This window comes from Lytechinus variegatus, chromosome 19 (assembly GCF_018143015.1).
Source record: "Lytechinus variegatus isolate NC3 chromosome 19, Lvar_3.0, whole genome shotgun sequence".
Taxonomy (NCBI): Eukaryota; Metazoa; Echinodermata; class Echinoidea; order Temnopleuroida; family Toxopneustidae; genus Lytechinus; species Lytechinus variegatus.
Genome location: NC_054758.1, coordinates 22,168,248 through 22,240,336, shown reverse-complemented (window position 1 = coordinate 22,240,336; position 72,089 = coordinate 22,168,248). Strand labels below are relative to the sequence as shown.

Here is a 72,089-nt window from a genome sequence, read left to right as displayed (position 1 = left end):
CATTAGAATGTCATATAAAAAAATTAACTTGCGCTTAGCGCGCTCATTATTTCATTTTTTTAGTTATGCATCGTCTTCATGTGTGACTGGACTGGTTCCTTTTTATGGCAGTTTATTATAAATTTCAGCTCGCGCCAACATTATGATCATGATCACAATCCCTAATCAGAAAATATGAAATTGGTAAAAGTTGAAGCTCGCGCTTCACGCTGCCACACAGCAAAAATTGTGGTGTTTACCGGTGTACATAGAGGACCACACCAGTTGTTTTACACCGGTGTTAAATTGGTGGTGTTAATTTTACAACTATAGGTGTTATTACAACACCTATGGTTGTTACATTTACACTCTTTGGTGTTATGTTCAATCTCTAGGGTGTTATTTTTACACCTCAGGGTGTGGTCCTCTATTAACACCAATTGGAGTCAGTTTTAACACCACAGTTTTTACAGTGTATAATTCGATTAGGGTTTATGATATACCCAACAGTTAAGAAATAACTGTTGTGTGTGTGTGTGTGTGTGTGTATTTGAGCTTTGTCAGACGTGTGTCAATCAGATATGATTATTTACGTCTGGGACCGACCTTTAACGTCACCATCCGAAAGACGTGACCAGGGCTCGAACCTCTGCATCAATTTGTAACTTCCCCACAGCTTGGATTACAGGCGCACGCCACAACGCCCAGATGTGGCGTGCTTAAGGTTTCGGTCTTTTATACCCCTTCAACGAAACCAACAAAAGGGGAACTTTTAGTGGCTAATTGGGGGGAAAATGTAGATGGAAATAATTATTTCCGTGCCCCCTCCCTCCCCTATTTGGCCAAGAGCATTAGGTTTAAAATGGAAATTTTTGGTAACAAGCTTAATTTTTTCAGGATAGGTCCTGGAATGTATCTAGAATACAGGCTGACCAGATTTCACACAATGAAATACGGGACAATCGACAAAGCACGCTGCACGAGCTGATCGACCGAGCCAGGTCATAATAAAAATAATAAAAAAATCAACAAATAAGGATACACAGTGTTAGACTTGCAAAAAAAAATACAAAGAAAAGGAAACGAAGGTGCATGATAGAATGAAGGAGAGAAAGAAAAATATATTGTGAGGAAAGAAAGAAAAAAATGAAGGGGAATATGAAGTAAAGAAAATTAAGGAAACGAAAAAAATTAAAAGAAGAAATAAAGTTAGAATAAGAGAAGGATGAAAGAAAGAATAAAAGAAAGAAAAAGGGTTTCCGTCTTTCCTTGAAAGAAAGAAGAAAAAATGAGGTGAGGAAAGACAGAATAAGGGAAAAGAATTGAAAGGGAAAAATAAAATAAAGAATGAATGAATGAAAGAAAGGATGAATTAAAGAGAGGGAGGAAAGAATGAAGGGGTGAGAAAATGAAAAAAGAAAGAAAATAATGGAAGGGGAGAAATAACAAAAAGAAAAAGAGGAGGAAGGCGGAGAAGGAAGCAAAAAAGTTTAAAGGGACAAGTCCACCCCAACAAAAAGCTGATTTTAATAAAGAGAAAAATCCCAAAAGCATAACACTGAAAACTTCATCAAAATCGGATGTAAAATAAGAAAGTTATGACATTTTTAAGTTTTTGCTTTATTTCACAAAACTGTTATATGCACATCCTGGTGGATCTTCAAATGAGGAGACTGATGACATCATCCACTCACTATTTCATTTGTATTTTATCATATGAAATAGGGAATATTCTATTTTTCTCCTCATTGTCAAGTGAAACAACGATTGATTCCACCCTGAACATTCGGAATGAGTATTGTTAAATACTATATGATTCAGTCAAGTTGGTCCTTATTGTCAAATCTATAAAAAATGAAATATTGTATAATTCAAACAATAAAAAACAAAAGAAATAATGAGTGAGGGACGTCATCGACTGTCTCATTTGAGTTGTGCATATCACTGTTTTGTGAAAGATAAGCCAAACATTAAAATGTCATAACTTTCTTAGTTTACATCCGATTTTGATGAAATCTTCGGCGTTTTGCTAGTTTGATTTTTCTCTATTTATTCAAATCAACATTTTTCTGGGGTGGACTTGACCTTTAAGGAAAGAGAGAATAAAGGAAATAAAAACAAGGAACTTTAAAAAAAAAGGAAAGTAAGAGAAAGAAGGAAAGACAAACAGTGAACAGAGAGAGAGAAAGGATAAAAAAAAGAAAGATTGGAAAGATTGGAAATAAAGATAGATGGAACTAAAAGGCAAGCAGGGAGGATAGAAGGATGAAGAAAGAAGGATAGAAAAGAAAGGAAAACGAAAAAAAAAAAGAGGAAATAGTTCAAACTTCAGGCAAACAAAAAATCCTATCATTTTAACAAAAATCTATAATGATATTTTGGGTTTTAAATGTATTTCAAAATGTTTTAGAAATGAACAAAGTTCAAAATAAAACATTGTCACACTTCACAGCATCGTTCACAGGCATCTCTCATCCCATTACAAGTTCGCACCGATCCGGGCACTGATCACAACAAGACTCAAAACGAAAACTGAAACAACTAGATAGTAGTTATGAAAACTCAATAATTTTCTCCTCCGATTACATCACCAAATCAGTAATCTGAGAATCCATAACATAATTATACAAATTTCCTGCCGATTTTGTGATATTTTGGGTGGAAAAACTGTTTATCATGTGAGATTTTTTGGAACCATTGATAATCTGCTCTGATCTAACATGCCTAGCTATAGTAGCCTGCCACACACAGGCAAGAGGCAGTTCGTTTGCAATGTATTGGGTAGCAAGAAAATCACAGAACTTCCAAAAGTTAACAGGTATCGATTTTATTGTTATCTCTGCTTCGTAATCTGTTGGTTATTTGATGAACATTCTTCACTTTTCTATGTATGAATTATACTTTGTTCAATATTCTGAAATACGGGACAAATAGGCGTCCCGGGAAGGGTTTGTCGGGACGCCGGGACACAGGAGGAAAATACGGGACAATCCCGGGAAATACGGGACGTCTGGTCACCCTGCTTGAATATCATACTAAAAGTCCTCATAAATCCTCCATGGGGTCTTCCGTAATTAAAGACGGCGCCCAATATGGCCGCCATTTACAGGAAATGGGTACAACTCACTCATTATTCACACTAGACATCACATTTCAGTGCATATTTCATGGTTAAAAGAGGTAAAAAAATCTAGTGATATAGGTTAGAGTGAATATAAGCAGACCAGGGTACCTAAAAATCCAAGATGGCGTCAAAAATGGCTGCCAAAGCCTATCATCTATTTAACAGGGGTTCTCAAACTACGGCCCGCGGGCCGGATCCGGCCCATGGAGCTCCTCAATCCGGCCCGCGAGACTGTGATGGGGTTTTTAAAATCACTTTTAAGTCACACTACGAAACATAGCTCAATATGATTACATTGTGTATCCATGTAGACCTAACCATAATAAAAGTAATGGCAGTCAAATTAATTTGACTTTTAAACAAAGTTTAGTGGAGTCTTTTCTGTCTGTTAGATATACTTTCTTATTGCATGAACAGCGCTGCTCTCACCATGTTTGGATCTACAGGTGCGAAAGTGCATTTGCCACAATGAACATTTAAAGAACTTACTCATACCGAAGTACCTTGACAGGGGCCCTGGAACGATTTTCAAAGTGGGTGGGAGGGGGGGGGGGGCTTGCCATGCAAACAATTACACAATCATATGATCATTTTTACGTTTTTGAACATGGTTTTGGAAAAAGCCGCCCCCCCCCCCTTCCCGCTTCCGCGGCCCCTGCTTGACCAGTGAACATTTTCACCAGTGCCTTCGTCTGGCAATTAAACCTTTTAATTGTGCCAAGGTTTAAGTAACTTGTTGCTTACAGACTGTCACGTTTCCCATATTGAAAGTGATTAGGAGACTGACACCCTTGTCAGAGTATTCAACGGACATGCTCCATTATTCATTCTACTTTGACTACAAAAAAATTGATACCTCAAGACATTATCTGTCTCCCCAATACCAGATATGCATACGTACAATCTAGACTCCTTTCAACAAAGTGCTACAATTTTGTTATCATTAATATTGACTCTCACTGTATTTTGAAATCTTTTCTAATTTTGCCTTCGCTCCGTCTGAAACTGTTATAAATTTGTTGGACTAAATGCTCCCAAAGTAAGGGCCAGATTGCACAAGAGAGCATCTAGGACCCCGACCGCAAGGGTCTTTGCGCTTCGTGCACAGTATCCAAGTATCCACATCATCCTGGCCCTTTCAGGTTTACTTGGAGTCTCATCTGGCCCTTCAAGGAAAAAGTCTGAGAACCCCTGATTTATTACTTACATCAATGTCTTTGAGTTTCTTTATATTTAATAATCAAGTAATAAATCTAGACATGTTAAAAGAACAATCAGTGGTCAAGCATGTCCAAAAATCCAAGATGGCTTCCAAAAATGGAGTCTAAAATTGATGTTTTTACTTACAAATGGACATAGTTCATTTGATATCTGCCTGAGAATGATTTTGTTGTCTGAACCATGGGTTCAAAAGTTAAATAATACATTTGGACAAGTTTTTAAGTACCCTAGTCTGCTTATTTTCACTCTTACCTGTATCACTAGATCTTTACCCCTTTAAACCATGAAATATGCACCAAAATTTGATGTTTAGCATGAATAATGAGTGAGATGTGTCTATTTTCTGTGAATGGCGGCCACTTTTGACGCCATCTTGGATATTAAACGGAAAACCCCCACGGAGGATTTGTGAGGACTTTTATTATGTTATTGCTCTTCAAGATTTAAATCCACTTTCATAATCCTTTAAATTTTGGGGCTAGTCATTTTCTACGAACTTTTAAATAGTGCTGCCCACTCACGTGGCAATCTGCTTAAAGAGGCATATAATATTACTAATGATAATAATAATAACTGTTACAATTATTATAATAGCAAAAGCGTTATAATGTTGTTTGTTTACTTTATAGCATTTTTTTCAAAATGTATACTTACACACTGTATATGCATATACAATTATGTAGGCCTTAAATAGGGTTGGGTGTATGGGTATGTGTACTGATATGTGTATGCATTATGTAGTGCGTTGCGGAATTAGAATTCAGTAGAATTCAGTTCACACGTTCATCTTTCAGCATGTAACCTCTTTAGTCGAGAAGTGCTTGAAAACTCAATGTACACAGCAAAAACTGTGGTGTTAAATTGGTGGTGTTACTTTTACACCTATAGGTGTTATTACTACACCTTTTGTTGTTACATTTACACTCTTTGGTGTTATGTTTAATCTCTAGTGTGTAATTTTAACACCTCAGGGTGTGGTCCTCTATTAACACCAATTGGTGTCAGTTTTAACACCGCAGTTTTTACAGTGTATGTTTTGAGAGAGACAATAGTTGGACCCCTTCTTCTTTTACTTCTTCTTCTTCTTCATCATCATCATCTTCTTCTCCTTCTTCTTCTTCTTCTTCTTCTTCTTGATCCTCTTCTTTTTTGGTTTCTAGGGGGATAATACCTCCATGCCTTAAAACCTTTACACGTTCACCATTCAATTTCAAAACCCCATCACTTTCACATTGTCTGATTATATCTTATGCACAATTATACATGTATATAGTAATAGGCTGATCGAGCGTTGTTTTAGCGCATTGGAATAAATCAAACTCGGTCATGTCATCTTCTGACGCACACAAATTGAAGTGAAGAAAATAGTTAAGCTAATTTAATCCCTGATATCTCTGTTGTTGACGAGAATATTATGTGACCGCATTTGGCGTTTACCTTCTCAAATCCGCGCATGAAAACCGAAATAGCAATCTGCTTCAGTCATTGTGTTTATGATTCAAGACTTGCTAATTTGTAACGATGGAAACTGTCGATTACGATTTAGAATAGCTCAAAACAATGTAACGAGATTCCTTAATTGTTTCATTAAGTTTGGTGAAAATGGCACGGATTTCAATTCATTTTAACTGTAGAACATCACAAAGATTCTCATCTCCTAGGCCCCATTCTTTTGTTTCGTGTTACCATGGTTACTGTTAATCAATACTCACTGATTCACGTAAATCTCATTTTCTCTGAATTTCATATCCCCCCGTCCTTTGTGGTGGTTCACGATCAAACCAAAGATCACATTGATCGTAAAAAGTTCCCAGACTTAAGATAGGTTTTATACTGAAAGGCCCTACTCGTTCTCTTTGCCATACCCATCGTCATTCTTCATCAAAATTGTCCCCGAAACCTCTGTATATCCGTTGTCTGTCTTTCTTTTCTAATGGATTTTAGGTCATTATACCGTCTCGTTTCTTTCCGTTGCAAATTTCCTAATGGAACTTGATTGAGGTTCAAGATGTAAAGGGGTAATAATAATAATAATAACAACGCGCCTCGGAATAGAATATTTCTAGATAGGTGGCGCTATATAAATGCCTATTATTATTATTATTATTAAATAAAACACATAATCCACAGCAAAGTTCGCCGTCCTTTCCTTTGGGTTTTTTTTTCTTTTTTTTCAGGGATGCTTAAAACGATTACAGTGCCCAACGGGGCGTCTTTTAAATGCGTAATCGAATTTGAATATTGCCTCGATGGTAAAAATCCATTATTTTGCACAAGATTAACGCCTTTTATACGATAAAAATGTCGTAATTTGAATGATGACTTCAGTGAAAAATAAGGCGAATGACAAATATTTAGCGCGTGTGAAACCAAGCAGTACGTGATTAGAATCAGGAACACTAATAACAGTCACGATTACAATAGAAATCATCATTACAATGATGATTCAAGATTCACGTGTGAATAGACCTTAAGTTTCGATCCGCCCTTTTGCATGGTTTAAAAAATCGTAATTTGAATGATGATTCCAGTGAAAATAAGGCTAATGACGAATATTTAATTTAGCACTTGTGAACCCAAACTAGAACATGATTAGAATCACGAACGTTAATCACAGTCATGATTACAAATCACGATTATATCAATCATCATTGCAATAATGATTCAAGATTCACGTGTGAAAAGGCCCAGAGTTGAATCTCGAAAGCTTCTTAATTTCACAGTGCATAATGCAAAGAAACATTTTTCTTTTTTCTTGTCGATTTTCCACGGTTGTACCAAGGTTTTGTATCCCTGCGGACCTACAAATGAATGACCTCTTGTCTGCACGTATGCATCTACGCACAAGTTAAAAATTAGCGGTGTTATTGATTGGCCTACGGGGGGGTCGCCCCTGAGATTTCTTTTAAGGCATTAAAACAGGGGAAAGGAATGATAAAGAAAGGAGAAAAAGAAGAAGAAAGGTAAAGTGAGACTTCAATTAAGAAGAGCATAAAAAGAGAGTTATTGGTCGTGTATATAAAGCCATATTTTACGTCGTATATCTCTCCATCTCTATGACGACGCCCATTGGCGGCGGAAGCGAAAAAAATAGGAGGGGTGCACCTGTAATATTGGGATGGACACAGGTAAATTATGTGACAAGCAAAAAAAAAAAAAAAGAAAAAGGTTATCAACCTAAATTTTAGGGGGGACCACAATACTTTTGGGGGGTCCACCGGAATTTAGGGGGGGACGCAGGAAACAAAACTGCAAGCCAAAAAAAAGGTTATCAAGTAAAAATTTAGGGAGAATGTCCCCCATCTCAAGCCCCCCCCCCCCCCGGTATCCGCCGCAAATGACTACGCCACTAAGACAGTGCGTTGTCTCTCCCTTACTACCCACAGACATCATTGGTGTATATCATTTCGAAAGATTTTTTTTTACAGGGAGTGCTGATGTAGGTATATATAAATGATAGTCATTTTGTTCCCGAAAAACATGACAAGCAAACAAGCAAAAAAAGTGGGGGTTTACGTCAAAATGAAGATCATTTTGGTCCCGAAAAATTTGACAAGCAAAAAAGAAAGAAAAAAAGTGTTTCCCTGCAAACATATAGAGAATAACTGGGTCTTATTATGTCTCTCAAAATATTAAGATGTGGCTTAGAAGTGAGTAAAAATATGCTAATTTTCAATTTTTATCATTTTTTCAACATTCATTCAGACTCAGACGCCCGTATTCTGAAGTCAGGTTTAACTTAGACACGGTCTAACTGCTAAAATTATGGGAGCAAAAAAATCAAAAATTCTGTTTTAATCGTACATTTCTTATGTTTACTATTTGGTTTCATTTTGCTTTCATAACGAAGAAAAATACTTTCCTTATCATTCCCAGAAAATTATGAACAATTTGAGTGTCATATGAGTTAATGAATTAAATGATTCGTGCCCCAATTGGCTCTTCATAGTTAAACCACAACTTTAAACCAGGGTTTCATTTAGACCTGCGTTTAGAATGTGTCTTTGTAATTATGCAACTGCCGTGGATACCTAATTTGGTACTCTGATCATGCAATAATTACTTATAAATATTGTGATTTTTCTTGATTGTTTTTCAATAAAAACAAAAGTATTAAAACAATTTTTCATCAAACTTTAAAGGTTAATCCTCTGGATACATTGAGCATTGTATGATGAATAGGGAGCTCTAGCTCAACCCGGGATAACAATATTTGCGCTTCTCTGGAAATGGCGCCACATAAATCCAGTTATTATCGTTATGAGATCGATAGGAATAATGTACCCTGGATCGCTACTCTGTATCATAACACAGTAGCCTATATTATAGAGAATACACTCTAAAAATGGGGGGGGGGGGGTACCCGATAATGGGTAAAATGGAAACGTGCACGTTGGTTGGATAAAAAAATACAAAATATTTTGTACATTTTACGCAATGTTGCGTTCAAATAGACCAATATGGAGTAAACAAAAAAATACCCAGCAAACATGCATGTTCCCTTTCTACACAAGATTGGGTAAAATTTTACTCAGTGTTTTTAGAATGTTTGAGCAAATCACTCCCAAGCGATCCTCAGTTTTATCTAACAGCGTATGTGTACGTCGATTTACAATATGACAATATATGCTCGTACTGAATAGGACTTTGATATATTTTATACATACACAAATCTTATTAGTTAACATGGTAAAAGCTTTCATTTTGGAGCGCTTGTAGGTACGACTTGGATACTGCACTATTCAAAATCTTTTTCTTTGTGGTCGAATTTTTTTCGGGAGGGGGGGGGCTTGAGCATGTTGAGGACATTCTGTATTATTAGTATTTATTCATTTATTCATCCATCCATTCATTTATTCACTGTAAAAACTGTAGTGTTAAAACTGACACCAATTGGTGTTAATAGAGGACTACACCCTGAGGTGTTAAAATAACACCCTAGAGATTGAACATAACACCAAAGAGTGCATGTAACAACCATAGGTGTTGTAATAACACCTATAGGTGTTAAACTGATACCACCAATTTAACACCGGTGTAAAATAACTGGTGTGGTCCTCTATGTACACCGGTTAACACCACAGTTTTTTCTGTGTTTATTTATTCACTTATTTGTTCATACATTCATTCATTGTTATCATCCTTTAGGGTGCCTAAGCGATTTTCAAAATTTCATTTAAAACTTATTATTAGTAATTAGTAATTCATTATAACTGGTGATATTATTTTGGGATGAATAAAGCCTCCCTCCCACTGAGAATCTCAAAGAAGATTTTTTTTCTCAGCTTGGCTCGTGTTGGCTGAGAAGACGCATAAGGCTTAGAAGGAATAAAAATGCGAATTGCTGCTTAGCTTTCATACGAAGTATATCTCATGTACATTTATGGGTGATGGAGCATAACCATTTTCGCTCAGATTTCCATAAACTGATCCGGGAATATAAGGTAGATTGATCGTCAGTCAAATTTTCCTTCTTCTTTCTTTTAGCTTCATAATATGTGCTTCTTTTCATATAATTAATTTGCTTGTCAAATAATATTTCTGTTTGTGTATTACTTATGTTTAGGTCAAATGCTAGACATTTCTATCAAGTGTTTTCTGTTTGATATAACCCCCCCCCCCTCCCCCCAACAAAAAAAAGTTTGGAAACCTGTGTTTGGCCAATGATTTTATCCAACTTCCAATTTTACACAAAGCATATTTTACATCATTCAGAAAATCATTTATTTCTCTTTAAAATGATACCATGCATGCTTGTTATGATCATGCTATTATGAAAAGAGCAAGATTAAAAAGTGTTGGATGAGGTCTGAATTGAAAAGCTGCAAAACGAGCAAAAAAAGTTTGCAAATCTGAGTTTGGCCATAATATCTCCCGACTCCCAATTTTACGCAATGCATATTTGATATCATTCAGAAGATCATTTAATTTTCTTTAAAATGATACCATGCTTGTTATGATCGTGCCATCACGGAAAGAGCAGGATTCAAAAGTGTTGGATGAGGTCTGAATTGAAAAGCTGCAAAACGAGAACAAATAGTCATGAAAGGGTCAATACAGAACATGATTCTTTTGTCTGTGTCAATGGTAGTGTAGTGTAGTGATGGTTCTGTGAGATAACATGGTTTGAGTCGTGGTTTGAAATACCCATGAATGTTTGTTTGTTATTTGTTTGCTTGTGCAGAGGTGTATTTCATTCCATGTTAATATTGATGTTGAGGTGAATGAAAATAATTAAAAGAAACCGCTGAGAAACTTACTCATCACCACTGAAAAAAAGAACAGTGACTTTCAATATTGTGTCATTTTGCAACTTTTGAATTTTGACCTTGCCCCACATTTCAAGGCACTGCACCTCCATGAGAACCATAATCATGGTAACAAAATAATAATGATAATGATAATAATGAAGATAGGATTTGTATAGCGCAGTATCCACCTTGCTAGGCGCTCAAGGCGCCCATATTAACCCGGGTAAGCTAGTTTACCGATTCTGGTGCGCACAGCTTTTTGATGAATTACTTCCTGCCAGTACCCATATACCTCACCTAGCTGGGTCGAGTGCAGCACAAGTGTGGATATTTTCTTGCTGAAGGAAAACACGCCATGGCTAGGATTCGAACCCGCGACCCTCTGTTTGAAAGGCGAGAGTCAGAACCACTAGACCACTACGCGCCCACGTCATGATAATCATATCATGTAGGGTATCATCTTAAAGAAAATTTAATGGTCTATTCATTGATATTAATTACACATTGATAGTTACCAAAAACCGATGAGGAATTATCGACCAAAGTCAAAAGGAACCGCTGAGAAACTCACTCATCACCACGGAAAAAAGAACAGTGAATTTCAATATTGTGTCATTTTGCAACTTTTGAATTTTGACCTTGCCCCACATTTCAAGGCACTGCACCTCCATGTGAACCATAATCATATCATGTAGGGTATCATTTTAAAGGGAATTAACTGTTTTATTTTTCATTAATATTAATTACACATTGATTTACTAATACCGATGAGGGATTATCGATCAAAGTCAGATTTCCAAACTTTTTTTGAGGAGTTTAGTAGCTTTTTTTTTAACCTTCATGGGTTTATCCTGTCAAGATGGCTTTGTTTCACTGTATAGATAATAATAACGACATATTTACCCAGGGTAGCCACTTTAGTTCCGAAAACTGTTCTCCAAGCGGGCCCTGCTATACCCCGGCTTTAGCACTGCTACCTTGATCGGTGCTCGAGCATTAGAGGAATTTCGTCTTAAAATTACCCATTCACCTCACCTGGGTCGAGTGCGGCACAATGTGGATAAATTTCCTGGCTTCTCATTATACCTATTATTTTTTATAAACTTTAGAAATAAACAACAGCAAAAAAACACAGCTCCATGTGATACTTTGCATCCAAAACAATGTTTGTGTGCTAATTTTAATGGGGGGTGGGGTGGGGGGTTCGTTTGTTTATAGATCATAGATCTTACTTTGTGTTTCGTTCTCTGTTTGTGTGCATAAAATTTTAACTTCCTTCTTTTATACTGATGTATCCTCGAGGGTGATTTTCTTGCTTTTTTATGAACAAGTCTCTCACATATTCCAGGTTATCAGGATCAACATTTGTTCAAAAAGAAGAACTTGAAATTTGAATACGCAATCTTCTGAGAAGACTTGTAAGTGTTGAGTTGATGCCGTTATATACAAGAAGAATTGTAAAATCAATTACATTCATTTATTTAGTTATTTCCCCTTTAAGGATATTATAGCATGGAATGATTAAGAATGTTCCAGAAGGCTCTACAGTACAGCTTTGTTACACATGAGTAATCTTTGAATAATCTTTGTTATCTCTGGTATGTCCCAAGAGAGACAATACAGACTGCTAAACAATAGAGATTGCTTTACAATAGACTTGTATTGGTAGTGGAAATAAACAATAGGCTTTAGCTATTTTGTTGACATTTTTAATTTCACTGAGGTCATTCAAGAGTCTTCTGGAACATGACTGCTTCTGAGAGAAGAGAATGTTCTTTTCAAAGACAATACCAGAAGCTTCCAGAATGGTGAATACTAGAAACCTCAGAGTCTAGAATAGTGAATAATTTGTATATCATAAGCAAGGACATCATCACATCATATTAGATCAGAGCTAAGAGTTTCACGCCAGACTTTATGTCAGAGCAGAGTTTATTTCCACCTGGAATATTTATCTTCTGTGGAATGTTTACCCGCCATCAATGAACTGTTTGCAGTTATTTTGAAAAAGGAATTCTCCGTTCTCATCGAGATCATCAACCTGTTTAATAAACGCTTTTCAAAACATGGATTGTTGAAATTGACTGTTAATCATCGTTAACATCGTCTTCACGGACATTTCAACTCGGTACAGTGACTCTTATTATTCATCGTGCTTCAACATCAGTTTCATCATCGCGATCATTGTGAACTTCAATTTACGGAGACTTTGCCAGCCAACTTGGATCTTATCTGGATTATATCATAACTGTAAACTATAACCAGCCCTTCAAGAGACGTAAGACCGTTATAATTTTGTTATTTGTTTATAATTATGAATAATTTCCTGTAATAAAAGAAAAAGAAAATAAAAATACAAAAATAAATATTTATTGTTATTTGTTGCTGTATCGTAACAATGCTAATCTTCTTTCATCTACTCATCACTGATATGACTTCTCAATATTCATCATACTCTTTATCCAATCTATTCAACCGGGATTTCTAATCTCATCTCATCATCCATCAGGGCTCCGTAACCATGGTAACACAAAAGGGTTGCGATGAATTGCGACATAAAAGAACCGCACTGATTGGTTTCGCGGTCAGTATTATAAACGGAGTGCAAATGCAACGATGATTTTGATTGGTCATTGGTATTTAGCGATTGATTGCAAAACTTTGTGTTACGGAGCCCTGATCATCAATCCCATCTATAGAGTTTACATTCCTATACACATTTTTATCACGAAAATAGTTATGCATGGCCGTACGCAGACTTTTTTTTTGAGAGGGGCAGCCAGGATGTGTAAAAAAAAAGACGGAGCAAAACAAAGGAAATTCTCATTTGGGGTGGGGTTTCTTTTTCTTTCATTTTCTAATGTGAAATTGAAAGATTTCGTGCACTTTTTTTGTAAATTTTGTGAAATTTTCAATAAAAAATGTTATTTTTCACAATTTTTTGTTATAGCCACCCCCCCCCCCCCGCCCGCTTATGCGTGCGGTCGTGCTACCATGTTCGCCTATAATTCTCAAGCTATCAATTCATCACCTTATCTGGAAGGAGCGGGTCCAATCCGTTTGATGCCATTCTCGGGACCACCAATAAGTTCTGCGCTAATCTACAGTGTGTATCAAAAAAAAAGTTTACACTTAGAAAAAATCCTGTAAAATTATATATTTGTAATATCCTGACGATTTTTCCACATTTTAGCATTGGTACAGATCCGTTTAAGCAAATGACGATATAACTGTCAAAAATATTTCCGCTTGAGTGAGCACCACTTACTTTTGAAAAGTTGGTGAAAAATGATTTGCGCAGAACTTTGAAATAGTTATGCGAATAAAAGTAGACCTTAATCATGAAGAACACGTGGAAATTAGTAAAATTGATTTGAAGATATCTTTTTACCTTTTTAAACTTGTTTCCTTGCCCAAACACTTCGAAGAGTGCATTGCGCCCCACCCTACTCCCCCACACACCGAGTCCATCGTGACGATATTTGCTTTACACTGAGCTGTGATTTACATGAAATGGCTTAGGCTTGATTTTCATTTTGTTAATAATTGCCAAGCTTGGGAAGTGTTGAGAAACAAGTATTAAATGAAAAATGAAATGTAAACCAACTTTAAATGATAAAACTTAGTGCAAAATGCTGGAGATGTCTGATATAAACTTTTGTTCAGATTCAGTTATGTCCTCAGATCCAGCTGGCACAAAAAGGGCAAAGGGTGTGCTTACTAAGTGTTGAAATTTCAAATTTGGGCGGCAAAATTGTTACAAAATGCTTGAATGTATCCGTTTTATGTCAATTGGCTAAAAATGCTAGGGAATATGAGAAATGCTTCGCAGGGTAAGTTTGGCTTCGCCCTTTGCCCTTGACACAGCATGAAAACAAGCATTTCTGCGCAAACAGATTTCTGCGAGCTTTACAAAAATGGACAGTGCTCACTCAAGTGTAACATTCTGTAAAAATTTTTACTATCATTGGATAGATGAGACCCAAACCCATAATTAAATGTGAAAAAATTACCCACATGTTGTATATTTGTTAATTCCCATGGCTTTTTCAAAGTGTAAACTTTTTTTGATACGCACTGTATAACCAGCTGGCCAGATAGTAAAACGCATCCTCAGTTCGGAACAGAACCAGAACAATTCAGTGGAAGTCCCCTTTAAACCTGCCTAGATTATCAGAATGTCCGTTTTCAGGCAGTTGTCATTTGTCCTTTCCAATGACATCTTATTAATGGCCAAATATGTAAAGCGAGTCATGAGCGAACATAAACTTTTGTTATTTTCAACTGCAAAACACACAAACACACACACAAAACACCATTTATAAGCAAAATGCCTGATATCGGAGATTGTAATTAGATCATTGATTAAAAATGACATGACGTAGTAATGTGCACTAATTGTTAAAACATATATTTAATTTCTATAAGAATTTTCCTTTGATCGAATCATTTTGAGTTCAGTTTCCTATATTACCACAAATCATTTATGAGCTTTATTATTGTATATTGCAAATAAACCCTGTATTTTTTATACTAGCCAGTGCTAGGCTTCCTCATACCAAACCAAAAAATGACAAGATATTATTGATGTATGCATGATCATTATAGATATCTTTTTGTCGGAACTTAATTAGTTTCTCTTGACAATACACCTCCCACACACAGCTATGGTGTGTGGGTGGAGGGGCAATTCAATTCAATTCAAAATGGTTTATTAAAAAATACTTTCTTTGCAGCCAAAGCCGAATTGCGAAAGTTTACATTTCAAACAAAATCATCAATAACAAGGTAAAAATAACTTATAGTACTACGGCAAATTTCAATATAGACATATGTGTAACAAAGTATTTCATAAAGAAATTCAAATCAATACTCACTGATAAATGAAACAAAAATGGAAAATATTCAAAATACATGTATTAATGAGTGGATACAGGAAATGAAATGGAAAGCAGAAATGAATAGAAATAGTTGAAGAGAGAAGAGAAGCAGAGAGGGGGAGAGAGAAGAGAAGAAATTGATAGTGAAAGGGAAGCTGAGAAAAAAGGGCGAAAAAGCAATTAGGTCACATGTTTTCATACATACTTGCAATGATACATATTTTGGCAGATTTTTGTGATTTCAATTAAAATATTAAGTTCACGACTAGATATCAGTGAATAATTGCTCATATGGAAGAAAAATATTTTGATTAACACAGTAAAATGAGATGAAATGAAACTTGAGTTCTCCAACATAAAGAGAGCTCAACATTAGAATTATTATGTACATATAATCTGCATTTTACAAAAAGCAACAATCTTTTAATGATATCCTATTTAAAGAGTCCAATGAATGTTGAATAGCTTGATATTATTATACATGTAACGATAGGGGAAGATATATAAACAAAACTACTCCTTGTAATCAATTCTTTTAGAGTTTAGGTGACGAATCAAAGAGGGCAAGGGGCTATTTTTATATCGTGAAGTTCGACATCGCATCTCTACTATTCCAGTCGAGCTTCAGGTCTGATATTGACAAGTCCTATTTTGAGGTAGAAGATGATGCAGTTTAGACGTGGGGATTAGCATAGACTTCGCGAACGCAAGACAGAGTTTGATCCGTCTATCTTCAAGAGACATCAGTTTTGACTGGAGTAAAGCATGCTCATATGAAGAATATGCTGCTCCAAAAATGATTCTAAGTGCACGTTTCTGAATACGTTCGATGACTTGTACTTGTTGTTTTGTTAGTGCTCCTGACCATACATGTACAGCATATTCAACAACTGGTCTCACGAAACTAGTATATACAACTATAAGGTCCTGAAATGACAGACTATGATATTTCAAAGTGCGAAGAACATACAAACGACTATTTGCACGCTTGACCATATATTCAACATGTGTAGACCATTTCAAATCAGACTGGATATAGACACCAAGTAATTTCAAAGTATTGCTACGATGAAGAGACACATCATGGAGTGAGAGCACCGTCGGGTTTGGTACATTTCTACAAAAACTTATGTCCATTGTGAAACACTTTTGTAAATTCAAACGCATTCCATTTGCGGTTGACCATTCATGTAATTCAGTAAGTGCAGACAAGAGTGTTGACGGTGCTCTCACAGGACGGGTCTCAACAAAGGTAAGGTCATCCACATATTTGAAATGATCCACACATATGTCATTGGTCCTTGATAAACTGAGTTCATTGGTTGCAGCGTCGTTGACCAATGCCAGAAACACAACCGGGCCTAATTTCGTGCCCTGGGTCACGCCCGCTGAAGTGATGCACCAATTCGATAGAGCTCCTTTGTATTTCACCCTTTGATGGCGCTCTGAAAGAAAGTTCTCGATCCACGCCACATGACTGCCCTGCACGCCCATGTCTAGCAGTTTGTTGATCGCTACTGTATGATCCACTCGATCGAAAGCTTTAGAAAAATCGGTGACGAGGACTGTAGAGGCTGAACCACCCTTGACTGTGGAGGATATGCAGAATGTCAATCAAACAGTGACTAGTAGAAACACCCTTTAGGTTATCAAACTGAGCAGGATCCATCCTAGGCATCATTGATTGAAGAACATCCCTAGCAACAAAGTGCTCTGCTACCTTGGCAAACGTGTCTGTTAGTGCAACTGGTCGCAGACTGTCTACGTGAGCAGGTGTAGGACAATAGTGTGTGTGTGTGTGTGTGTGTGTGTGTGTGAGAGAGAGAGAGGCCTGTTTGTGAGGGTGTGTGGGAATGCCATCTCATAGGACAATACAAAGAGCGTGGTAAAGTGGTTCTGACACTCACACATTGTGAACAGTGAAAACGTTGTTTACTAAACATGCTAAATGAGCTTTACAGTAGTTGTTTAAGCGGTGATAAACATTGTGTTGAAAATCTTAAATAATGTCAATATTTCAATTCTAAATGAATTAAGCATGGTTGTTTCAACTGTTGAACAACAAACATGAAAGAGACCTTTTTAAAATATCATACTATTCTCCCTTGCTTTCATTTTGAGCGTTACCCTGACTGGTGAAAATATTGTGCGCAATGCCTATATTTATTTACAGATTCAATAATGTAACATGATAACGTTTTTCTCCTTACTCCGTGACATACATGTTAAGATAGATACCGTGTCATCTCAACAACAAAAAAATATCTGTATTGTACAGTTCGAAATAAAATGAACTACTCCTAAAAGTTGCTTTGCCCATTTTGATCGTGGGCCCGGCAGCCGCTGTAAAGCGCCAGATCGACGAAAACAGGCCTGCTGGTAGCAGCGAGTGGATACCATGCGCGACCAAAAACAAAACACGTAAAAAGGATGTCTTTTTTAAGATAAGGCACGTTACGTATGTAACGTAACAAGGGTGTCAAAAACACTGAAATAATGAAAAGGTGTATCTATTTTCGCCAGGGTATGATGAATTAAGACTATAATGTTTCAAAGGATGTATTTTTTGCCCCAATATAAGAGTCAACACTACCTGTTTAGAGTGTGATTTGCGCGAGGTGTCGGAGATGGGGCTGTACTACCCAGCGAGGTAAAACCGACGACCAACATGACCAACGTCTATTGAAATATCGCTGTACTTGTTTAGGAGTTCAATTCAGGGAATACTTGCAAAGAGTATCGTTTTGTTTCCAATACTTGTTAAGGGTATATGGCTTTAGACGCCAATACTTGTTAAGGGGTGCATTTTTCAGTATATGGAAAATACGTGTTTAGGGTGCTTTTCGAGACCGCATGGTCGCGCATGGTATCCACTAAATGGAAGTGCCCCTCCCCCACTCCCTGGCTTTTAACGTCTTTTGGTCTGAAGCGTCCGGGTTTTTATTAACTCCCGACCTCCCGGTTGTGAGACGGACGCTCTACCAACTGAGCCAACACACCGGATCTTACCCATGTTACCAGCGACCAGAAAAGAGCGTCGGAAAGAGGGCGTCGTCGACGTCCCTTTTCTAATATTTCGGCGGCAATATCGCCTGCATGTTAATGGAGCATTTTCAATCCCTTAACACATATTCAATTTGACATTTTAATCATTCAAAATCATGTCTAGAGTAAAGACTAGACATCAACTCTGTCTGTTAAAGCAGATACTCATATTTAACTTAACTAAACCCATCTGCCCGTATTCTGAAGTTGGGTTTAACTTCCACCATGGTCTAACTCTGTGCTAAAATTATGGGAAGCCAAAGTGTCAAAATCATTATCAAGTTGTATGTTTCTTATGTTTACTCTGCTCCTGATTCATTGATGGTGAAGACAATCATCTATTTATACTTCCTAGATAATGATGAATGATTTGAGAGCCAAATGATATGAGTGAGAGTGGCAAAGTGTGGATTAACGCCTTGCCAAAGTCCGCTATGCCATTGTGGGATTCGAACACACGACCTTTGACTGCAAGGCGAGAGTAAGAACCGCTTCACCAATCACATCTTAAAGGAAACAATTTGAATAAACCTAATTTATTATAATAAAATACAGGAGAACAAGATGGGATATGACATCATCAGTTTGCTCATTGAATATTCATGAGGCCTAGAACTGTTTCACCGGAATAATGCAAATCTTTAAAATGCCATAACTTCGCTATTTGTCAACAGATTTTGATGAAAATTTCAGCATTTTAGCTCTGTTTCTAAATATTCAGAAACAAATATTTTCATCCTGGAGCATCCCTTTAATATCGCTGTTGTGCAAGCCTTTCACTCGAGTTATGGTCAGAATGCACAACCCACAATGACTTTTGAATGCCCACTAATGAAATTGTCTTTAATTAGTCCTTCTTGGGACCTTAACTAGTGAAGCATATTAAAGAGGTTATCCAGGCTGAAGATGATATGATTTGAATAAATAAAGGAAAACTAGAGAAACAAACCGCGAAAATCTACATCAAAATTAGACAAGGAACAACACAGTTGTGTTATTTTAAAGCTTTGTATTAATATCCTAACATCCTGCGTAACCACGCTGAGGGATGCTCAATTTCATCAAATTTTCTACGTAGGATGCAAATAAAAACCTTTCGAAAGAGAGGATGGCGCCAGCCGTAAATGATTGGGTTTATACAGCAATTAGCACTTAGAATGATCAAAACGTAAGCCTCACTAATTGTACAACCTACATTGCTAAATGAGTGGACAACACAAAGAAAAATGATAGTGGGGCTGAGGCAAGTAAGAAATGCCACCACAACCAAGAACATGTTAATTGTAATTTTCGACTCCACGTCACTTTTGCCGAAACGCAAGAAGTTGTAATTCCGTGTTTCCCTCGCTTTGGGGCGAGTTTTCATTATTCTAACAGGCGATGTGGCCGGTGAAGGAGGAGAACTGTGTAATGCACTTGTTGTTGACCTTGGTTTGTAGTACACTTCGATTTCAGGAGATTCCCCAGGACATTGTCTGTTTAGGTGCTGTCCTTGATCGTTGCTTTCATTGGGAGTTTTATCACTTGACCTCGAGAAACGGGCAATCGGTGCCTGGCAGCTTCCATCGTGTTTTAGCCATGTATGCTGGCGTTCCTGATTTTCCATTTTTCCTTCAAGGGCGGAAGGATTAAGAGATGAGGTAGAAGGGACGTCCAAATGGCCACCCATCGATGTTCCGAGGCTTTCATTTTGGGGCTCAATAAAGATTTGGGTACCTGTCACCCTTTGTCGGATACGTTTGGCTGAGGATGGGTGCAAGGTATTCCGGGACATTATCTTTGGCAGTTCTACGTTACCACCCTGAGAACCTTCATCAGACACCTCACTACATGATTGGGATATGGCGGTGCGTGGCGCCGATATGCTACCTCTGTAGATCACGCTGATATCGTCCTCGCACGAAATCTTGACAGCGACCGAACGAAAGTGATTCTTAACGTGAACGTAGATCAGGATGTAGAATACTAAGGTGATTGTCACGAAAAAAACGATTATGGATGCGATTGCGTAATCGAATGTCCGTCCAGAGACCGTACAAGTGTTGACCCTTGACTGTTTGGGTGGGCATATTCCACTCTTGGCGCCACCGAAGGCATGCCCAAGGCCTATGATGGAAAATGGTGAGAGGAAAGAGATGATTATCATAAGGATGACTCGCTTCTTCTGAAAATGCTTCCTGTAGACGTGGCTATGTTTGGTGATGTGGATGTATCGATTGAACGCAATAGCTGCCAGAATGTGGACGTTAGATCCTATGAAAATGTAAAAAGAAGCTGAAGCGATGGAGCAAAAGAAGAAGAATATACGCGACCACATTCCCATCAACGCAGCACTCTGAACGGGTAAGGTTAGGCTAGTGATGAAGTCACTTACACTCAAGGCAGCCACGAAGGCGTTAGCTCTAGTTTGCAGGCGTCTTGACATACTAACTGCCAAAAGAACCATTGAATTCCCAACTATCCCAATAACAGCGATAACTATGTAAAGAATTGCTGCAATTATATTCTCTATATCTGGATAAAAAGTAGATTCCTCACTTTCATATGATGGCAAGGTGTCCTCGTTGAGCAGAGTTTCAGTGTCATTATGCCAGATTGCCCCAAATGCTGCGTTTTCTTCCATTTCTCCTTCTACGATGAAAGCTTTAACAACAGTCAACACCTACTCAAATGATTTGATGACAACTTCGTCCTGATCTTTATAATGCGGTACTCCTCGATGTTGTAATTAATCTCAACCACGCATCATCGAGAGCGCTTGGAAGTCACGCGTCTGCTTGGGGTAACAACTTGAGTTATTCGTGAATTCTCAATACCCTTTCAAATCCAGGCACACTCTAAAGATATTCATTGCATTGCTGTAATTATCACTTCCTTATCAATATGGTTATGAAGGTAATACAAGACATGCAAGAAGAGATTACAGTGCATCATATTTAAGAAGGAGCCTCGGGGTCATGCGCGTATTCTAGGGGGGTGCTTTCGGGGCCCGGGCTTCCCGGAGAGGCGAAAGGGGGGCGCCAAAAAAAAGAATAGAGAGGAAAAGAAAATGGGGAGAAGAAAAAGGAGGAAAAGGAAAAGAGAACGTCGAGAAAAAAAGAAGAGGGAAGGGGTGCCGATTTAATGTTCGAACTGGGGGGGGGAGCGACGGATTGATGTTCGACATAGGAGCGCCAATTTGATAGGTCCGTGAAGTTATTTACTTATTCCATATTACTTATTCCTTATTCGAAATGTGAAGTTAGTTACTTATTCCTTATTACTTATTCAAAATGTGAATTTAGTTACTTATTCCTTATTCAAAATATGAAGTTAGTTACTTGTTACTTATTCGAAATACGCAGTTACTTATTCGAAATAAGCAGTTACTTATTCAAAATACGCAGTTACTTATTCGAAATACCTAGTTACTTATTCGAAATACCCAGTTACTTATTTGAAATACGCAGTTACTTATTCAAAATACCCAGTTACTTATTCAAAATACCCAGTTACTTATTCAAAAAAAGCAGTTACTTATTCGAAATACGCAGTTACTTATTCAAAATACCCAGTTACTTATTCGAAATACGCAGTTACTTATTCAAAATACCCAGTTACTTATTCGAAATACGCAGTTACTTATTCAAAATACACAGTTACTTATTCAAAATACCCAGTTACTTATTCGAAATAAGCGGTTACTTATTCGAAATACGCAGTTACTTATTCGAAATACCCAGTTACTTATTTCGAATAAGTAACTCTGTGTTTGAATAAGTCGAATAAGTAACTGCGTATTTTGAATAAGTAACTGGGTATTTCGAATAAGTAACTGCGTATTTCGAATAAGTAACTGCTTATTTTGAATATTAAGTAACTGCGTATTTTGAATAAGTAACTGGGTATTTCGAAAAGTAACTACGTATTTCGAATAAGTAACAAGTAACTAACTTCATATTTTGAATAAGGAATAAGTAATAAGGAATAAGTAACTAACTTCACATTTCGAATAAGGAATAAGTAATAAGGAATAAGTAACTAACTTCACGGACCTCAATTTGATGTTTGTCCTGAGGCGCCAAATTCATGTTCAACCTAGAGGGTCGCAAAATTCATATTAGACCTTTCGGGCGCCAATTCGATGTTTGACAGGTAGGTCGCGCCAAATTCTCGTTTCACATGAGGTTGGCGCTCGTGCTCGCTTCAAATGCATGGTTAAATGCCCATCCTGTTATGATCACCAAAAGTGCTGAGAAAGTCTAAATTTGAGGTCAGAATATCAACAATTTTAATTGCTCTTCGCGTTCGCATAGATTGTTTAGTAAGGTGACGATCGAACTTTTCATAGTTAGATGATTTAAGTGCTTAGAATGTCAAACTTTGGGTCGAAATATCAAAGATTTTCAGATCGCGCTCGCATTAACTCTTTTTACTCATCCTGTTCATGATATCCCAAAATTCTTACTCGAATGTCAAAGTTTTAGGTCAGAATATCATCTTTTTCAGCTCGTGCTTTGCGCTCGCACAATTGTTTAGATATATACCCATCATTTTCATGGTTACAAAATGTGCTTAGAATGTCAAGTTTAAAGTCGAAATAAAATGTTCGATTAGCGCATTGCGCTTGCATAATAAATTGAGATAGATACCCATTCAGTTATTGATTATCAAAAGTGCTTACAGACTTCCCAAATTCAACGTCTGAATATCAAAAAGTTCAGCTGGGATTTCACACTTGCATCAATATTATTGTTTGGATAATACTGTTCACGCATACTAAAAGTGCTTACTATAGGATATACGATTTGTAGAGGCAATTATATGATTTTCATGGGTAATTTGCATATTTTGGCGGCCATATCGTATATATGAAAAAAAGACCATGCCTCCTATATAGCCTGGACTGCATCATGACTGCGATGCTTAATGTCAGTGGCGCCGTCCCCCTCGCTCACTCCCACCGAGATTCAATGAACCACAAATTATAACGGGACTTTATATGAAAAAAAAACAAGGTACGTAGTCAAGTTTCTGTGGGGCCTAGCTTCCATAGGGCCGTACCGCAGTCAATACCACGAAATGCTGTTTAATATTCTACACAAAAGTTTGTTCTAGAGATAACTTCTAAACAACTAGGCCCACCACATACAGGTAGGTAGGTGCCCCCCCCCCCCTCTTGAGAGGCACAGAAAAAATCTTCAATTAATAAAAACTCTATATTCGTTGTCAATTTTTCCGGCAATAAACAAGATAGAAGGACCGCAGTTTCTTCTTCTTTTTTTTTTTGCTTGTCCAACTTTTCTGTTTAATGCTCTCACTTTTGGAAAATCGTGAAACAGGCCTAATAAATGCATCTGCATTTATTTATAAAATAATAATAATAATATGCAACAATTATATAGCGCTTAATACAAATGTCTCTAAGCGCTGCATACTATTACCCCGGCTTTAGCACGGCTACCCTGATCGGGCGCATCGAGCATTTTCCTACCGGGTACCCATTTACTACACCTGGGTCAAGAGTGGCAAATGTAGATAAACGCCTTGCCAAAGGACGCTAGTGCTGCGGTGGGATAATAATAAATAAATAATAAAAAAATGCATCTGCATAATATCTATGGAGACAAACTACATTAATCTTGGGCGCTTCCATGCAACTTTTTGTAAATAATGATCCTCTGCAGTAAAAACGTATATTTTAACATGAAATAAACAAAAGATGGAGTGTACTCTTGTTATCTCGTACCCCAAAACAGACATCTATTATGACGTCATATAATCTTGATTGCGTTCTCGATTGACATTTTTGCGTTAAATCGATTTCAAGTGATCGGGTGCTGCAGCGAATCACGCTTTAAATCTCACCGTTTAATTATCTTAATTGTGATTGCAATATGAATGAAGTTCATCAAAAAAAATGAATAATGGAAAGTCTCTTGGACGCTATGACATTGCGGAAAAATAAGGGTCAAATTTCAGAAATGAAATGCCCCGCACGTTTTGTTTCTTAATCACTATTACAATGAACAAAATGAGATAAGGTTTCTTTCTTTTCATTCTTTATTATCATAAACTTCTCAGAAGGTATTGATAATGAAGGGTTGGAATAACGTTTGGAGGAGCTTGTATCATCAGTGGCGTAGCTACGGGGGGCCTGGGGGCACGTGCCCCCCCCCCCCCTGAAAAAATTGGCAGAGCAAAAAAAAAATTAAAAAGGGAGAAAGAAGAAAAGAAAAAGGGAAAAGAAGAGGAAAATAAGAGGAGGAAGACAAGTGAATGAAATAATGTGAGGGGAAGATTTTTTAAAAAAAATCTTTCATGTAACTATATAAAATTTTTGCTGGCGCTTCGCGCCAGAATTGCCTGTTCGCTGAGATTTATATCTTGCTCAATAAGCTGATAAGGAGCAAGTTTTGAAGTCAATATACAAAACGTATTTTAGCTCGGAAATCGTGCTTTCATTATTTTTTTTTCATTTACAAATTTAAGTGCTCTGTAAAATGTCCTTTTTATGGTCTACATATCTGTATTTTAAGCTCACGCTGCGTGGTCACATTGTTTGATTTGCCAACTTCATATTGTCTACGTGTATTGCGTAATGTTAATTCCATTAAACAAATGTATTCAGAATGCCCAGATTCAAATTCAAATTTATTTTCATTCTTCAAAATGATACAAATAAGTACAAGATAGATTGATTCAATTTAAATAAACAATAGCATGAACAAAATTCAATATTGGAAGAAAAAAAATACATATTTGAAAGTAATCTAAATATAAATTAACATACATGTCAAATTAAAATTAATATAATCAATATCATCAGATATAATTGAATCAAGAATGAAGGGGTCCACTGAAAAGCAAAGCTTGTATAATGTGGACCCCTCAAAAAATAGATACAAGGAATATAGAAATATACGTAAAGTAATAATAATAATAATAATAATAATAATACTCAACATTTGTAACGCGCTTTTCCCAAATGGCCCAAAGCGCTCACAATTTCAATTACCATATAAAAGATACAAACGAAAATCAGAATGACATATTAAATAAGGCTATTGCTTAGAACAAGAGAGTTTTGAGTGACTTCTTGAAAGACTTGATTGTTGGGGATTGTCTTATTGCAAGAGGTAGCTTGTTCCATTCCATTAATACATGAAGATAACGAAAAGGCAAGTAATAATAGTAAATAACACGAAACAACACAACACATGAACATGAGGTGGACAATAGTACGAGTCTAAATTCTAAGTCTAAATCTAAAACATGCGCGATAGCTTGCATGTTCTTTATTTAAAATGTACTTAAGTTATCCAGTTTCAGATCAGAATATCAATAATTGTCTGCTCACGCTTCACGATCTCATTATTAATACAATTTTATCCTATTTTATCCTATTTATCCTTTATCCTATATCATATTTATGATTTACAAAATATGAATAGAGTGTCCCGCTTTTAGGTCATGAAATCTCAATTTTCTTCCTCTCGCATCAATTGTTTCGTTACATACCTATCCCATTTATTAATACAAAAAAGTGCTTAGAAATGACCATTTTTTGGTCGGAATGTCAAAAAATTTGCTCGCGCTTCGCACTCGCATTATTGAAATGTATACTGTCTTCGTGGGTAACTGTAAGCAGTCCTTAACAGGTCCCTTTTTGATAATGCTAGAACAGTTAATAAAAATTTCTGCTCGCGCTTGGCTTTCGCGGTAGCCATCTAGTTACATACGAATCTTGTTCAGGATCACACAAAACATTGCTCAGAATATTAAATTTTCAGGACAAAATACATGAAATTAAAAAAAATCGCTCGCGCTTCGCGCTCGTACTTTTTATAAGGCTTATGAGATTATTTCATGTTTATGTTGTTTTATAAGAATAAAACTAAGAAGTGACTGATTGGGGGAAATAATATGTGAAGATAATTTCGGGCCCCGTCCCCTATTGGCGAAAGTCGGATCCGCCCTTGTGAAACATACACACACACCGGAAATAATGGCCGGTGCCCCCCCCCCTGAAAAAGCAAGTGCCCCCAGTGCCCCCCCAGGAAAAAAATCCCAGCTAAGCCACTTTGTATCATTGATGGGTCCCTTTCTCTTGTATTGCCCGGTTTTCATTTGCTGTATATCTTTAGCCTATGTCACACAACTATCACAATTATGAATTGCTACGATTGTTATTTTAAAAAGTATTTTCTAAAACAATTTAATACCCGGTGTGACGCAATAATTTTTATTTTTTTTGTGTGGGGGGGGGGGGGCAGGGTAGCGTAAATGTGACGTCATATTTTTCACAGGTAAGTAATAATATAGAGTTACACGACACAGACAAATTATTTTCGTATTATTCTTCTTTCTTCCATTCTCTCCCTTAATATTCCCTCTTGCCCCCTAGCTCTTTCCCCCCAACTAGTAAAAAAAACCCGATTGGTTGGGCGCCATCGCCTCCACGCCCAAAGGAACATATCATGAAGTGATCTGCCGGTAATATTAATTTGAATCTTACTTTGATAAGCCTTTGAAAGTTTTCTCACACAGCCGGCAGCGAGTAATTTCGTTAAAGAAAATCATTGAAAGGCTCTTTGTGAAACGCCCCCCCCCCCTCTTGAGGCCCATTTTACAGATGATTATGGTAAAGTTTGCCATTATCGGAATTACCATGGTAACGGGGTCGGAAGACACTTAGAATAGTTACAACAAGGTCGTTTGTGTGGCAGTACTCAACGAACTCTATTCATATAATGGCTCAAAGGCACTTTTGAAGAAGAAAATAAAAACAGGCGAGTGATGGCGCCACACATAGTCTGAATGAGGTAAGTTCAAATTTGCCAAAGAGTCAACGGGTGTAAAGGCAATAATCACTAAACTTTGGCAAGATTTCCAAAGTTCAATTCACATTATTGATATTGCACGCTTAAAGCTTCTTGGGTGGCCAAGTAAATGCCCAACATGTAGATACGCAAGAAACTTTTTAGAAGGTTTAACACATTCATGACTTTGGCCTACTAAGAGGGTTTTGTTTTTGTCGTTTTTAGTTTGTGTTTCTTTATTGTTTGATACAGCAGCATATTTTTTTCATTAATCTTAGAGAGAAAAAAAGGAGAGAATACAATTAAGTGATGCAACCTCAAATTAACAATTTAGCCCTATTTGAAATGAAAAATATATATATATTTTGCCCCCTTTCAAAATATCCTTGAGCTGTCGTGTATTAGTCACACATTAAGATTCCATAGTTGTTCAAGATATTCAATTATTTATTTTCAAGTGGTATGGATGAAAGAACAAAAAAAACCGAGGAGGAAGATTCGAAGCAAAGAAGGAAGAAAAGGGGAAGATGAAATTATACATATGTTCAAAACGTCAATTTTCTCGGCACCAACATGACCTTCGTATTGTCCCCCGTTTTGCTTGTCAATGATTTTCATTTTGTAGTGAAACCTTTTGGGGGATTGTCAAATGTCTTAAAAGAGTTTTTTTTAAAATAGCTTGTCAATGATATTACATCAGCAACACCTGTAAAAAAAAAAAAAAAAAACGTTGCCAGGGCCCTGTATCTCTGTTTGTTGTTTGTTTTATTTTTAGCTTTTGATCTAATCACAAATCTATATCACCCCAAAATAACAATGGTCCTTCATACTCCAGCTAGCAGGAGCGGTTCTAGACTAAAAGTTTTGGGGGCTTCTCGAGGGCTTGAAAAATTTCGGCGTTGGTTTTTTTTCATAACAATGAAAATGGCATATTGTGGATTGCCTTATACACACCAATCCGCTAGTCCCCCTCCTATAAAAAAATATTTCTGATATCGTTCGAGGGAGCGTAGCGACCGAGCGAAAAAAAAATCAAATTTTCAAAATGCTTGAAAATTTTTCATCTATAGTATGCATTAGGGCCTGATTTGTATTACAGAATTTTTTTGTAGATAATGGCATTTAACGATAAAAGGGTGAGGGGATAGGACTGGTTATCAGGAAATGGGTTTGTATTAATTGTTACTCTCTCCTGAGGCGTTTTTTTTTAGACTTTAAACGTAACAGGTACAATAGAACATGACAGGAGATGGGTATTCAATATCAATGACACCCTTTCAAAATATTACGAGGGAATGTGGTGACCAGGAAGAAATGTTTTTAAGTGAAACCTAACATTTGGCGCACTTAATGATCTTTACAAATAAAATTTATGAAGGCCTACACCTGCAACATCGTTAACTTACCGAATGGGATATTCATTCAACATTCATAAAGTCTGCAAAAAACGGCCAAATGATCACTTCTCTGTTAAACACAAAAATATACACATAGGGCCTCTTGTATAGAGCAAAGTCAAATCATTCTACATCTTACTTTTATCATAGGGTAGGTGGCATCGCCATGAAAAAAAATTGGGGATATATATAACAATAAACATATCGATTTGCCCTGCTCAATAATTTTGACAGATTAAAAAATTTAAGAATCCAATGCAAAAATGTGTTTGACAAACATCTTAAACCGCTATGAAACCAAATTCAATTTGACATGAAACTAATATGAATCATATAAAACTGTAAACTTTTCGATAAGCTTCACGTGCAAAATTCTGCATTATAATTTGTCGCGCATAGCGCGTCGGAATATTTTGGACATTGTCTTTACCCCCTCTCGCCATCCAAAACATGGATCAGCACTATACTGACTCTGTTCTCAACAATTTTAGCCTCTATCAGGGAGTATTATAGCGACAGAGACATTTTCTCAAGAAACATATCCTAAAGAATCTTGTACTGTCCTGTCTCTTGTTTTGTCTTGTCTTATACGTCTTGTCATCCCCTCTCTCTTTTTTTTTTCTTCTGTCTTGCGCAACATATCCTTTGCAACGAAGACCTCTTTGTGTGAAAAGCATTGCATTTGTTTATCAATATGATTTCTTTTTCTCTTTTTCTTTCCTGTAATACATGCATATAGTAAGTCGACTATAATTTCTTCATTTCCAAGGGGGATCCACAATTTTACAAGCTTTGCTTTTTAGTGGAACCCCCTCATTTCCATTTATGCTCTATATTATTTTTTTTACGAAGTAAGAATGACCTTCTGTAAAATTGTACTTGATTTGTATTGTTTTATATTACTTTGTATTATGTTTTGAATGGAAATGAAATAAAGAATTGAATTGAATTGAAAAGAATGACAAAAATTCGGAGCGCCTTCGAAAAAACTCGACATGTTTAGAGTTTAAACTTCAATTTTATGGCATTTTGGGGGAGGTTAAGGGAGCGTTTATATAGCGACCGAGCGAGAATTGGAATAATAAACACTTTGAATTTAGAGCACTTGACGACATGAATGGATTACTGAATGACTTACATAGGCCTTCGCATCTAGGACCTATATATATTTTTCCTTTTTGGTCGAAAATTTTAGGGGGGGGCTTGAGCGATTTTATCTTTTTTTTGGGGGGGGGGGCTTCAGCCCCCAAAGGCTCCCCCCCACACACACACACACACCGCCTGCCAGCTATTTTTTTTTGTTACTTAACGTCTACTTTCCCTCAATTTTATTATCCAGTAAGCCTATTATATGCTCAACAATTCCTATGCATTTCACTATATGTTTGAATGTTTACTGTTTTTCTATTCAATTCGTGGCAAAACATGCTGATCTTGCTTTAAGCATCTAACATTGGTAATCAATAATTTCTTGGTCGAAGTTCACATGACTTCTACTACTGTTAATCTTCTCGTGTACTACGTTTTTTCAAGCGTAAGTGAAAAATATGTTTGACGAGGCTCCGATGCACCATGTGTCTTTGCCGACATGCAAATATCTTTTAAGTATTTTAAACAAATATTTTCCAGCATAGAAGGCCTATTTTACGATTTTGGATATTTCCACATATGAAACAAGATGACTTCACTATTATAGATAATAAATAAATAAATATTTAAAAAAGTGCAGTCAATCTATAAATGTATCGTGTTTACAAGAACTAAATAATTTGATACAACATTTCATGCAATGATGCATGTCTTTCGTCAACATGGCGGTGCATACGACTATTGGTCCCTCGTCCTCGTTTTCTCTCTTCGCTTGAATTGACCGTATCCGTATATCTCTTTTGATTGTAACGTGACTCCATTCATGCGCAGTGTCTTTTCTGTACATTTTTAATTTGTTTCCAATCGATTATCTTCGGTATTTATTTTTTATATATAAAATTTACAGTATAGAGACCCTGATATCTGTAGTCTCGGTCCGCTTGATGGTTGATCGATCTCTTTTGCTTTCTTCCGATCATTTAGGCTTAAATCTTGTATTTGGTTACTAGTATACGGTTTTCTTATTTGTACTTATGTATCCTCACTTGATTTAATTATGTCATAATTTTACAGGAGAGACGGATACAGGATGAAGATTTGTTGTCTATATTATTTTCTTATTTTGTTCACTTACGTTTTGCTTCCTTTCTTTCTTGCTTTTTTTTCACAATTTTTTTTGTTTGTTTTTTCTTGTTTTTTTTTGTTTGTTTGTGTTTTTTTTTTGTAAATTATTTAAAGGTAGTTAAGTATATGGCATAGTGTATTCGATTCGTTAGGTACTATTGTTTAATTCCTCCCATTTTAATGACCGACTTGACTAAGTTTCCATTTAGTTTTTTTGAACAATGATGACTTGTTGTCTCTCTTGGCGCAACGTGGCACTTCTCAAACTTTAGATAATCATGAAAATTCCAAATACGATACATACATACGAAATTTTATGAATAACAATACCGCTAATCTTAATTACAATTTCGATTCCAATGATCAATGCGGGCAGCTCGTTACATCACAATATTTCACAGAACAACATTTCAAATCATTCGTTACGTCACATAAATCGGAGGATAACCCCTTTCTTCTCCATATAAACATTCGCAGTGCAAGCAAAAATTTTGATAAACTTAAGTTATTTCTAGATAACAACCAGTTTCCGCAATCGTCATTCATTGGTTTAACTGAAACGTGGTTCTCGGACAATCCATGTTCCCTCTTTTCACTCCCCAATTCTAAATTGATTGTAAATAATAGAACAAGAAGACCAGGGGGTGGTGTCGCACTTTACATACCGCAACAATACGATTATACTCCTATAGCTAACATGACAATATCTAACGATGTTTTAGAAACACTTTTTGTTGAAATCATAAATCCGATGGGTAAAAACTTTATGCTAGGTGTATTTTATAGACCTCCACATTCAAATGCAAATGCTTTTTTAGAAAAACTGAATGAAATTCTACTAAATCCTCTTTTGAAAAATAAAGATTGTTTTTTTATGGGTGACTTCAATATCAACTTAGTAAATTGCAACTCTAATAGCACCTCGCAAGAGTTTCTTGAAATGTTTCTATCACATTCTTTTTTGCCCCTTATAACTAAGCCGACAAGAGTGGCGAATAACTCGGCCACTATAATTGACAACATTTTCAGTAATACAATTCGACAAAATCATAAAGCTGGTATCATTCTTAGTGATATCTCCGACCACTTTCCAATTTTTGCCAAATTATCTACTAATAAAAGTCTCCATAAAGAAACATTTAATCCTTCATTCCGAAAGATAACTGACGACAACATAACCAATTTGATTAATGATTTAAACATAACAGACTGGTCTACTGTATATGACTCCTCGGACGCTGACGATGCATACAACTGTTTTATTACCTTACTAACATCTTCTCTAGATACACATGTTCCCTTTACAACTAACAGAAGATCAAATTATAAAAAGATCCCTATCCACCTTGGATTACTAAATCACTCTTAAGATCCATCAGCCGCAAGAACAATTTATATTACAAATACATGACTAAACCAAGTGATACATCTCGCCACAAGTACACTTCATATAAAAACACTCTTACATCTTTACTTCGTATTGCGAAAAAAGAATATTACACTTCTCAACTCGATCTATACAAAAATGATATGAAGAACACATGGAAAATCATCAATGGGGCATTAAGCAATAAAAAGAGGAGTTCTACAATTACAAAAATAAAATCAAACAATACAATCACTGATGACAATAACATAATAGCAAGAGAGTTTAATTCATATTTTTCACAAGTTGGCAACAAATTAGCAAGCAAAATTCCTCAAACTAACAAATCTTACAATAATTTTCTCGACAACCCAAACCCAAACTCCATATTTTTTAATCCCACAAGTTCAAGAGAAATTATAAATATTGTTAACAGTCTGCAGTCCAAAAAGTGCCCGGGATTTGACGGTATTTCCAACTTCCTACTTAAGAAAATTATTTTGGCTATCGTCGATCCTTTGGTGCATGTTTTTAATATTTCTTTGAACACAGGAAGGGTACCCAATCTTATGAAAATCGCAAAAGTAGTCCCTCTTTTTAAAAAAGGAGATAATCAGCTCGTCTCCAACTACCGTCCCATATCATTGCTCACCTCGTTATCAAAAATTCTTGAAAAACTTGTCCATACACGAACCAGTACGTTCTTTAAAATAAACAATATCTTTTCGGACTTTCAGTTTGGGTTTCGCGAAAATCACAGCACCTCGCATGCAATTTTATCTTTCATTAACAAAATCACTACTTCCACTGATAAAGGTTGTCATACTGTCGGTATTTTCCTGGACTTCTCCAAGGCCTTCGACACCATTAACCACGAAATCCTTTTGCATAAACTATCTCATTACGGTATTAGGGGGAAGGCCTTGGAGTGGTTCAAGAGCTACCTTACAGATAGGACTCAGTTTGTATCAATAAATAATCACAATTCATCCAACCTTCCAATTACATGCGGGGTACCACAGGGTAGCTTACTAGGCCCTCTTCTTTTTATCACATACATCAATGACATCCACAAAACTTCAAATTTACTTTCATTCATACTCTTTGCCGATGATTCCAACATTTTCTTTTCTCACGATAACATAAACCAACTTATTAGGATCGTTAACTCTGAACTCATGCATGTGACTGAATGGATCAAGGCAAATAAACTCTCACTTAACTTACAAAAGACCAATTACATGTTATTTAGTAATAGAGTAAATAGTTTGCCTGGCAATCTCATTTTTGAAAACACTGTCCTTGAAAATGTTTCTGAAACAAAATTCTTGGGTGTACTTATTGATAATAAATTGTCATGGAAACCACACATCGATAATATATGCAAAACAATTTCAAGAAATATTGGAATTATCAACAAGCTCAAATTTTTCCTTCCATCTCGTACACTACTTACATTATATCACACCTTAATATTACCATACATTAATTACGGTATTTTGGCATGGGGTTGTGTAATTCAAACACAATTACATAGGATACTTTTGTTACAGAAAAAAGCACTTAGGATAATATTTCATACACATTTCAGATGTCACACAGATAAATTATTTTTTGAAAACAAAATCCTAAAAGTTAATGATATATATCTGTTCCAACTCGGCCAATTTATGTACAAACTAAATAAAGATGATCTCCCCGCAATTTTTTCAATTATGTTCTGCAAAAACTCCTCTGTACACGATTATCCTACAAGACAACGAAACTCTTATCACCTACTTCCAACCCGAACTTTACTCGCAAAAAATTCTTTCTTTTTTTCTGGTCCTGTATATTGGAATTCCTTGCCCAACGCCTTTAAGGAATCCCCAAGCATCACCATTTTTAAACATAACCTTAAAAAGATGCTTATTTGCCAATACTTTACACAAACAAGTCAATCTACCACATAACCAAAACCATATACAATTTTTTTTTCCTCCCGTCATACAACTTGCCTGCTACCTGTTTCCGCACCTGCCATGCTCTTCTTTGCACCTCCATTATTGTTCCTGCACCCCCTCTCTCCCTATATTTGCCTCTGTTCTTCCCTCATAATCACAATTATTGTAACCATGTTGTTATTTTTTATTATTTTTTTGTTATTACTATTATCATTTATTCTAATTTGGTTCACTCTTTCGTTGTTACCTTCGATATTTTGTATAGCCTCCTTTTAAACTGTCTTCCGTCTCTCCTTTATACTATAGTTTTGTAATATACGTATTGAAACTAAGTTACGGGGGCTTGCCTCCCATACAAGCTTCGCTTTTCTTGGCATGCCCCTCCGTTCTGTTTTATATAGTTATTATAGTCAAAGTTACTTTAGTTTGCATTAATTCTCATTGTTTATACCTTATTTCGATTGATGTTGTACTTTAAATTTGACTATGTATTGTTTGATTTTGTTGTGCTTTGTGAACGGAAAATGAATAAAATCTAAAAAAAAAAAATCTAAAATCTATATTTCCTATATAAATTATGTGGAATTATTTCATTGGTAATCGCACTCATTGATATTCTATTTACTGAGTTTTATTATTCTTTGCTTAAAGGGGAATCCAACCCAAATAAAAACTTGTTTTTATAAGGTTAAGAAAAATCAGACAAGTTGATCGGTGAAAGTTTGAACAATATTGGACAAACCAAAAGAAAGTTATGAATTTTTAAAAGTTTTAAATATTGGTAATCACTACACCCATGGAGACTTCAAATTGGCCGCATATGGGATGTCATAGTGATGTAAGGCAAGGACTACTCTTCCATGTACTTCAATACATATTATGGCTAAAATGAACTTTTTCCAAAAAGTTTTATTTCAAATTATATTTTTCTTTTCTGAGGACATAAAACAATATACTACCTGGGTTATATTTAGATTACTGCCCCAGGGGAATGGGTACTTAGGAGAAAACCACAAATCCCTGATAATAAAGTACATGGCCTATGGGAAAGTTGTCCTTGCCCCTTGTCATAATTTACTTACCCAGTTGCCAATTTGATATCTACATAGTATTAGTGATCTCAATTTTAAAACAGCTATAACTTTCTTATTGCTTGTCCGATTTCTTTCAAACTTTCACCATTCTGTTTAATTTATTTTTCTCCTTCCCAACACAACATTTTATGGCCAAGGCTGGATTCCTCTTTAAATATTCTATTTTATATGTCCTTCAAGCATTTTTATATTATGTTGAATGATAATCAATAATGAATATAATGATTGTGGGCATTATCATTAACTGAAAGACAAGATATGTTATTTTGTATTACAGGTTTTCAAGATTTAATCGTATTAAATGAAGAACCTAAGTTTCTATATCGTTTATAGGCCTACATCTAAATCATTGGCAGCGGAAGCCAAAAATTTTAGGAGGGGACAACCAAAAAAATTTTGACAAGCAAAAAAAAAAAGGTCGTCAACAACAAATTTAGGGGGGGGGGCCGTCCCCCTCCTCAAATTTAGGGGGGACACGTCCCCCCCCCCCCCGCTTCCGCCGCCTACATCTATTATTATTTTAACTACATCAGGACCATGCTTAAAAGTAACATAATCTGAACATGTTATCAATTTCATCATGGGATAAATTCCTCGGCCATGCCAAATTTCATTTCGGCCTCGAGCTCCGGACGTCAAAGATACCGTATGCGTAGTAATCAAGACGAATCGGGTGTTCTCGGTGAAGATGATAATTTGCGTCTTGAAGTTGAACTGATTTGACGTTTAATTTTGACCTTCTAAACTAGATAAGTCAAAATGTTTGGGCTGAGCAGAATAAACCATGGATTCCGTGTGATTTCTGGGGTCAAAAGAGTAGTACCTTGTAGAAAGTAAGTATCGTACTCGGCGACATTACCGGCGGTACTGACTGTATTGTCTCCAGACAGTTTTGGTCATACCGGAACAGACGTGCGAATGTGCACGTTATTATATGCACACAATTCCTATAAGGCCTATCACGATTTCGTGATAGAGCTATTCAAATCGCATTGGAGCTAAGCGTACGGATATGTTTATAGCACAATCGTTGTGCGAAGTAAATTATACTAACCTCGCGCACTTCTCCTTCCAGTTCCACTTCCAGAGCTGATCTGAGTATATTAGTGCTGCTTCAAGAAAGACGATTGAATAAAAGATCATGAAGATAAAATTTAATGCACTGGTTGTGTGTTTACATGTACATGTGTGATGGGGGGAACCAAGGGCAAAGCTAAGCACTTTGTTTTCAAAGTAAAATAAAAAGTTAAATACTATCCCAATTTTAATATTTTCAACAAATTGTAGGCCTATATCGCTAATTTGTGGCAAACATTCTAAAGATCATTAACCAAGAAGAAAATATTACAAATCCTGTCCTGTTTTCCGATCACTTTATTTCGCCGCCCGATGTAGACATGGTAGAAGGAGTCCTAAAGCTACGCACTCGATTTATCATGCAAAAAAAATAGTATTTCCTGTGCCTCAATTTCTAAAATATATTCAAATTATTATAGGATGATATTAAATTAAAGCAAATATAACTCCCAAATTCCAAACAGTTGTTGGTTTTCTCTGCATTTAGAGATTTACTGCAGCCTCTGTAGAAAAAATGAATTCATGTAGGAATAGTGCGCATTTGCCATAAAAACTGCATGCGCGATGAGTGGTGCGTAGCTTTAGGACCCACGCAGCTTTAGGTCCCCTGCTATATCTGTGGGACTATATAGGGCAATAATACGACAAGTAAGAAAAAAGAAAGAGTTGATCGTCCTCGCAAGAGTCTATTTTGGCCGCTGGGCCTGGCCTGGTTGCCGCATGAAATTTTTTTGGTTTTCAAAAATTGTCTAAAAATATAAAAAAGTGATGTTTTTCGTCTGCTCCCATACCCCTTCTTTATTGCCGCATTAATTTTCTTGATTTCCTGTTTTTATAGCTGCTGAAAAGGGGGAAAAATACAATTGATTGACGAGCGATTTGCTCTCATCTGCTCTGGGAGTGGGATCACTCTCACAACTTCCAAACAACTGCCAAGTCCGATATTGCCGTGCCTGCGATAAAGAAAAAAAATCTGGTTTGGTTTTTTAACATACGAACCTAAAATAAATGGGCAAGAAAATAAAATTTGCAAACTGGGAAAAACAAGACCACAGATTTCTTCATTTTTAGTGCATTTTCGGGGACCTCGCTTCCTGAATCTCAATCTGAACTTATTATTCTCGTGTTTTGGAAATACAGCAAAGATAATGCAATTTTAAGGACGTAATTTGTATTTATTTTAGTGAGTCATGATGATTGCGCTGTTGATGTGATCGGTCTCTGTTGCGGTGATTGACTACATGTATTCTTGTACTGTTGAGTGTGTTGCGGTGATGTTGTGATTGACTGCTGTGGCATGACATTACCTCAAGTGATGTTTGTGTAGGCTCCACTCCACTTCTATACCGCTACACTAAGCTACATTGTACATCTACCTGAACACCCTCAAGGTCTTCTCAGTGTCATTTTGCATCTTTAAATCCATGAAATCAACACCTTTCCATACTGTATTTCCCGTAAATTGTTATTATTTATTTGGAATTTATCAAGAAAATGAAGAATATTTACCTCTTTCTTGACTCTGAAATTCATTTTATGTTACACTCAGTCTATGTTTGCAGTTCTGCAGTGTTTGATTGGATCATGTTGAAAGCATTTATTTTCTATTTATTTACTCAGTGGCAGTGCTGTCTACCGTGGTGCAACAGCGCCCTCTAGGACCAGACAGATTCAGGGAATGGCCGTCGTCTCAGCCATGTGGTTTTGGATACTATGGAGATTCTACCACGAGCCTGCTGATGTTTTTGTAAGTTTTTAAAGAATTTTGTGACAATTCCAGAATTCCTAAGTAAATTGGGGTGGGGGTCAATTTAATCCCCCTCAACAAATTTCGTCACTACGCCGTCGCATGAAAATTTTTAACCGCGCCACTCTCTGACTTTTTACTTTCAAGTCTTGCACACCATTTGAGACCAAGTTTGCGACGCCCAGGTACACGGTTCTGAAATTATGCATCATTTTGTACATGTACATGTCAGACCCGAAATTGCTCAAAAACGTGATTTTGTGTACAAAGTCAATGCAAATTGTGTTTTTCAACCAGAAATCATAAATGTATGATTATTTTTACTTTAATTGGTTTAACCCTAAAAAGACTGGGGGGGCTGAATCAGCCCCCCCCCTCGACATTTTTCGCGATAAATCTGCCGCGCAAATTTTTTTGACCACGTCGCTCGCTGACTTTTTACTTTCAAGTCTCGCGCAACTTTTGAAACCATAATTGTGACCCCCGGGTAAGCGGTTCCAAAATTATGCAACATTTCATAAGTGCATGCAGACCCAAATTACTCAAAAACGTGAATTTGTGTACAAATCCAATGCAAATAATGTTCTTAGCCAAAATTCATAGATGTATCATTATTTTTCCTTTTACTGCTTAAAATCAATTAATTTTTTCTTGTTTATGGTCAAAAAAATGTGATTTTTTTTAATCAATTTGATCAGATGCCTATCTAGAGTATGTGAAACAAAAATTAGCATTTCAGGGGCATTATTTTATTAATAAGAGCAAACTTATGATTTTACGCATAAATTAGCATAATTAATGAGACATGAGATAATGCCATGGGTAACGTGTGTGCCAATTTTCGTCGCGATCGACGGCCGAGATCATAAAGGGGGGCTGAATCACCCCCCCAGTCTCCTTAGGTGTCGAAATAGCCCAGTCTATTTAGGGTTAAATGGATTTATTTTATACTATTTAATAGGGTCCCTGACAAAGTTCATCGGAAAAAACAATATAAAACAAAGGTTTGAAAAAACAGAGAAATACAAATGAGAAATTGATTGTATTTTTGCAATTTTTTGGTAGATATTTGTCTTTTAATGTAATTATGGATACTCCCAGAATTAGCATTCTAATAGCTATATAAATTGAGTTAAAGGCAAAAACATATACAAAAAACAAATTTAGGGCAAATTTCATAAGCTTATTTGCATAATTAATTGATAAAAAAATATAAACAATTTTTGAAAATTTTACTATACAGTCTTGTAGTTTACATGCAGCTGTACGCGCCTGAAAATTTTAGCGGCGATCGCACAATCATCGGCGGACATCAGAGGGGGGGGTCATAATTACTCCCTTCAGTATATTCTGGTCCGAAATAGCCCAGTTTAGATAGGGTTTATCCAAACCAAAATATTATAAAATTATAAAATATGCTTTTACAGATAATGGAAAGTAATCTGTTTGACAGAATAAATACATGCATTATGATGTACATGTATGTTTGAAGAAAAAATATGACAAGAAATCAGTCTGTTACTGCAGTACATGTATTGTATTAGAAATTCTAGCGTAAAGCAAGAAATGTCCCTAGCCCCCTTCAGAATTAAATGTAGGGGAATTTCAAGGACTGCAAGATAGTTGAGGTTGGTATCATTGCCTTCAGCAATAGTTACGATATGAGTTAACATTGTTTTTACTATTTATGAAATTGTTGCCTACATGAATAATTTTGTAATCTTCATGCATGCATATTTTGTGTAACATTGTCAATTAAGGCTGGCTTGATATTTTGTTTTTTTTTATTTCAGGGTCATTTTGAGTATCCAGATCCTTCCAAGTGGACAGATGCAGAATTGGGAATTCCCCCTGATGATGAGGATTGATGATTGTTTTGCAACAACTTAGAATTTGTAGGTAAGTGGTGTAACACTAGTGGGCAGTCAGAAGGGGATTTTTGTTTCAATTTCATGAAGCCATTTTCAATATACAGTGCGTCCCAGAAAAAACGAAACCGAGATTTATCGATCATTTATCATAACTTAATCATAAATATAATAGACAAATTACCTATCAATTTAAAGCTTAGAATCTCCTCTTTCATCTGATATTACTTAGGTTATTTTTTCTTCACGCATGAGGGAGCAAAAACAATTTGAAGAAAGGATACCAGAAACTCATTTGGCGGGGGTATCTGGGTTTCAAAAAGAAAACCACATTTCTGAAAGGTTCAATATCTGCTCTTTAATTTGGTACCTCAATTACAGAAAATGGTCAAGAAATAAAAAAGTTCTGGTCATTTGAAATAAGGCTTGTATTTCCAAAATTTCATGAGATAAACGTGTTTCACCGGTTTCTCACAGAAGCTATAGCATGGTGAACAAAAGATTTAACGCATGGCTGATCGTCAACAAAACGGAGTGTCGAGTGAGTTTGAACGCCAGCCTGGAGAACCTCTCCATTTTATGAAATTATTGAAATTCAAGCCTTATTTCAAATGACCAGAACTTTCTTATTTCTTGACCATTTTCTGTAATTTAGGTATCAAATTAAAGAACAGATATTGAACTTTTCAGAAATGTGGTTTTCTTTTTGAAACCCAGATACCCCCGCCAAATGCGTTTTTTAATATCCTTTCTTCAAATTGTCTTTGCTCACTCATGCGTGAATGAGAAATAATCTAAGTAATTTCAGATGAAAGAGGAGATTCTAAGCTTTAAATTGGTAGGTCATTTGTTTATTTTATTTATGATTAAGTAATGATAAATGGTCGCTAAATCTCGGTTTCGTTTTTTCTGGGACGCACTGTATAGATTTCCTTTTATTCATAATAATAATAATAATGGTATACAGTTCTTGTATAGCGCATATCACATGAATAATGTCTCTATGCGCTTCCAAAGGACTTGGATATTATTAGCCCAGCTGTAGCTCATTTATGTGGAAAGCTTAAACTAATCAGTCCAGGGGGAGGGGGGGATCATAATGGCTACCTGAACATTTTTCACGGTAACTCCCCAACGTGAGAAGTTTGCAACTTTTAGACCACATTTGCAATCCCCAGATCGGGTTTTTAAAGTCATACATTTTCTTTGTAATTGTGTGTCAAAAATTTGCAAAAATGTGTTTCATTCACAAATCCAATGTAAATTCTATATCTGGCCAAAATACATCATTGCTTGTTGAAATGATTCAAATAAATCAAGTCCATGTTTATGACAAGAAAAATGCTCAAAGGCTCCAAATAATAAACATGTTTTTTAATCATCATTACATGGGGGAAAAAGGGCTCAAAGGGCTCGTGAGATGACTACTAAAAGCTATTTTTAACTCTTCAGCTGGGCAAATATGTTTGAAATAAATGCATCGCCTTGTACCTGGGAACATACAATTGACCAATCAAGTCTCTCCAACTCCACTTAAAGGGAGTACTCCCGGTTGAAAATAATTATATCTGAATGAATCTAAGAGTGAAATTCACTGAGCAAAGTGATTATCAACATCTGAATACAAATAACGAAGTTAATAAATTTCAGAGTTTAGTATTAATATTTGGTGAAAACAATCATTGTTTTAAATATTCATTAGATGGGCTTATGATGTCATATCCCCGCTTTTCCCTTTTTAAATATTTTTATTACGCCTATATAAAATCATATGTATTTTCGTAAATAAGTTGCAGGAATGAATTTCTGATGCATTAAATCAATTGTCGATCCATTCTTATAGTTCAAACAAAATTTGAATAAACATGATTTCATATGATGAAATACAAAGAACAATTGGGGATTTGGCATCATCACTTTGCTCATTGAATATTCATGAAGACATGAATAAAACTATTTCACCAAACTGATACAAATCTTTTAAATGTCATAACTTAGCTATTCCATGTCGGATTTTGATGAAGTTTTTAGTGTTTTGTTTGATTTTTCTTTATCTGTTCAAATCATATAATGTTCAGCTTAGAGTATGTACCCCTTTGATAATAGATGTATCATGTACATGAATGAGTAGAGTGGTCATGAAAAACAACTTTTTTTTTCTTCTACCATATTTAGGGGCAATTTGTAGGCTGGTGGACAGTTGCCCCAAACAGAGACTGCATAGTCTATACAGGGCTAAATTATACATTTATTTTAGTACATGTGAACTCAAGAATTTACTCAACTTGCCTAAAGAGTGGATCTTATAGATAATCGATTTACATAATTCTCTTAAATATACATTCCACTTCAGGTTTTCATCTATCACAATGCCGATATATACTTTACCCTTTTAAATCAGGTCATTATTAATGAATATATTCAGTGTGTTTGATGATTTTAATTTCATTAGTATTATTTTGGTTTTACTCTCCGTATTCAGTTTTTAATCTACAAAAATATTACAGGACCAAAGTAATTGATTAGGTAGGGAAAGTAGGACAAACAAAGATTCTAATAACCATCCTTGTTCTATTTCATTTTCTTTCATTTCAGGACGTGTATATAGCTGGAAGCTTTATATTGATTGAATTAAAGAGGACACGCGTAAGAGCTAGTACCTGATGATGTCATTTTCCACAGACAATTAGAGACATTTCCCTGACCATTCATCATCTACCCACACAGCAAAATCTGTGGTGTTAACCGGTGTTCATAGAGGACCACACCAGTTATTTTACACCATTGTTAAATTAGTTTTAGTTTTACACCTATAGGTGTTATTACAACACCTTTTGTTGTTACATGTACACTCTCTGGTGTTACGTTTAAACTCTAGGGTGTAATTTAACACCTCAGGGTGTGATCCTCTATTAACACCAATTGGTATCAGTTTTAACACCACAGTTTTTACAGTGCATGATGTTCTTCAAAGAGAAATAAAAAAAGAAAACGGTGAACTCTGCTCAAGTCAATTTTCCACCTAAGTTGCACCGTCATCAAAGTTGAAGTGTTTTTCTAGACCTGAATAAGCAGATAGCCGTTATTTCTGTAACTCATCTAAGGCAAATTTTTGTGAACTTTGACAGAAACCTGTGATCCCAAAATATTTGACTTGGATTGATTCATCCGTAGATACTTTTAATACCTAATGAGTGATTCATGAATAATAGTGATATCTTACTGAGTTCACACACTGTTTCCAAAGACGCTCATGGCGCTAACCCAGCAAGTTCCTTTAGATATAAATATGTATATATACAAACAAGAAATATGTATGTAAACAGAGATCTTAACATATTCAACAAGGTACATAATTAAAAAAAGAACAGTTTTGCATCACCCCCTGGAATTCCGAGCTACATTCGAGTGGGGGCTGGTACCCTCCTACTTGCTTCTCCGTTCACCAACAATTTAAGAGCAAGCCTGTGCGTAATTTAAGCTGTGTGTGAGTTATGATCGCTTTTACAAATGACTGGTGATGCTTTCTTGGGGTAAATTATGTGCACCAAGTTTCCAATGGTGTGGATTTAGCTCAGAAAAAGGCAAGCTGTTCGTGAAGTCACTCAAAACTGAGTGAAAGTTTTATGAAATGTTCAACAGCTCACATGTTGCTCACTTTATTTGAAGTCTCGTGGTAGACAAAACTATCAATATATGGGACCATGCTTGATATACTTGTATTCAGCATCTACTCTATAACTTCAGTCAATTCTGCATGCATTAACATTCTATAAGTGACATAATTGCCCAAGTCAAAGCAACTTTTGAGACCAGATTATGCAATACTTGTGTTACCAATTTTCTGTAAGTCGAAATCGTCTGAAGTCATACAGGTTTTGGTGGTTGTAAGAGGTTTGACATTGGCAAAGTTACCTATATTTCCAGTATTTGTTTGATATGACCTCTTTTAATACACTGTATTAAGATGCATACAGTACCTTTGACAGGTACATTTTCAAAGGTCAAAGTTCACAAAGGTCTAATATATATGGGCAATTCAATAAAATATGTATGTCCGACCCCCTATATGTTGGACCTTCATGAAACTTTCTGTCTCCGATTTCTTCTTCTTTTGACAGTCTGTAATGTTCTTCGTCAGTTTATGAAGTGAAGTAAGACTTAAGAAAAATGGGGGTTGGACGTACAAAAAGATTTGATCGTTTTATGGAATTGCCCTTATGCAAAGGTTTAATCTCTAGACAAGGGAACTAAATGAATGTTGGCTCATATTCAACTGAGACACAATCTTAATTTCCTTTCATGGCAATAAGAATCTGAAGGCAAAAATTCAAAATGTAATTTTAATACTTTCCTGTTCTGACGGTGAGTTATGCAGAGTGATATAATTCTTAGCCCACAAAGCCATTGCTAAAAAGTGGTATTGAATGCTGGGTAATCTTGGCTGTTGTCTGTATATCAGGTTGTCTGAATCATCGGTAATACTGCCAGCATTGGTAACTGCCATGGAATCCTGAATTTTGATTGGCTATTGGCAGTTTCCACTTATTTAACAGGGTTCATGCAAATGCACCCTGGGTATGATGTTTGAACATAATGGGCTCTGGCATATCAGTTTTCACAAGTGTCCTCGCAATAAATTATTTTGAATGCCACACAAGAGTTTAGATAAGTGTTTTATTTATTGATTCTACCAGGGGTTCATTGAATGAAAGGGTCCTTGCATGGATTGTCTGTCATATCACTAATTTATTATCATGTGCTGAATTAGGTACATTTCCAAAAGTTATGACAAATTATGAAAATTATTGTTCTCACTTTTAAATCGATTTTTGTCTCACCTGCGAAGCAAAGTGAGACTATAGGCGCCGCTTTTCCGACGGCGGCGGCGGCGTCAACATCAAATCTTAACCTGAGGTTAAGTTTTTGAAATGACGTCATAACTTAGAAAGTATATGGACCTAGTTAATAAAACTTGGCCATAAGGTTAATCAAGTATTACTGAACATCCTATTAGAGTTTCATGTCACATGACCAAGGTCAAAGGTCATTTAGGGTCAATGAACTTAGACCATGTTGGAGGAATCAACATCGAAATCTTAACCTGAGGTTAAGTTTTTGAAATGTCATCATAACTTAGAAAATATATGGACCTAGTTCATGAAACTTGGACATAAGATTAATCAAGTATCACTGAACATCCTGCATGAGTTTCACGTCACATGACCAAGGTCAAAGGTCATTTAGGGTCAATGAACTTTGGCCGAATTGGGGATATCTGTTGAATTCCCATCATAACTTTGAACGTTTATGGATCTGATTCATGAAACTTGGACATAATAGTAATCAAGCATCACTGAACATTTTGTGCAAGTTTCAGGTCTCATGATTAAGGTCAAAGGTCATTTAGGGTCAATGAACTTTGGCCGAATCGGGGGTATCTATTGAATTACCATCATAACTTTGAAAGTTTATTGGTCTAGTTCATTAAACTTGGACATTAGAGTAATCAAGTATCACTGAACATCCTGTGCGCATTTCAGGTCACATGACCAAGGTCAAAGGTCAATGAACTTTGGCCGAATTGGGTGTATCTGTTGAATTACCATCATAACTTTGAAAGTTTATGGAGCTGATTCATGAAACTTGTACATAAGAGCAATCAAGTATCACTGAACATCCTGTTCGAGTTTCAGGTCACATGATCAAGGTCAAAGGTCATGTAAGGTCAATGAACTTTGGCCATGTTGGGTTTTTTTGTTGGATAACCATCATATCTCTGTAAGTTTATTGGTCTAGTTCATAAAAAGTGGACATAAGTGTAACCATGTATCACTGAACATCTTGTGCGAGTTAGAGTAGTATTCAAAGTCAGCACTGCTGCTATATTGAACTGCGTGATGCAGGTGAGACGGCCAGAGGCATTCCACTTGTTAGATAATTGCGTCAGATATTACATTATTGATAAAGAGGTATTTTGTTAAAGCTTGTGTATAGTTTTGGTAAATCCACCAAAATGCACCTATCACTATTCCAATTCATTGCTAGCTAATATGAATGGATATGCCCTATAACAGTTATGATGTGGAGGATATGAAATGAAAATGTGTTTTACAGGATAAATTTTGCGATTTTACATGGAAATTTAACTTGATCGGGTCACCCGATAAAATTAAAATATCTGTGTGTTTTTGTCTTTCAATTAAATCCTATTCCAAATCATGGAATCTGCTGAAACTTTCAAGTTATGTTCTTTGTCTGTAACTTTTGGATATCTAATCACTAAATTTATAAGATAAGTGCTTGAATGCCCATTTTTTTAATTTAAAACAAGCATCGCCGAGAGAGGGCGCTATATATCCAAGATTTGAATATTTGAATTTTTCTTAGAGAAGTGGCAGTTGGAAAAATATCTAACGGTCTCTACGCTTCAGTAAGACTGTCATATTAGATGATATTCGATTATCAATCACATTATTAACCCTTTACCAAAGCTATACACAGGCTTTAAATTAAATGGATGAATAAGATATGTTTGCAGATAATTTAATTATAATGCGTCTCAATGTTAATCACTAACACGAGACATAAGACATTCCTTTCAAGGCCCTATTCATTTATTAGGCCCTACATATACTTTGGATATTGTGGAACCTTACTGGTATAGTGACACATTGGGGACGTTTGTGAAAGGTTTTTTATCTTGGGGGGGGGGGCTCTCAATCAGATTTTTTCTCCTCAAATTAGCAAGAATATTTTTTTATCCCAGTACACACATGCAAAAGCTATTAAATTCCGATTGGCATTTATTGATGAATCATTGGTTGGCTGTACAGATAGTGTGTTGTATACATCATGGCCCGTATTCTGAAGTCAGGTTTAACTTAGACCATTGTCTAAGTCTGTGCTATAATTTGTTTCTTTTTGCTGTCATAAAGATGAAAATTACTTGAGTTATCATTCCCAGACAATTTGGGTGTCATATGAATGAATGAATTAGATACGTACTGTCAGGGATTTGTGCCCCTATTGGCTATCCATAGTTAAACCACAACTTTAAACCATGGTTTAATTTAAACCTGAGTTCAGAATACGGGCCTATCTTCAGGTTATTCATCTGTCTGTCCGGTTGTTGTTCCTGTGAAAAGCTATAAACTAAGAAAAATTATTTCACAGATCAACTTGTCCAAACACACATTCAGATTTTAGAGTCAAAGGTCACAGAGCTCTCTATACAGCTACAGTTTCATGACGTTTGCTCTTGCAACAATTGCTCCCCTGAATACTTCTAGTATACCCTACTCTAAACCTAACATAAAACTCTAGTGTAAGCCTTGCCCTATATCCTAGCCTAAATCAATCCCGGAACAATTGCCACAGGAGCAAGTGTTGTGTCACCCTTCATAAAATCTGAAAATATCTAGTTTTCGCTATAACTGCAGAACCATTTGAGATAATTTTAAACTTGGCTGGTGTAATAATATTAACGGTATATTTACCAAGGTTAGCCACTTCAGTTCCCAAAACTATTCTTCCAGTGGGCCCTGCTATTATTATTATTATTACAGTGGTGCTAAAAAGTTATTGAATCCCACCGAAAAGGAACATATCTAAAATGTTCAGTTCTGCCATGTTTTAGATATGACATGTGAAGTCAGGTGATAAATTACATTCAATAAAGTTTGTTTCTCTAGGCTCACCGAACACTGTAGTTATGTTGTTTACATTCAACACTGAAGGAGTGCATTGTGCACTGGGGGTCACTAATTTTTTAGTACAACTGTTTGCATGCATATTCAAGTGCATGGGGTTAATCTGATTTGATTTCTAGGCCACAATTTTTTATCTTAGATCACAGGTTTTTACATGAAAATATCTAGTTAAAGGGGTATGCACCCCTGGCCTGATTGAAAGTAATATGATTTTAACAAAGACAAAGACCAACAAAAAACAAAAGATTTTCTCAAAATTGGACAAGGAATGACAAACCTCTGACATACTAACATTAACGATTTGCAATGTTTTTGGTGAAATATTCTATGCTTGTCTTCATGAATTTTCAACGAGCAAATGATGTCATATCCCCACTTCATATTTTTATTTTATTACATGAAATTCTGTTTATTCAAATTTTTAAGAACTAGACATAAAATACACACATTTATTTATATGTTAAACGCTTGCACAATATTGTTCAACGTTTCTCTAGGTATAATTATCCAACGTTCTAACATCATTCCGACATTTTCCCAACATTTGACATTAATTCAAAAAAAAATAATAATATGCCTAATTGGTTACAAGGAAAAGTACACAACTCTTTATCACCTAACCCATATTATTCTCCAATTTTCATACTTATCCTATCATCCTACATCATAATATGTCCATCGATTCTGTTTATATTTAGGACTATTTTGGATACATGTACTTGAAAAATATGGTTAGCAAAAATTTAAAACAAAAAATCCCACACAATTTGTTTCGAGTTTAAACGGCATGTGAATCAAGCCACATTCTTATTCAAAACTTACGTTGGGGTTTATGCAGAAAAAATAATCACTTTATTCAATGTCTGTGCGAATCCAGTTTTGCCAGGCACGCCGCAATGAACTCATTGTCCAGATCCAACGTTCTATCAATGTTTGTACATGGTCGTATTGCCAACGAAATAATACTACCAATTTTGTGTCATTGTTGATTTTCTTTTTCATACTTTGAGTGATATCCCCATTTTTATTCATTTTATTTCCAGGCAAAAGACAACAAGAATATGTACAAGAGGAATACATTACCACCAACTAGTGCCTGAGGATGACTAAAAGAAAAGCTAGTTTCTGTTGTAAAGCTCTCCTCACTAGTCGGGGTTTACAAATATACAAAAATAAAATCGGTATAAAATGGCAACATATGTTTAGATGCATTACTTATTAAAACAAAGAACTTAATGTTAACGAGTGTTTGTTTCCACGTGCAATCATAATATCCAGCCAATATGAAGTGTTCATGTATTTGAATAAACAACGTTCAGCTATTAAGACCTATTTTAAGGTCTTACAATAAAACACATCCTATCCGTGCTTACGTTCGCATTAGTGGATTAGTGAGATATGTCTGCTCTTCATGAATTCCTAAAATCAGTCCTTAAAATGTCCCTTTTTCTGATCTGAATATCAATTATTTTCAGCTTGCGCTTCGCACTCACATTATTTAGTGAAAATGCATGGTCTCCGTGAATTCCTACAAACAAGCCTTAAAATGCTCCTCTTCAGGTCTGAATTTCCTTAGATTTCAGCTCGCGCTTCGCGCTCGTAATATTTGATTAGTGAGATGCGTATTACAATGAAGTGCTTAATGTGTTTAGATGTAATTCTAACAAAATAAGCATGCGCTTGGCACTCGCATTAGATGACTATGGTGAGATATGTATACTCTGACTTAATCGATTCCTTAAAAAAATAGTCCTTGAAATATCCCTGTTTGTGGTCAATATATACAAAAAAAATTCAGCTCGTGCTTCGCGCTCGCATTTTTTGTTTAGCAAGACAGGTACGTATCATGATTACAAAAGTTTGTTTAGAACATCCCTTTTTAGGTCTGAATATCAAAAAAAATTCTGCTCGCGCTTCGCGCTCGCATTATGTGACCAGTGAGATACCTATCCGTTTAATGGCACTGTCCTTTTTATTGTCTTTATTGGGTCAGTTTAAGTCAGTATACCTGGCAACTGAGCGCGCTTCGCGCGCTCACCAAGTGACTCAACATTTTTTCTGGTGCCCCCCCCCATGCCGTGATGACCCACGGTACGCCACTGATCCTACCAGTTTCCATCAATTGCCAATATCGCATTATTGTGGTGTCTACTATCTGTTAATAAAGCCAATTTCCAAAATTGTTCAAAAAGTTAACATAACAATTTTAAAATGTCAATCGTTTATCTAAAGTTGACTTGTTTTCTGATAATAGGCCTACTTTACATAGACATTAAACATGTACATCGATTCTTGTGATTTTCTTACACTTAAATAAAGATCTAAACTCTTTAAGTCGCCACCAATATACCAGTGAGTTTGACATTGTTCCAATATCATAGATGATATTTCCCACAAGAATAAAGTCAATCGAATCCAAAAATCCAGCCAGGACATATAATAATCTATACACTACTCTAAAAAATAAAGTTGTAACGTAAATGAGAGATATTGTGACAAATACTCTTCTGTTTTCTAGTTTTCTCTGATTAGAAAAGCTGATACCAGCCGGGCCGCTTGAGATTGTGGTATAGACGAAGCCATAGAAGAAGCCAGTGAGGACGAGGAGAGCCGTGTCGCTAGATGCTGATGCAACGTAAAAAACTTTGTAATTCTGAATCCTTCTGAAGAAAATCCCGGCAGGTGTGAAGACGACCCAGCTGATAATACAGGCAACGATGACACGGGGCGTCGTGATAAGTCCACGGGTACCGAACGGGTCCAACCGGATGGTAGTGAACTGGTGTACGGCGGCTAGTAAAATGCTCAGTACAGATGCGAAATCTGCTACGTATATCAAAACAAATGCAGCATCAGTTGGCGAATTGTCCTACATATTATAAAGATAAAAAGAATTCCAATCAATACACAATACTCCTTATGACGTAATACAGCTAATACTCGTGCTTTCGATATCAACATCCAATTTTGCAATTTTGCTGGGACATGCACTTCCGGTAGAGGTCAGGCCTGTGCAAGCTCCATTATTTCTCTACCTCCCTACCAAATTCTTAAATTGTTTACAGAATAAAAATAATAATAATTTAGTAAATTAATGCATAGAGCTTATAAACTATTTCTTAAAGCATATATTCTACTGCCCTTTTTCATGTTTATAGGACTCCTAAAATGATTATCATTGATTAAATAGATGTGTTTTGAGCTTTGATTTAAAGTTGTTTTCGGCTATGCTTTCCTAACTTCCAAAGGTAAGCTCTTCCAGAGCTTAGGGGCTACACAAGAAAATGCTTGATCACCTAGTCTTACTTTGTTTTGACGGATGGAATCTCTAAAACCAGAGGATCAGTTGAACTGTGCAATTTGCGACCATGACTATTGGTTTATACCTCAATAATTTTGCAGTGTAGCCAGGAGCTTGACCAAGCTGTGCTTTGTATACAATAAGTAAAACATATGCATCGATTTCAGCGGTTCACAGTTTGATAACTGAGAGGATTTTTGAACAGTCGAAGTCAGTCCTAACACTAAAATGTTAAGAACTTGTACCGTGAGTACCCTTGCGGTTACTTGGAAGAAATTGATATCGCTTAGTATCCGCTACTTATAGAATTGGAAGTATTGTGCCAAACTTACCATTGCCTGATGAGAGATGGATATATTGTTTAGCATGCAAAAACTATTTTCTATTTGTCCAAGATCAAGTTATTGTGTTGCGCCAATAGCAAGTTTATAGATCTAGTAGTTATTTAAGTGACAAGACAGAGTGTACATTACCTATGGTTTTATTTCTCGTTCTCAAATTACCAGTCAGAAGCAATGTAGGTTTTGATACACTAGGCATAGCATGTGTCAGACTTACTAGTATTATCAATTGGTGACACTTTAAATGTATGATTTATTTACAAAAGGTGTACTAATTTTAGTTCCTATTGAGCATACTGAGTTCACATCTACTTCAGATGAGGGTCATTGTACATAATACACAGTAAAAATGCTGCTGCTGATGATGATGATAGTGATAATGATGATGATGGTGATGATGATGATGATGATGATGATGATGATGATGATGATGATGATGGTGATGATGATGATGAGGCAAATAGTTATAGAATTGCAATAATGATTAGGATGATGAATATGACATAATTATCCATCATCATGAAATCTTCGTCGTCATCGACAATGTCATGATGATGATGATGATGACGACAACGACGACGATGATGATAGTTATGACATCAAAAACCTAATAATAACATTACTAGTGTACTTTCACTTCATAACGTACCAAGAAATGAACAGAAAGCGTCATGACCATAACGAAATCACATAGAACAATGTTGAAAGGTATGATGTTGGTTGACTTTCTAAAGTTCTTGTTCAGTATTATACACAACATCGTAATCAAAGTCAGCACGCAGGAAATGACATTCAGAACTATATTCGTAAAGCCCAATACTATCTGATATACTTGTAGCGTTGGCCATTCAATAATGGTTGAATTTGATACATATTCGTTTTCATTCATGATCTCTAGCGTCTTTAGTTAAGGCAGACAGAAAACAAATATTAAAATAATTCCTGTCTCCCAAGCGTGGAAGTGTTGCGGTGGGTTAGTCAACGTTCTGTTAATCAGAGGGACACGAGTTCAAATCCCATCTGCCGCCATGCCGCACTTTCCTTCAGCGAGAAGTTCATAAAAATCGTTTAAATCCATCCCCAGGTGCGGTAAATGTCTTGATCGGAAAGATTGCCTTGAACGCCTTTAAAGGCGACACCATTGCTAGAACCATGAAGTAGGTCTATGCTAGAACGAGCCCACGGTAATAACGTCTAGAAGGAATGTTAGCTCATAAGTTGATATGATCCACGAATTACAACTCTTTTTCTTTCATCATAACCTTGATCATGTTGATTCAATCGAAATCTAGTCCAGAATTTTTTTATCGTTGTAAAGTTTTGGCATCATCACAAATAAAATCTGAAATAGAAGACGATAATGTTTACAATCTGACTCAGATGATCGTGATATCGCTTGCACACCATTTCACAGTGTGATTGCTTTCAGCAATTAAACTAGACAGACGTCAAGTGTTAATGACGAAAAATTATGTTTTGATCCTCGTCGACTGCTCGTAAATAAGATTTTGATATTTATAGGACGTTAGAATTTCGACAGACTCATAATTACATGATGATAGTCATCATTATAATTTCGTCACCGAATGTACGGCCAAAGAAGCACCCACACATTCCCACAGACACACATACGCGCGCACACGAAAGGTATGTACTAGTAAACACCATACAAATTATAATTAAACATCTTGCTAATTGAAACAATACATCGGATGGTGTAGAATAAAAAAACCGTTTTCACCACGTTTAATGACAGTCCTGAGTGGTTTTCTGCTAATAGGCCTACCGTACAACTAATTGATTTGAAACGGCAGGATCATTAGGTTTGTTTGTTTTGGTTTCCTACAAGAAGATATTTCAGTCCTTAGAATTTTCTTAAGTACTGCCTTAGATAGAGTCTAAACTCAATTAGCCTGTGTAAATGAAAGTGCTGATAATATCAATTTCTTAAGTGCATATGCCTATAAACCCCTATTTTAACATTTAGCTTTGGAAATAAAAGCCTGCGTTATGTAGGTTACTAATGCTTTCTTGAAAGTAATGAAACCTGTCTTATAGTTATAGTCTTCATCCTGAAAGCAGATCGAGTTCTTGTTGTGTTTCTTTTTTTTTATTTTTGTTTTAAAAGCATATAGGCCAACATTACCAAGGTTCTTTTAATATGGATGAAATTAAGATTGTGTTCCCACTTACTATATATATATGTGTGTGTGTGTGTGTGTGTGTGTGTGTATGTATGCATATTTTTATACAATTGTGAAGAGCAGGAACCTATACATAGTGATGTGCTTCCTGGTATATATTTAAGAGGATGCTACATGTAGATACAGAGAGAATAAAGCAATGAAACTTAGCCGGGGTTCACCTTTTTAACTTATTTCCTTGCGCAAAACACTTCGTAGGGCGCTACTGCGCGCCCCCCCCCCCCCCCCCACACACACAACAACACACTGACGTCATCTTCATGATATTGTCTTAACACGGAGCTGTGATTTACATAAAATGACTTGGATTTGATTTTCGTTTCGCTAATCATTGTCAAAATTGGGAAGATTGTGGAGAAACAAATATTAAGTGAAATATGAATTGTAGTTCCAAATTATTAATAAAAACTTAGTGAAAGAATGCCGGAGATTTTTTTAAATAAACTTTGTTTACATTAAGTTATGTCATCAGATCCAGCTGGCACAAAAAGGGCAAGGTTGTGCTTATATACCTTGGGTTAAAATGTTAATGTGGGTGCGAAAGTTATTACAAAATGTTTTAATGTATCTGTTTCATTTCAATTCGCTAAAAATGCAAAAAAAAATGCATAAGAAATGTACCGCACGGTCAGTTCGTTTTCGCCTGTTTCCTTGACACAGCGTGAAAATAAACATTTATGCGCAAACCGATTTCTGCGAGCCTTACAAAAAGGGACAGTGCTCACTCGAGTGTAACATCCTGTCTAAAAAACTCTTTTATTCGACAGATGAGAAATAAACCCAAGAATGTATGTTAAAAAGTTATCCCAATGTGGTATATTTTTCAATTCCCAGGAACTTATAAAGTGTAAACTTTTTATTGACACACATTGTATATTTATACAGTGCTTCCAACAAAAAAAAACCGAGATTATCGGTGATTTATCATTATAGAATAGACAAACGACTTATCATTGTAAAGCTCTCCTTTACCTGGGATCTCTGATTTATTGACAACTTGAAACCTGATTAACGAAATTCACCAAATTCATCAAAATATATTTTTCAACCAGATACCGCGATGCAGGTAGTCTGACGTCAATGAAAGATAAAACCAAGCTAATGAGACGAAAAAAAAAATTATAATTGTTTATACTTTAAAAAATGTCATATTTACAAGCTTGAACGGTCATAAATTTAGTTGTTAATTGGGCAGGGCAACAATTCCTGGGGTCATTTCCTTGATATGTACGTGGAGCGGTAGAACTATTCCCAGAGTTATTACTTTGATAGCAGCATTTGGATCTAAAGAGAACGCCTCAACTATGGCACTGTTCATCGGCTATCTCTGCTTTATACTTGGAATGATGATCATTCCCCTGCCTACTAATACCCTGGGTAAATATACACTCGTTCTTTTCCTGCTAATCTTCAATTGAATTTCATTATTTTCCCGCCCAATTTTTTTTGCATAAAATCGTTGTTTTCCTACGCAATATTGATAGAAACTCCTTTTTTCCCCGCAAAATTCACTATCAATCATTTTTTCCCTCGCAATTTCCATAAACATGATAAAGAATAATTTTTTTGAGCGCAATTTCAAATAGGCATAGTAGGCCTTTTAGTTTGGATTTATTAGTGTGCTTTTAGATTCGTGCAATGAATGTATTTTCCCTGAGAATAGAGGTGTTTGAATAAAATAAAAAAACGACTACATTTTAGGATTCATTGATAAGCATTCAAATTAATTTTTGACGAAATTATATTATTTTTATCATTTACTCTACAATTATGACGATTGTGTTAACAACCATCTTACACAAATCTTTCTGTAATGAGTGTTGATTTTTGTTTATCATGCATTGGCCGTTGTTGAAACTGTAATGTAGTAAAGTTGTTGAGTAATATTCACCATAATTAAGCACTACATTCGGTGATATATCAACACATGCTCTGGATTCAGTTCAGTACTGAACACAATATAGTGTTGACGTTACACCACTGGCCGTAATTTTGAAGATATAGCACCGAAAAAATATCGCAAAACGTGGTATTTCTTCTGTATTGTAAATGTTGTAATGTTTTCACAGTATTTGTGTCGGGAGACATTTTTGCCACCTTTAAGTAGGCCTATACACTGATGGATCCGTACACGAAATGTCATTAATATTGGTTTAAATCCCCCTTTTGTTTGCTTGTAAACATTTTTCGTGGACGAAATGTCATTACTTTAGGTTGAACTTTTTTTTGGGGGGGATGTCAAATTTTTCCTCGGGAAAATGTGCCCCTCCCCCCCCCCCCTTCGTGAAAATCCTGGATCTGCTCCTGGCTTATACAATGAAATCATCAAGAATACAATTATCCCCCCCCCTTCCCCCTAGAAGATATCTTGATATTTTTAAGTTGACACCAATTGGTGTTCGTGTAATACAGAAATGGCTAAACACCGAACTGCCTATCCAATTACGCCAAATTTCATCAACAGAAACATTCAAGTCCCAGTTGAAAACATATTTAATCTCTCATTAACAGTTTAATCATGTTAATATTGTGTTTATTCAGGAGAATTCAAATTCTATTCTTGTTTGCTTTCTATTGTTGTTGTGTTTTTTGTTTATTTTCCTTGAAGCGCCATGAGCACCAAAAGGTAGACCTGTGCGCTATATAAGTAGCCACCATTATTATTATTATTATTATTATCGTTATTATTATTATTATTATTATTATTATTATTAAATAGTGTTGCATATTTGAGAACCAGCATTTGGGTGTACCACCATTAACGGAGAGCACATTGTTCATTGTTGAAAATAACAGTAAGGAAAATCATTGGTTTGTAGTGGTGGCTATTGTCCCCTCACCTCCATCCTATCCACCTAATCAGGGGCGGAAATCTTTCACAAAATGTAAGGGGGACAAGGGGCTGGAACAATTGACAAGCAAAAAAAAGAACAGAAAAAAAGGTTATCACCCCAAATGTATAAGTAATTTCGACCAAAATGAATTTGACAAGCCCCCCCCCCCAAAAAAAAGGGGGTTATCACCCCAAAACTAAGTTCATCTCGTCCAAAATACATGTTTTATTTCGATTTTGAATGATGTAATTCATTTCATCACAAAAGATCAAAAATAGTAAGGGGGACATTTTGATATTGTGTCCCCGCCCCCTGGGTTACCTTCCTTCGTCAAGTCAACTTTACACCGCCCTAATCATGCTTCCGAAATAATGAAATTCGTCACTCTTTATTAAAATGTTCCATATACTATTATAATAGTAATAATAATAATATGTCCATTTATATAGCGCAGTTACTATGTGCATATACTCAACTGCGCTTTGACATGTTTGATACTTGGTATCATTACCCCGGCTGTAGCTGAGCCGCCATATTAATAGGCGCTAAAGCGTTCAAGGAAAAATCCTACCGGGTACCCATTCACCTCACCTGGGTCGAGTGCAGCACAATGTGGATAAATTTCTTGCTGAAGGAGATTACGCCATGGCTGGGATTCGAACCCACGACCCTCTGTTTTAAAGCCCGGAGACTAATCCACTGGGCCATAACGTTCCACGTATACTACTTTATACTAGGACTACTCTAAAGCTAAGAAAGAGGAGCATTTAAAAATAAAGTTTGACGTATTTTTTTTATAAATCACCTTTTATTCATAAAAAAGGGAATCAATTACAATAAAGGGCCCAGGTTATTAGTTCTAAACGAATGTAATACAGGGCAGCATAAATTGAATACATTATAGGATTTCCTTGTAAGGATTCCCTTGTAAATATGATATATTTAAATATAATTTGTTTTGTTAATCTTTGGTTTATTTAAAGAAACAAACAGTAGCGTCATTGGTACCGGTAAGGCATGTCATGATCCAAGGTTGTGTCGAACTTCAGAGAAAAATGGTAGCAATCATGGTAAGTTGGTCTTTATTTGGCAGAATAAGTGAATTTTATTTCACACCAAAATCATCCTTTACAGTAAAAAAAAAAGGCTTACATCTCCCTTTTCCAGTCGCTAAAATATTTTCCTCCGATATTTTTCTTTTTCCGCGTCGGAATAGATGTTCTTCCATCAAAGATAACACATACACCACACACCATTACATTTCTGCCATCATGTTGTTTCGTTTAGCCTCTGTGATGATGTTTGCCTTCGTGTCAATGTTTACTCATTTATTAAATACGTACACTTATACACATTTTAGTTATGATTAAGCTAGTCATATAAAACATTCCAAAAAAAAATATTCGTAAATTTCTAACACATCATACATTTGTTCAGAATTTGACAGATAAGAAGTGATTTTGAAAAATGTCAAATTGTTGGCTATCATCTTGCTCAAATTTCTGGTAAATGGGTATCCTATATCACAACTGGGTAAACATATTAAGCAACACTGTAAAAACTGCGGTGTTAAAACTGACACCAATAGGTGTTAATAGAGGACCACACCCTGAGGTGTTAAAAATTACACCCTAGAGATAAAACATAACACCAAAGAGTGTAAATGTAACAACAGAAGGTGTTTTCATACAACCTATCGGTGTAAAACTAACACCACCAATTTAACACCGGTGTAAAATAACTGGTGTGGTCCTCTATGTACACCGGTTAACACAACAGTTTTTGCAGTGAATGATTGGTTCAATTTAACTTCAGATTTTTTCCTTCTTATGGAACATAGACATGTGCATGGTGTTAAAATATAACAAAAGAATTAACCTTTTTTCTCATTAGATCAACCAGTATGTGAGTCGATATCTCTGGCTTCACGGGAATGTGGGCCGATTCGACATTTGGAAGGTAAGTTAAGTTTGATGTCACCCCACCTGAAGCAATCTCATAATCTGGTTCACTAACACTAGCGTACTTAAGGGGGGCAGACTGCCCCCCCCCCCCCCTCATGACGAGTCACAACTGATCCCTGACGAGATACAAGTGACCCCCTCCTTTGAACATACCTTTTTCTTTTTGCTTGTCAATTTTTTTCTGGTGCGTAATGTCCTTTACTCGCGGTTGAAGACCCTTTTTTGGGGGGTGCCAATTTTTTGGAAAATCATAGGTACGCCACTGTTCACTAACGTTGTAAAACAATTATGCATCGGGTTAAATTTTAAAACAAAGTTTGTATTTCAATTGCAGAAATCTTCAGTGTATTGTTTCGTTTGAAATTTGATAGTTGCTGCTTACATTTACATCTTCGCTTGAAATCTTAACGAATATCCCATCAGAAGTTTACTAAATGACATAGCCAGGTACAGTGGGATCACCCAATTAACCAACCATTGCGATATGATCTACCAGACAGGATAATAATCTGGTCATGACAGTTGGTATTGGAGGGGGGGCACTCGGATTTTGAAAGGGTATAGGCCTATGGGTGTTTTGACCAAAAACTCTGAAACCATGCCCTTAAGAATGGAAGTTTTCTTATGCAATGAGGGCTTACTAACGAGATGGCCATCTGCAAATGGGTGATTTGGAACTGGAATTTATCATGTAATTAAGGCAGTGGCGTATCTAGGACAAACGGCGCCCGGGGCGAGAGCTACACTGTAAAAAATAACGTGCTAGCACCTACAGTGCTTGTATAGTGACTGCACTACGAGTGTTGATTTTCTAGTTCAATTTTAAACTAGAAAATCAGCACTCGTAGTACAGTCACTATACAAGCACTGTAGGTGCTAAATCAGCACTCCATTTTTACATTGTAAAATTGCGCCCCTTTAAAAGTGTATTTATTTTTTTATATATCAATGAGAGTGCGAACATTTTCAATAGACGTTAAGCTGGAATATTCTTTGTCGTTTTTTTTTTAAATCATAAACATGATTTGTATCTAACTTAATAATGAATGCGAGCGCGAATTGCGAGCTGAAAATTATTGGCCTTTGAACCTGAAAAGGGAGCATTTAAAATGATACTTTTTAGGAAATCATAGATAATTTTTTGGGGGGATCTTAGTAAATAAATCGACCTAATAGGAGGACGAAGCGCGCGCCTATTTTACAACCTTAAAGCTTGTGTATAGTTTTGGTAAATCCACCAAAATGCAACTATCACTATTCCAATTCATTGCTAGCTAATATGAATGGATATGCCCTATAACAGTTATGATGTGGAGGATATGAAATGAAAATTTGTTTTACAGATAAATTTTGCGATTTTACATGGAAATTTAACTTGATCGGGTCACCCGATCAAATTAAGATATTTGTTTGTATTTGTCTTTCAATTAAATCCTATTCCAAATCATGGAATGGGCTGAAACTTTCAAGATATGTTCTTTCTTTGTAACTTTTGGATATATAATCACTAAATTTATCAGATAAGTGCTTGAATGCCCATTTTTTTAATTTAAAACAAGCATCGCCGAGAGAGGGCGCTATATATCCAAGATTTGAATATTTGAAATTTTATCAGAAAATATCATTTATATATATATATATATATATATATGGAATGGGCTGAAACTTTCAAGATATGTTCTTTCTTTGTAACTTTTGGATATATAATCACTAAATTTATCAGATAAGTGCTTGAATGCCCATTTTTTTAATTTAAAACAAGCATCGCCGAGAGAGGGCGCTATATATCCAAGATTTGAATATTTGAAATTTTATCAGAAAATATCATTTATATATATATATATATATATATATATCTAATAGTAACAAAATATGCTGAAGATAAATGGTAATGCTTTCAATGCCAATATAGTTTTTATTGAATAAAAACTATATTGGCATTGAAAGCATTATCATTTATCTTCAGCATATTTTGTTACTATATATATATATATCAACATAGTACATTTTGAAATGTGGAAACCTTCATCTTAAGGTCTCCCACATTTATATAAAATATCTTATCAAAATACTAACCCGCAGCTAGAGATGAAAACTTGTGATATGCGTTCGAAAAATAAATATGTTAAGGACTGTTTGTTGGAATTCTTGAAAAGAATAAGTCTACCACTAATTACAAGTTGGCACGAATATTCATCCTTGGGTAAAAAAAACGTGCAAAATACATTTTCTAAATGAGTTTGAAACTGCATTACCATTGTAATATCATAGGACGGTGGTATTAATCACCTTCAGTGGTATTCCTTTTCTGCGCCTTTGTTCCTTAATTTGCTTTTTTGCTAATTCTTTGATTTTCTTTTCTTCACTTGCGCGCCCTGAATGTGGTGCCAGGGGCACGTGCCCCCTTGCCCCTCCCTAGATACGCCACTGAATACTCGGCATCTGAAAGGGGTTAAGAAGAGAAAACTGGTTGGGACATTTGCATTTGTCATACGTTGGCTAAAATATCCATGTGTGACATAATTATACTTGCTTATATAGCTCTTAATACTTGCTTTGCCACAAGTCTGTAAGCACTCTGCAGTATATGCAGCATAACTACCCTGGCTTTAGCAGTGCAGCTGTTACGCGCGCTGCGTTTCAAGGAATAAATTCCTGCCAGGTACCCATTTACCTCACCTGGGTTGAGTGCAGCACATTTTGGATCAATTTCTTGCTGAAGGAAATTACGCCACAACGCTCCACATAGCCTCTTTAAGCTAATGTTTAATTGATTGAATATATCATAAAGAAAATGGTCAAAATGGTACGTACAGAATCGGCCGTTTATGGTAAAATAGCGCAGCAAAAACTGTGGTGTTAACCGGTGTACATAGAGGACCACACCAGTTATTTTACACCGGTGTTAAATTGGTGGTGTTAGTTTTACACCTATAGGTGTTATTACAACACCTTTTGTTGTTACATTTACACGGTTTGGTGTTATGTTTAATCTCTAGGGTGTAATTTAACACCTCAAGGTGTGGTCATCTATTAACACCAATTGGTGTCAGTTATAACACCACAGTTTTTACAGTGCAGACTTGGCCGTTCATGGTAAAATTGACGTGGTGAAGAAGCAAACTGTTATCGACCTTACAAACATTTTCCCTTTTCTCTCTTATATCTATATGTTCATAGCACGACGCGATGTGCCTTCACAAAAACTACCCTGGTCATACAATCATGACAATGAAAAAGTGGAGAATTACGATGGAAGTGGGTACTCTGATATTCGATGCATGTGAGTACAATATCTGTAGGTATCGAAAATAATCATTTGTGATTACAGGATCATTAGCTCTGTACAATCATCCACATTTGGGTACAGAATTTATTTGGCGTATGCACTCATTGACCTGGGAAGCGGGAGTATCAAATTCAAGAGGTTACTGCACTCTAAAAAAAAAAGGTTGGGAAAAAAGGGGAACATGTTTGTTTGCTTGGTAAAGTGATACCAACTATTTTTTTTTAATTTTACGCAATGTTGCGTGAAATTTACCCTTTAAACTTACAGTTTGCCCAATATAGGGGAACAAATTACAGAGTAAACGTGCTTGTTCCCTTTATACCTATTATTGGGTAATTTTTTACTCCATCGTTTTTAAAGTGTGCGTATGTTATATACCACAGACATCATCCCCTGGAAATCAGATTGGTATACTTAAAAGAAGAATTAAATCCCTTCATTTTGCGAGGTGAAACTTTTTTTTTTTCTAGATATCCCCCCCCCCCCGCCCCCTCTTCAAAATATCGTCTCCCAGTGTCCTGTACGTGTGCACTGATCATGCTACATTCTTCCTTTTTGTTTTTGTGCGTGTAAATTCATGAACTATTAATGTAACCTGCCATTCTTCCTTGTTGCAATCGTGTTACAAAAGTAATTCCAGGTTAATTCCTTCAATCACGAAAATGGTTTGCGTTTAATTGATATTCTCCCCTATTTTTCCCTGATTTGCTGCACATAATGGTGTTAGCCTAAATTAAACACACGCTATGCACACACACTTTTAAGGTTTGCTTACTTTACCACTCTACCAGTAATGGAAATAACCATTTTATTTTCACACAAACAAACGCACAAATTCCCTATACCCCCTCAAGCACACTCATACACCTTCCTTCCCTAACATACACTCCATATCTTTTTCCACACTCTATATTTATCTCTTACACACAGTCACTTTCACCCTCCCTCTCCACGCACTGTCTATTCTCACCGCACACACACCATCCATCCCTTTACCTATAACACACCCTCCCTTTCCCGACACATTCTCTCACACAGATCCTCTATCATGTAAACACACACACCTCCCTTCCCCTCCTCCACGTATATGTCTTTATGCTTCACACACAAACGCGCACACACTCACCCTCCTCTCTCTCACACACACACGCACCCAAATTCCCTTACGCACTCCTCTTGCTTTCGCAAACAGCTTCCCCATCTTACTCCACCCCCCCCCCAGTGGCGGATCCAGAGGGGTGCGCCCGGGCGCGCCCCCCCCCCTTTTTTTCTCCGGATTTTTTTTTTTTGGGGGGGATGGTTATATTTACTGGATTGGTACAATGTAGTCAATTTCAAGGGCTAGATCTAGTAAAAACTATATTTTAACTTACGCTCATGGCCTTTGTGTTCGCACAAATGCACCTCTGTCATACTGTATTTGCAATATGTAAATTCCGGAATTCCAGGGCGCGCAAGTCGATTGGTTGGAAAGTTGCACCACTTGTAATCGGGAGTTGCAGTGCAGTGACCAGTGTGAAGATGTTGGATTGGATATCATTTTTTCCCGAAATTTTGTGTTTTTTGTAACATGCGTTTGTCCGTCTTTATGGCAAATACATGTAAATTGTAAGTAACAGATCGCGAGAGAAAGTGTCAACGATGCGAATGATAATGTCTATCCCCGAGATTATTCTTCACTCAAAGATGAAGCCCTATATCGGGCGCCACGTGCGCAGCATTATCATTCTGCCTTGGTCATGTACGTTTTCACTGAAATGTATAGGTCAGACATATTTGTATTTAATGTAAACTAACTTTTACACTTTCTGGTAGATTCAGAGGCATATTATCCAGGGCGCCCCAACTAAGTTTCGCCGAAGCAATCATTCCAACGAATTATCAAGGAGCAAAATTGTATATTCTCAATCACCAGTCGACCCCATTCCGCGTTTGCTGTGTATAAATAAACTTTCCATATTTTCATCTTAAAAAAATAAAAGTCATGATTGAGCTCAAACTTGGCAGGAATAGCTTTGCCCAACAGAAGGCAATCAATACAGTTTACAACATTTACTTTGTTGGTTGGAAAGCTAGTATACATTGATTCAACATGTAGAAAAAACATCAAATTGGAAGCCTATATGAATTCATGGTCTAAACAAGTTGTAATTTCATAAATGAAAAGCTTACAAAATGCCTTCTGAACTCTGTATACCGAAGACGAGCCTCGGTTTATTTTACATTTTCTGCCACTGATAGTTATAACTTATACAATTATGGACTGGATATCAAAGCTCCTTACATGTATTTTCTAGCATTTTATCATTGACCTTATTTAATTATTTGTGGTATAGTTTTAACAAGTGCTTCGTAAAAATTGATTATCTTATGTTAAAATAAATATAAATACAATAAGTTAAGATGGCAACGCGATGAGAGACTCTGAACGTAAACAATAAAAATGATGAGAATCCCCTTAAGAAGCATTATATTACTTTGAGGTTGTGCAGAATGACTGGATTATTGAAGATGATTTGAAAATAATACGAGGGAAAAGGTTGATTACCAGAAGATGATGTCGTTTTTTTCTGTAGTTTGTAACAATTTACTGTGTATTTTGGGGAAAAAAGAACCAAATTTTATGCATGTTGCCATACGACTAAACAATTCTCGTTTGAAACACACAATGTAAATACACAAATGACAATAAACAGAATGGATTATTCGGAACTTATCGATTACAAGTCTCAGTTTCGTATCATTTAAATTTGACGTTTCAATCACACGATGCAAGCAAGTGAAGAGCCTTTGCCAAATGTATGTTTTGAATGACCGCTTATACGGTGTGTGACTGGAAACCAGCTCCTAAATGAGTCAGTATGTGTCTTTTATTCATGAATAAAGTTACAGTGATTAAAGTGTGCATTTTTCTTCTAAAGGTGCTCTCAAAATACGACTTTTGGACATGATTTTTTTGAAAAAGTTCTTGCCGTAAGAGGGGGGTATCCCCCTCCCACACCCTCCCCCCGCTCGGTCGCTTCGCTCCCTCGCCGCTGGCGCCCCCCTATTTCAAAATCCTGGATCCGCCCCTGCCCCCCTCTCTCTCTCTCACACACACGCATACACACCCACCCTCACTCACACACACACTTTTCTTTTATCTTTGTTATTATATATTAGTACTCAGTATGGAAACTATACATTTTTTTCTTTTTGGTTGACTGCTTCGTGTGCAACGGATGCATTTGCTTCAATTGTGTACATTGGTTATCAACTTACATTGGTTATATTAAGCGAACAACCAAACTTAACCATGAAGATACAATTATCTCTATGCGTTAGCATCCTGTCATGAAGTAAATCCAGGATAATGAATTAAGAGCTACCAGCACCTTATTCATCTTTTTCACATTGTATCAATAGGAAAATGATAGGGTAATATAATTGTCTGTTGACGTCACTGAAGTTAAGTAGACGCATAAACCAGATAAAAGATTCAGCAACGATTACGAAGGAGGAATTGAACTCATTAGAAAAAAAATGGGCTTATGATTTATTTCTTTATTCGCAACTTACATTTCATGAAGCGAATTACTTCCATAATATTTTTATTCTAATGAGAAAAATGTTTTCAAAGCGCCTGGGTCCCTTTTCATAAAGATTAGTTATAATAGAAAGTGCAATACTATCAGCGAATCAGATTGAAGGATTTCAGTAGCTTTTAACTGATATTGCAAGGTTTTTCTTAGTACATCAAGTTTTATGGAAACGGGCCCTGGACTGAGTGCCTGTCCACTGGGTTATACAACGTATGTTACCTCATATCACTTACATCTAGATTCAGGGAGAATTATCACTTCTCATCCTCCATAAGGAAGGGAATCATTTCTTGTGGCGCTCAAATTTACTTTCTAATGAAGTGATTCAAGGTTTTCATTTCGCCTTAGTACCCGGTGGACCCCCCTCATTTCCATTTCCTTTTATGCTCTATATTATACTGTTGGGTTTTTTACGAAGTAAGAATGCCCTTCTGTAAAATTGTATTTGATTTGTATTGTTTTATATTACTTTGTATTATGTTTTGAATGGAAATGAAATAAAAGAATTGAATTGAATTGAAATGTAAAGTAAATGTGTATATGAATATTTTTACCAGTAAAATAGGCCCCCTAACGAATACGCATAACTATTAAATTATAACTATTACAATTATACAGGTAATACACACTAAAAATCAATTCAATTCCATTCAATTTTATTTATATTTCAAATAAAGGATTTAAAATAAATCCAGATCGGCAGTGAATAGTGGCCAGCCGAATATTAGATTTGTTTTAAACCTTGTGTAGATTTAAATATAAATCTAAAAGATTGGAATTAAAATCGTTTGAGATTTGAAAGTTATTCCTAAAGGTTTAATATAAATCGAACATTCGGCTGGTCACCATCCACAGCTGATTTGGATTTATTTCAAATCCTTGATTTTTAGAAAGTACGCCCTAACACTACCAAAGGAAAAATTGTTAGATTTTCATACCAACTAGTACTTTTGCTTTCATTTATTATAAAGAGCAAGGATAATAATTAAAGTATGTTTTATCTTAAACATGCTCTATGAATGAACGCCTAATACAAACTACAACAATAACATATTTTATTTCCATGAAGTTAGGCTTTAGGCAAAATAGAAGAGCGTGGGTGTGGGCGGCGTGCGAGGGTACTTACACGTGTCAACCATCCTCAGCGTTGATTTATTTCTTTTGTACCCAAAAAAGAGACATTCAATTTGATGAAAATTTTAATTTGGTTGGAAAATAATAATATTCAAAACTTGATATGGACATTATGTAGACTTCTACTCTATTCCGGTAATTCTAATTGTTTTTTACGGCGCTTTTGTACCCACAATGATGAATTATCTGTTAAATGCAATCCATTCACACAGGGAATAATCCTCTGGCTAATGACCGATTTACAAAATACGCTATTGAATAGATTTGAGTATTAGATGCAATAACAATAAAAAGGATGATTAAGAACTTGTGTTCTGCAGTGCCTTAGAAATAGATGAGTATGAACATTGCCACTCTACGGTACTCTGCTTTATTCCTTCTTAGGGAGAGTTCGACATCTCAAGGATCCACTGTGGATGACAATTCGACCACATCCAAACATACAAAGTGAGTTAGTTACTCATTAAATCTCCTAATACTTGAATATCCGTTGTGGCCCAGTGGATAAGTCTTCTGACTTTGAAACAGAGGGTCGTGGGTTCGAATCCCAGCCATGGCGTAATTTCCTTCAGCAAGAAATTTATCCACATTGTGCTGCACTCGACCCAGGTGAGGTGAATGGGTACCCGGTAGGATTAATTCCTTGAATGCATGAGCGCTGAGAGGCAGCTCGAGCTAAAGCCGGGGTAATAATAATAATAACAACGCGCCTCGGAATAGAATATTTCTAGATAGATGGCGCTATATAAATGCCTATTATTATTATTATTATTATCCTGAGAGTGACAAAGAAAAGGATGGGGATGATGTTGGTCATAGTGATGATCATGATGACACTGGTTGCAATAGTGATAGAGATGCTAGTACCAGTAATGACAATTGAACATTTTGCTGCAAAATGATTGATGATTTGAATAAGAGCAATTGCAATTATGACGATAAAGACAACAGGAATAAGGGTAATAATGATCTTCAATATCATTAATTAATCAATAATTAATGTATAGTCATACGTTCATTATGATGATAATTATAATGGTAACACACGGCAGGGACACAGACAATGACCTCATTAACAATGCTAACAATGGTATGACAAGATTAGAATTATGATTATGATAATCAAATCAAATCTATAGTCATGATAACTATAACAATTCTAAGAGTTCTCAATTTCCCCCCTAAAAATAAATTCCAGGATCCAAGAGGTACAATCTGAGGTGTGTCTGTAAGTATTAATGCTACAGTCATTTCATTTTCATTTCATTTATTTATACCAAATTCTCATTAAAAAACATACAACATACAAATCAAAGAATACACAACATGTATATACAGATAAGGATACAAAAATAGAATAACAACAGAAGGAATTAGAATATGAGGGAGCCAGCATAGGCCAAAGGCCTTTCTAAGGCTGGACTCCCGAGACCATAATAAAATCATAATAATCATACACTGTTAAAAATACCCTGATTTTACAGAAAAAAGAAAGACTATTTTGCAAAGAGCAATCACGGAATCATTCTGTAAATTCATCAAACAGGAATTTTTCTGCAATTTAACAGATCAGGTCTGTTTAAAAAGGGGAAAAGGGTGTTTTATTAAAGAAAATTTGTAAGGTTCCATACACCCAATACCAATTTCCTGTAAGATTGCGCAATTTGGTAAGATTACAGGTGTTCTCGAGACTCTGCTGCAGGAACTTCTTTTATTTTAAGGACAAATTTTCTAACAGTGTATATAGAAGGGAGAGAGAGAGAGAGAATGTAAAGTGTGTGGGATAAAATGAGGCAATTATAACTTATAACTATAACTTTCAGATTCATTTATAGGCATCAATAAGGAAATTTTTATAGCTGTTTTTGAAGGAAGCAAGAGATGGGCATCTTTTTATTTCTTTAGGTATTTTGTTCCATAAAATAACTCCAGCATATTTAACAGAATGTCTAGTCACTTCTTCGAAACCTACTCTAGGGCCCCATCTTGATCCAATCAATCGTGACTCTATAGAAATCCATCAGTGCCATATTTTTTTCCACAGGAAATTTGCAAAATGTCCTTTGTAAACAAAGGCCAGCACACTAAATTGTCAAGAAATATATGAATTTATGGATATACTTTCATATCTAGAAAAAAAATGAATAAACATGTATTTTATGTATTGACTTTGCTAGCTGTCCATTGTTGCAATGATCTGATCAATCTCAACTCTTTGTAAGACGGGCCCCAGATCGATCAAAGCTAGTTGTATTCAATGATATACCATCGGTCGGTTAGGAGGTGGTTTCGTTGATGGGACTTCGGCTGCAGAAACCATGTAAACTGTTCCTAAAACATTCCAGGATTTGCTTCAAACACCAGCAACATAGTAGATCCAGGGGTCAAGTGTGGCACGTTATCTCTGTACTTTGAGGATAGTTTTTGTCTTTTTATTACAATTTTCGACCGAAAGAATCTTTCGGAAATTGTGGTAGTCATACTGTTCTTACACCTCTTTAAAATCTTAACCCCCCCCCCCCCTCCCCCTGGTAAATCCTGGATCTGGTTCCGCTCACACACATATACACACCACATTCATAAACCCCTTACACACTGACACTGTTACTCGCACCCACACATATACAATTAGTCAATATTAGGGATGATAAAAGATGCATAATTCAAATCGAAATTTATATGAGGAAATGAAACATAACCGCGAACTTGATCTTAAAAATAGATGAAACAGAACAAAAACAGCAGTATTTTCAGGTAATTAAAAAATATGTTACAATCACTCCATATCACATATTCAGCATGTTAAGGGGAGTAATTAAAGCATGGGGAGTTTCGTATAAAGTTTTATCAGAGATTTTTAACGACTGCTAAGCTCGAGTAGCTTCTAACAATAATCATTGGAAATTACTAATAATTTTATTTGTTTTACGAAATGCTCCCATGATATCCAACCAGGGTTGTAATGTTTTCATCGGAAATTATTAAATCAGTCTCATAGAAGATTTTTAAAAAGATGTAATGACATGAAATTTGAGAAACTTCATGTTCGAATAAGTATCAATAAAATTGAAAGACGATCTTTTCAAGTGCGCTTCGTGCGTATTTTTCGGATTGTTTTACACAATGTTAACATGGAAAAGCAATGAAATATATCTATCAAGTTAATTCTATTGTAAGGGTGTCTACTTGTTTATGATTTTCGAGCTTATACTATGATAAAATGTAGATACAAGCGGCTTGTTCATTGGCTAACCAAATGACATTAACGAAATTGAGTCAAATAAAATTGTAATCAACGTTATTCTAGATTACACTCTCAAAAAAAGATGTTAAAATCTTTGTAGTTAGCCTTAACTAATTGACGTAGTACGTTTCATAATGATAAGATATCAAGAGTTCTACAGATTTATTTCCTTTTGTACTTTCCATGTATTCTGCGTTAAAAAAAATGGTTTTGAAAGTGAGGTATTACATGTGTTGCGTTGCAGACAAGAAATGTCTTGCGACAATGGGGGGGGGGGTAAAGACATGAAAATGAAAACAGATAGGGAGACGGAGATAGAGGAGAGAGAAGTGAGAGAGAGGGAGAGCGGGGGGTGGACAATGAGAGTAAGAACCAGGAGAATGCAACTTTTACCCCAGATAAAGGAACATACAGAGGGAGTAATAACTCTACTACTATTTTGTTAGTGGCCAAATATATTACCGGAGACGCGGAACCGGGTAGGGGGGGGGTGAGGGGGAGGGGTAAGCCTCTATTTTGCTGGTAACTATGGATAGGAACGTGCAATTGATCATGCAATCATGATTTCATGCACGTTCAGCCCCAACCCCCCCCCCCACACACACACTTTTTTGTTAGTCTGCAGGCACAGACCCTCATTGGAACTTTGATCAACAAGTGTGCCTCCACGCAAAGACTAGCACATACAAAACTTGCTGTTCCTGAGCGAGAGAGCCTTCAGTACACAAGGCATGAGTAGGTTGCACATTCAGACCCTTATTTCGAGTGAAGGGTTTGCCCAGCAGACTACTTTTTTGTTTTGTTTTGAATACTGTTTTTATTCTGATTTCATGAACAAATAGTGACATTAAATTTCAATCTAACATTTCAAATCACATATAATACTTAACATTTCATATTTTCACTTCTCAAAATTTATCACACACACACACACACACACGCTTACAAATATTTCCAAATTTATCACACACACACACACACTAACAAATATTTCAAAATTTATCACACGCACGCTTTCAAATTCGTTCCGCGGCCCTTGAACATCTATTAGCGTTATTTTCTTTTGTTTTTACTCAGCAATTTTGCGAACCGACATCTGAGGAATATCGACGAATACGCGATGCAGGATTTTGGACATGTGACGTATTTGTAGGTTGTCTTTTTTTATTGCTACCCTTGAGCATTCATCATTATCCGTTTTGGGGGGAGCGTTATCCTTGTTTAAAACAATCTCAGCAAATTAATCCCTAGTATAATGGTTTCTCTCGTAAAGTGCATTATTTGAATAATCTTCAATTTTGGTGTAGTAGGATTTACAGTACACCATGTATCTTTCTTGGGCAAGTGTTGGTCCTAGAAAGGACCACCCAAACACTTTGGCCCGTATTCTGAAGTCGGGTTTAACTTAAACTCAGGTTTAAAGTTGTGGCTTAAGTATGGACAGCCAATTGTTATATAAATCACTAACAGAAGAGATATCATATTTCACTTCATTTGGCTCTTGAATCATTTATAATTATCTAGGAAGTATAAAAAGATGATTGTCTTCACCATCGATAAATCAGGAAAGAGGTCAGCAAACATAAAAAACATACAACTTAGTAAAGATTTTGACACTTTTGGCTTTCCATATTTTTAGTACAGAGTTAGGCCATGGACTATGTTAAACCTGACTTCAGAATAAGGGCCTTTAAGTTTTGATCCAGGTGGTTTAATTGATAGCTAAATTGTTAATGTTATTACTAGATAATGATAATAATATACAGTTCTTGTATAGCGAATATCACATTATGAATAATGTCTCTATGCACTTCCAAAGGACTTGGATATTATGTCAAAGATGTTATCGATTGGTTGGTTGGTTGGTCGGTCGGTCGGTTGGTTGGTTGATTGATTGATTGATTGATTGACCTTGCTACTTCAACTGGACATTACATTTTTTTTTAGATTAAGTTATTCGGAGAACTACTGCAATTAAAACAAGGGTAATTCGATTTTGGCTCACTGAAATTGTTTTCCCAATTTTCATTTGTATACAAATCTAGGGACTTGAGTAATAATCAACTAAGTTCCATCAGTTCTGCTTTACATGGACTAACCAGCCTCAAGTATCTGTAAGTAACATATCTTACTGGTCTACCTGATCGAGGGGGGCGGGATCCGCCTGACAGAATTTTGTGGCGTTGACTTTCTTTCTTTAATTTTTTTCAAAGTATTTTTTAAAGTTTTTCTATCGGGGGGGGGGGGTGTTTTGTGACAACCCTTTTCTTCTTCCTGATTGAGTTGTCCAGGCATGCAGCTGGCACCCACTCTCCGTGAGGATCGGGCAATACCGCTAATAAGCAGGCTCAACTCGATGTATCTGGCCGCACTGATCACTTATTCAACTTTCTTATGTGTTTATGCTAATACAATTATTTGGTATCGTTCGCTTTCAAGAAGGCAAATTCATAAACTGATATTTTTAGAAACATTGGA

At 36.0% G+C, this 72,089-nt stretch overlaps 2 protein-coding genes across 2 annotated transcripts; one reads left to right on the top strand and one right to left on the bottom strand.

Annotated features, from left to right (window-relative positions):
• The first annotated feature begins 35,987 nt into the window (after positions 1-35,987).
• Positions 35,988-42,707, top strand: LOC121405922 (NADH dehydrogenase [ubiquinone] 1 beta subcomplex subunit 2, mitochondrial-like). Its single transcript, XM_041596919.1, has 4 exons — positions 35,988-36,148; positions 38,013-38,139; positions 39,933-40,038; positions 42,603-42,707. The coding sequence occupies exons 1-3, from the start codon at positions 36,075-36,077 to the stop codon at positions 40,005-40,007; spliced, it is 276 nt and encodes a 91-aa protein (XP_041452853.1). The 5' UTR covers positions 35,988-36,074; the 3' UTR covers positions 40,008-40,038; positions 42,603-42,707.
• A 7,244-nt stretch (positions 42,708-49,951) lies between these two features.
• Positions 49,952-52,286, bottom strand: LOC121406379. Its single transcript, XM_041597420.1, has 2 exons — positions 52,011-52,286; positions 49,952-50,588 (listed from the first exon to the last, which is right to left on the bottom strand). Exons 1-2 carry the CDS (start codon positions 52,248-52,250, stop codon positions 49,992-49,994), a joined length of 837 nt encoding a protein of 278 aa, XP_041453354.1. The 5' UTR covers positions 52,251-52,286; the 3' UTR covers positions 49,952-49,991.
• Between the last annotated feature and the right edge of the window lie 19,803 nt (positions 52,287-72,089).

Excerpts from the sequence above, each read along its gene's own strand:
- LOC121405922 (XM_041596919.1), top strand. The coding sequence starts at position 36,075 with ATGTTTGGGCTGAGCAGAATAAACCATGGATTCCGTGTGATTTCTGGG. Across the intron at positions 36,149-38,012 it reads AGAGTAGTACCTTGTAGAAA|TGGCAGTGCTGTCTACCGTG; the intron begins GTAAGTATCGTA and ends TTATTTACTCAG. Across the intron at positions 38,140-39,932 it reads ACGAGCCTGCTGATGTTTTT|GGTCATTTTGAGTATCCAGA; the intron begins GTAAGTTTTTAA and ends TTTTTATTTCAG.
- LOC121406379 (XM_041597420.1), bottom strand. The coding sequence starts at position 52,250 with ATGAATGAAAACGAATATGTATCAAATTCAACCATTATTGAATGGCCA. Across the intron at positions 50,589-52,010 it reads CGCTTTCTGTTCATTTCTTG|GACAATTCGCCAACTGATGC; the intron begins GTACGTTATGAA and ends TATAATATGTAG.